This window comes from Uranotaenia lowii, chromosome 2 (genome assembly GCF_029784155.1).
Source record: "Uranotaenia lowii strain MFRU-FL chromosome 2, ASM2978415v1, whole genome shotgun sequence".
Taxonomy (NCBI): domain Eukaryota; kingdom Metazoa; phylum Arthropoda; class Insecta; order Diptera; family Culicidae; genus Uranotaenia; species Uranotaenia lowii.
The window spans coordinates 109,974,182-110,046,270 of NC_073692.1; the positions used below are offsets into that span (position 1 = coordinate 109,974,182).

Consider the following 72,089-nt stretch of genomic DNA (forward strand, 5'->3'; position numbering starts at 1 on the left):
ATGAACGCATTCAAGTTAAACAACTGAAGGTGAGAATGGGTTTTTTTTATCCCATTTTCATATTATCATTTTATCACATTTCATATCATTTTATCGACAAAGTTAGAGTTCAAATTTGCCGAAAAGCGTAGATTGTATAGCATGACAGTTAGTCGTGGTGAAATTGATTTTGTATTAAAATGGAATGGAATTATTGAGTTCCGTGAAGGTTCTCAAGATTGATACCATAAGATGATGGATCTCAATTCGTTGTGGAATCATAAAAAAGAGCAGAATTTCCATTCAATTGTCTTTACCCCTGGATTTCGGCAGCACTTTAAATGAGTGATCCAATTGGCACTTCTAACTTTTCGGTTAGCGATGCCGAACACTAGGATATTTTACTGTCTGGAAGATCAATGGATCAAACTTGATTATCACCAGAAAATTTCCAAGATGCAAATTGATAAAGAGATTTTTTTAATAAACTGTAGTTTTATACTAGGATTCCGGTTTCAAATTTACTTTCCTGCCAATTTCTATTACTTTACTAAGGTCCGGGTTGAATAACACACCAAATACGCCTTGGGTCAATACTATTCGGGTTCACCAAACTGTAACACTCGTTATCATTTCTCAGCTCTGGTCGGAATCGCAATCAGAGTCATTTCTTTTTCCTTTTTAGTACGTATGCCTTAATCATGGATGGATGAACACGTGCTTGGCCGTTAGTTTATGACAAAAAACCATTTCGAATCATAGATCCTATTTTGCCATTACCTACCCGAAATTTCTTTAAGTGTAGGTTTTGTCCATATGTTTTAAACTTTGTCAACAAAATGCTTTGATTGAAGTTGAATGTAAAGATTTTTTCATCGAACTTTATTTGGAACGAAGTGGAAAATGGTAAATTATCCACTTTCGGGTGAAAAAAAATCTAACCCCAGAAAACTGGGAAGATTGAATACAAGACCCTCACTGTGCCAACTTTTGGCACCTTGATACCAAACAAACAGTACAACGAGGAGTAGGAACATGCATCTAGCTAAGGGGCAACCAAACGTATCCGACCGAACCACCTAAGTTACTCATCCGTCACAGGAAACAGTTGGATTTTAGAAGCATGTACCCCGAAAAAAAATCGCGGCCGCCGAATTTCGGCACTCTGGATTAGATCACATTTGACCAGTGGGCTGATAACTGCCAACGAGTTTAGAAGGGGATCAGGTGCAATTTATTAATAAAAATTGTTTCAACATATGTGCTGGAATTTCAAGTTATGAAATTCTTTGGTTAACTATTAAAGTTGGCTGAGGAAGTTTGGAAATTTAATATCCCTTTAAAAGAAGTGCGAAGTTTAGGAAAAATCTGATTTTATTTATATAAGAGACTTTTTGAAAATTCAGAAAAACGTGCTCTGCAGTATGGCGAAAGTAGTTTTAGTTACCGGAGGAACTGGACTAGTTGGAAAAGCCATCGAAACCGTTATCAAAGAAGAGCAACCGGTTGATGAAGAATGGATTTTTGTTGGCACCAAAGATGCAGATTTGACGTAAGTTTTACAGATATGTACCCCAAAATACTCATGTGGTCTACCAATGCAAAGGATCCCTAGAGCAAAAATGCTTTAAAAAAAAAAAAAAAAAACACGTGTCAAAGTACTGGTGGTTCAAATTGTGAAGGTTCTCAATTTGTAAGAAAATTTGATCATTTGAACTGTTAAGTGTGTGACTGATTAGTGACTAGGTTAGACTAAGTGAATAAGAGACTGGTTGTCTTCGTAGCATTGAGCTACTGAAAGCAATGTGTTGGAAAATGATTTTTTCTTGTGCTACTGAAACAACCTATTCTGATAGCATTTTAAACTTTAAAGTGATGTATTTCTGTAAAAACAACAGACTTAATTATTGTACCGTAAACTGAGGCATTATGCAACACTTTCCAACTTCAATGGCTTCTAAAACCATAATGTCTACAGAAGATAATCATACCGCTTGTACATCAAAAGTTTTCAGCTTGATGGGTCATCAAATTGACGTAGTCAGAAAAATGGTTGATTTTACCGGTTATCTTTAAATTTACAAAAACATGTGATATTCAATCTACTAAAAAAAGGGGAACTTGCAACCGACTTTGTTTTTTAAAGGAAAAATCTAATAAAAATGCATGAAAATTTTTAGTTTTTGATATAATTGTGATGTCATAATGCATAAATCATTAATTGCAGTAGCTTTCGGTTTTATTAGAATTGAATTTTACATTTTTTTTCTGTCTATAATGTTTTTCAAGAAGGAGCATAAAGGTGCTGCATACATTTAGGAGTAAACTACAACCAAAAATTTTACTGGCTAAAATCCTAAAAATTAATGTTTTCCTGGATGAAATTTGGAACTTACAAACGCTTGAAGCATAGCAATCATATTCCAGCATACGGAAACGCGATTTGAAAGGTGTATCTGTGATTTGCATTTTGATGCATTTTAGCCCAGATTGGTAATTGAAGTATAAGAATATTTATTTTAAAAAATTTGATGATTGTCCGAAAAATATTTTTACACAGTGTTAGGTCAGGATAATGAAAGCAATATAAAGTTTGAAGGTGATATCATTAAGCTAGGCTTGCCAGATACTTTCGGAAAAAAGCGGAACATTTCACGACATAAAAGCGGGACACTGCCAAAAAAGCGGGATATTTGTGAAACTCTTAAAAAAAGCTTGATTGTATTGCCAAACTTGTATGTACATTAGACCGCTGCAAAAAATGACTATTTGCTCCCATATGTTTTTTCGATGCCTTTTGTGTCACCAACCATCAGTGTAAAATTTGAGATGATTTGGTTGATTCCTGAGTTAGCGCAAAGGGATTAAATTTTGTATGGAAATTTGTATGGAAGAAGAAATTTTTGCACATTAAATCATCCAGAAAATTCAAATAAGCTTGAAATGTAGTCGGTCTTTAATTTTTAGTTTTGACTATTCTTAAGCTTCATTTTTTGCTTACATGACAAGCAGCTAAGAATTTTATGAAAAAAGTTATAACCATTTCAAAATAAAAAACCTGAATCCATTGAAAAGTATTCAAAAATGGCAGACTTTGCTTGCTAGAGCTGTTAATAATTGCATGAAATGTTTTTGCAAAGGCTTTATATGTCAATAAATTCTCTGGCAATGCAAAGCAGTTTTTTGAGATTTTTTATTTCCATCATACTGTTATACAGCTTTCAAACAAGCAGTGAAAAACGATATAATTAAAAAATGAATTTTGAAAACAAAAATTTTATAAAACATTGAATATCTTTCCTGGGGTACAAATTAGGTTTGTGCTTTGTTCACATGAAATGTACTGCAAGAATCAAGGAACATTTTTCATCCAAAGTTATATTTTTTGGGACTTTCAGAACATCTCTGGCGATTTTTGAATGAAAAATTTTGTTTTGCCATACAAATTTCCATACAAAATTAAAACTCGTTGCGCTAATTCAGGACTGGATGGATCGCTTCCAAAAATTTTATTGCTATTTCTGGCAGCAAAAACTACCAAAAAAAGTTATGGGAGGTGTAAAAATTTAAGAATTTGAAATTTTCATACAAAGCTTGCAGCGGTCTAATGTACATATAGATATGTAATGGCCCTCACGGCTATAGTGATGCGTCTTCTACTCCCGACTGTCTAGTAACGAATGTCTCTTTCCTTCGTAACTCATGCAGTCATGCAGCATGCCATGTCGTTTGCTAGGCAATTGTATACACACACCAACATAGCGCAAATAAGAACTAATAAGAATAAAGGGCAATAGAGTATAAAATGCACTGTGATCTTATTTTACGCAGCACACTAAGGTTTTTTTTAACGCTAGTTGATTTTGTTAAGTTTTTGCCATAATTACGGCTATTTTCCACGGTTCTCGCAGATTAACACGTTATTTGAGAGAAATATTTCAAGTCCTACATGTAAGAGGCGGATTTAATATCGTGTAAAAATCTATATGCAATAAAGAATATATTTTAAATTTGTTTTAAAATTTAAAAACTCGAGGAAACCAAGCAACCAAAAGTCCCATAAAAAAGTACAAAAACGCTTACTCAGCCCCATCGTTGCAACGAAGTACGTTCTATGCAGCTCAAAATTTATGTTCTTATTGATACTTTCAAGTTTCAAAACAAGTTCTCATCCTTCTATTCAGAATCCAGCGGCCTTTTTATTCAGCCTCAAAAAAATCGTAAAATGAGCAAAATAATTCTCTCTATCTCAATTGCACCCTTGGCATCGGTTCATATCACCTTCTCTTGATTATTTACTATGTTCAATGCATGGTGCCGCCATGATGCCACGCACTGGATTTCAAAGTTTGCCGAGATTTGTTCAATTTGCTGCTCAATTGCTTCTTTCCTACATTTCCTACATATATCGCATCAGTATGGTCACTCAAATATCAAATTACTTATTGAAAATAATCTTGCCTGGCTTGGGAATCGAGCCCCAAACTTCGTGGTAAGAATTAAACACGCTCCCACAAGACCACGCCTAGATGTTGTTCTAACTGAAACTAAAACTTGAAGTGATGATATGGTTTTGTAGCATACCTACAGGCGCACCCGCCCTACCAGAAAGCCAGCCAGCCAGGAAGAAAGCACCTCAGCACTTTTTGTGACTCAATAAATCCCGTTTTGAGCACTTTTGTGCCCTTTATGTGACTTAGGTCCCTTACAATGTACATATTAAGCCCTTTTGGAGCTTTCAAGTTCAATAATGAGTACAAAGGTATAGTTCGCTCATGGGAATTGAGCAAAATAAGTCACATACAACGTTCATATTAATCATTCTCTTTTTCAACCAATATGTACATATCTTTCGAAGTTTTTTCAAGTAAATATGTGGCTTTTAGTTGCTTGGGAATCTTATTGTAACTTCAGGGCTATTCAGTATTGTCTTATATAAAATCTGAAAAATTGATGCTTATTTCGAGAAAAAAGACGTATTCGAACAATTGTTTGTGTTGTGTAGCTTATTTTGCGAAAATAGATGTAGGGGAGATTAGGACATAAAAGCCACCTGAAGGAATACGATTATTTAACCATAGAAAACAGCTATAATATGTGACTTACATCATTGTTTCGTGTTCAGACACTAAAAAAGTCTATTTTCTAACTGGCCGATACTTGAAAAAGTAGATAAAAACGTTTGAAAATGCATTTTAAATTTTTTTGCCGAAAGCTGAAAATCAGGAAGCAGTATAAGCAGCGTGAATCGGGGCACGATGAGCGTTTTCTGCCGTGGAATCTAGCAGCGAATTTCACTTGATGAAGTAAACTGAATAAAAGAGCTACAGCTTGAATTGTTTTGTCGGACGATTTGGCCTATTCGTAAAATGTCGGTAAAAAAGGGCTTGTGATATAGCTCAGTTGGCAAGTCTGTTGTCTCCTGAGCCGATGTCCACGAGTTCGAGCCCAAGAGCAAACATCGAACACAGTTGTACCGGATAAGTTTTTCAATAACGATCCGCCAACTGTAACGTTGATAAAGTCGCGAATGCCATAAAGATGGTAAAACGACTACAATCGAAAAAAAAAAAAAAAAAAAAAAAAAAAAAAAAAAAAAAAAAAAAGTAAAATGTCGGAGGGGTAATCAGTAGGCTCGAGTTCGATTCCTGTTTGAGGTGATTTTTTTTTCATTTACCATTCATGATGTATGCATTTTACACTAAACGGTGAGGCGTAGATCTATCAAACAAAGCAATACTAAAATAATGTATGACTGTTTGTTAAATACAAACAATTTGCACACACTCATACATAATGTTTTTGGTGCTTTGCATCACCCGCAAAGATGCTGCTAGCCATATGATGCAACAATCAAAGTAATCGATCAAAAATCTCCTCGAACAGGAATCGAACTCGAGTCCTCTCCGACATCTTACCAATAGGCCAAATCGTCAGATGTAAACTGATGAAGCTGTAGCTCTATCATTCAGTTGACTTCATCGAGTTGAATTCGCTGCTAGATGCTACGGTAGAAAACGCTTATCGTGCCCGATTAATTGTGCTCTGTTCGCCCCTAGTCAACAAATTAAAGTAAAAACGCATTTTAAAATTGATTTTAGAGAAAAATAAAAAAATAATAATGGTGAAAATTAAAGAACCATGTGTATATCATGTTGCAGTGCGTACACTATAGATCAAGATGATTCAAAGATCATAAAAGCTTATTTCCTGGTGCTTGGAAATTATAATATTTTCGTAACTTGATAACCTAGATGTTTTTGTTTTTAATTTTTTTGTGATAAGGAGGTTTCATTTTTGGTGAAAAATTAATACTATAGAAAGTATTCCTCATGGAAATTTATTTAAGAAAATGCGTACTTTTGCAGATAAGAGAAATGCTAACTATGCCCCGGGTGCTCGATATGCCTTTATCTCCCCTACCTAAAAAGTGTACCTAAATGGAGGCTAGGAAAAAGTTAGTTCAGGAATGATTTATTTTATTTATTTATTTATTTATTGTCTTCGAGAACAAATGTTTCGCACAGACTAATTATAATGATAGTTGCCTTAATCTATTTTTGTACACCTGTTTTGAGATTCCAAAGTCGAAGATGCTAGCACATTGATTGAAGTAGCGGTTGCACGTGTCCAAAGGGTTGTAGAAACCATAAGTAGTCCGATGACCGGGAATCCAGTCCAGTCCAGTCCATCCTAGTTCAGGAATGAATTAACGTGAACAAACAAAACTGGACTGCAAGAATGAAAAAGGAAAAGATTTACTGAATTATTCGCATAATATGTTATTTGTTTTTTTGGAACCATATTTTTGGCTTTCTTACAGATAGGCATAGCGAACGGTCAGTTGGGGATATCATTAATTAAGGGTCCAAGACCCCACTTTATATATACCAATCGACTCAGCTCGACGAGTTACGATGATGTCCGTGAGTTTGTATGTTCCATTAAAACGTTCTTACCACATTAACTCCTATTCCAAGTATCACGATTTTGATGAATTTAGTATCAAAAAATTGGATTTTTTCTCCTGTAGGTCATATCTCAAAACCAAAGAAAAAAAATTCTTTAAAATTTTTCTATTCCATAGAACATATCATGCTTACGTTGGCTCAAAAAAAGGTAGCCATTTGCTCAGCAGCAGTAGCCAGCAATCGCTAAATTAATTACAGAGGCGATCGAAAATTTGACAAAAAGTTCATTAAATGGCAGAGAATCGATCCCACGCCATCTAGCATGAGAGTTCAGGAGGCTAACCCCTTGACCACTAGTGAGCATCGAGATATGTGGCTCTCAAACTTGAACAGTTTGAAATATTTTGATTGTAAATGAACTCGTTGAATATCAGTTCGCTTATCCTACAAAAATCGTACTGGCCACCTTTTTTATATTGAGTTTAGTAATTTTTGCTATCGATTTTCTTTAATCATAATCATTTTTATAGATTAATAATATATAATTCAGAAATAAGGAATCCATTATTGTGTCATTTATTTCCAAAGATGATTGACACTCTGTAAGAAAGCCTCCAATCCACTGATAAGTGTATTAAATCGGGTTTTTTACTTGGTTTAATATTAAGGGGGGGGGGGGGGGTTAGGTTCTAACACTTTCAAAAAATCGATTTTTTTTTATTTTCTTATTGTAAAACATTTCAAGAATGTTGTGTCTAATTTTCAAGTCAATTGAAGCAAAACTGTAGAAATTATAGGCCTTTATCTCCTATCTGCAAGAAAGCAAGAGCAGAAACTTCAAACGCGTTTTTCTCGAAAGCACATTTTTAGAGCCCGTGGACATCGTCATTTGAAAACTACTTATCCGATTCTTTTCTAATTTGGAACATATTTTCTATATATAAAATACCAGACCCCTACTGTAGTATCCAAGAGCTGGATCAATCTGATAATAAAAGTTATGTTTATTTTAAAGAATGAGAAGTTAGAAATGAGTGTGTAAAATAAAAGTTTGAAGGCGAGTGATCGCTCATATAGAGAAAATGCGAAATGTTTGCTGCATCTCACTCGCACACTTGAGAAATCATACATCAAATCTGTGCGTGAACTTATCATCAATGGAATTAGAATTAATGATTATGTGAGAGCGAGATGAATGTCGATGACGTCGTATTCACTTGCAATGAATGAAGAGGTGTAAATGAAAAGGCATGTTGTTGGGGATTGACGATTCTGATGCATTCATTCGAGTGCGTCATTCAGTTAACGATTTTTGGGAAGGAAAGTTGGCGTCCTTTCGAAGAAGATTCTTATTTAAAATAAAGTTTTAAAATAAACACCCTACGTTTTTCTTTTCTTTATTTTTACTTTGGGGAGATTTTACAGATAAAAAATGGCGGATTTTTTCGTGAAAAATCGTAGTTTTGACTTCAAACAGCCACAAAAATTTCATAAATTTTTTTTAAAGTTAAATAAAAACGTTGGGGTCCAGAAAAACATCTATTAAAAATATTTTGCTCTGATTTTTTGACTTCAGGTGATTCTGTGCTGAGATACAGTGTCCACCGCAAATCCTGTTTTCTAAAAGGCATCCTCGAAAGTGCTCCGTCACCGGCTCATTTTTCAATATTTTTATACGAAAAAATTACTAAATGTTCCTTTAACAATGCTTTGTATAATGCAAAAAATTTGAATACATTTGTTTGAACGATAGCTCTAGAAAAAAATCGTGAAAATTGTTTTTTTTTACCCGTTAGACCCTACCCTCTTGATATCTTTCAAAATTATGGAAAAAATGGTTGAAGAGTGTCGAAACTACAACCTATAAAGCAATGAAAATTAAGTTCCTAAGACTGTGTGTTTTGCAATTTCTGTGAAAAAAATGTTAAAAAAAATCCTCAACGTTTCGAGCAGCACTAATTGGGATTGGACCTGCTAAAAAGAATAAAGCCTGCTCTTTACTCTTACACAGATTTCCATAAGAATGACAGCTAATCGGAGTGAAATTGGAGTGAAGGCTATTTCTCTCTCTGTTTAACAAACGAGAAATCGTATACCGGGACTGCGAGCGCGCCCATCGCCCATTGCTTCTTCATTTGACCGTGTGTAGCTGCAAGCAGGAAGCAACCGGCCATGTGCGCGCTTGACTAAAAATTCCGAGTCGGTGGATGGTGATAGAGAAACAACAGAGAGATCAATAATAGGCAACGAACACTTCGATAGAAGATCCAGCAGTCGACCGATGGAGCTCGACTTGTACGCATACAGGAGTCTGTTGCGTCACGTTCACCGTGGTGTAATTGGCTAACGCGCCGGTGTACTAAAGCAGAAATTGCGGGTTCTAGTCCTGTCAGTGAGCCGTTGTATCTTTTCTGAAAAATTTCTCTTATAATTTTCATTACCTTTGAAAATTTCTCAACGATGTTTTTGTAGAATAAAAGCTGTTCATTATCATAAGATGGGATCTAAGTAGTCAACGCTACAAGAAAGACGTGTTTGACAGAGGCTCCGAAAATTTCAAGATTTTTGAGGAAAAATCGTGATACCTACCGTGCAAAAGTCAGAGCATCAACAAGAAACTTGACGGAACTGGACTAAATTTTCATCAAGGAAATGTTGGAGAAATTTAGGACTATCGAACCGTGATCGGTTAGGTTCTCGATCCCTGAATTGGATTTCTCTCCTAAACGCTCTCCATTAGAAAAGCTGAGAGCACGAAGCTAAGTACTTTTATTTTTCCTTTTTAGTATTTTAAAGCGTTTTTGTATATTTTACATTGGCACGGAGGCAGTTGCAAACTTCATAAACAAACAAAATCGCCGCCCGGGACGATGCAGACATTATATGCGTCGTTCAGGGTGAAGATTTTGTTTGTTTGTTCATGAGGAAAAAGTGTGCCCCGTGCCAGTGGAAAATAAACGAAAACGCTATAGATTAGCTTGGTTCATAGTTCACAGTGATACAATTTTAGCGTTTTAGTGGAAATGAAAAACTTTGACTTTCATTTTCGTTGGGTTAAACGATTTGAGTCAATCGTAAAGTGTAGTTTCCGATGAATGGCCTTAGGTATCGTTATATTTCTTAATTGCAGTTACATACATTATTGTAAAACTTTAAACCTTTGTTCCTTTCGCGAAATTGGCACAATTCATCGACGTTATAGAGTATTTCAGGAAGTTAAATATCTGCAGAAAGTTGCAGTGTTCATTAGAATTTCTATTTTGGTCCGATCATAAATCCTGGTTTCCAAAACTTTAAAATATTGATAATCCTAGAACTAATAATTAACTATTTTGGCAACATGATATCAATATTTTCATTAAGTAAAATCAATTTTGACAAAATTTAAAAGGGTTTATCTGACACATATTTTATACAAGATGTTTAAATTCAATTTGTTAAGCGTCAAATAAAAGAAGTACAGTCAACATTGTTTTACTAACAAATATATTTTTTACTCTGATTTCATTTTTTTTCAATTTGATTATACAATATTGGAAGTTAATAGTGGAAAAACCTTACGCATTTACAAATTTTTAAGTGTCGTTAGGAAAGAACAGAAGCGTAGTACAATGTATAGGATTCGGTTTTTCACACCATTACACTAGTCAAAAGTGTAGCCTGCTCATATCCTTTTCTCCCAAACACCCGACCTTAAATTATTTTGATAGGATGTAGAGGTGACCTCGGTCCTAAAGCACAAAATTAATCTTTAGTCCCTTTCTACCTTTTCCATTCTATCCATTGACTACTAGGACGTGGCCGGCGCCGTTATTGATGTTCAAAGAGAGAGCATCTGTTTTGTTCATTGAGAGTGAGCTGCTAATCCCAAGCACCATTATTTTGACCTTTGAACAAAACTGATGGCCTCAGTCAATCACGGAGTAGCAACCATTGGCGATGTGGAATTCGTTCTACTGAGCCACGCCTGCGACAGTGGAGTTCAAAATGCTTTAAAAGTAATGTGGAACCACTAATGGAATCTTTACTATTGTTGGTAGAAATTCATGATGAAGCATTTCGGGTTCCATAGTTCAGGGCTGTTCATTATAATAAAAACAAACTTCTGTGATTTTTTTCTGCCAAAAAAAGGTTTTCAAAGGGTTAATTTGAATTTTTCTATTTTCCAGGAACCTGGAGTCGGCACGGGCACTTTTTGATCGGACTCGGCCAACGCACGTTATCCATCTGGCCGCCATGGTAGGAGGTTTGTACGACCATTTGCAGAAAAACCTGAGCTACCTGAGGAGCAACATCTACATCAACGACCATGTACTGCTGCTCAGCCATGAGCACAAGGTCCAAAAAGTGGTATCCTGTTTGTCGTCGTGCATTTTTCCCGACAAAACTAGCTACCCCATCGATGAAACTATGGTGAGTTTTCTTTAGTTTTGTAATTTCTCAGCAGTAATTTTTTTTTGGAATTAACCCATAATACTTTTTAATTTTGCAGATTCACAATGGACCACCACATGATTCCAATTTCGGATATGGTTACGCAAAGCGCCTTATCGATATCACCAATCGAGCTTACCATTTGCAATACGGAAGCATGTTTACCTCGGTCGTACCCTGCAACATTTTCGGACCTCATGACAATTTTCACCCCAATCATAGCCACGCGGTTCCCGGTTTGATTCAGCGAATGCATGCCACAATCAATTTTGATCAAAGCGATGTACGATGATTTTGAAATTTAAAAAGGGGAAACATTGAATAATTTCTTTTAACTGTATTTCGCAGAAATCTCCAGAGGACAAAGTTTTCACCGTTATGGGAACGGGAAAACCTCTGCGACAGTTCATCTACTCAATCGATCTCGCAAAATTAATCATCTGGGTGCTACGTAACTACGACAGCATCGAACCCATCTCGCTGATCCCAGATGAGTCGGAAGAAATTACCATCGCGCAGCTGGCCGAATCGATAGCGCGGGCATTCGAGTTCAAGGGCCGGATCGAGTTCGATACCAGCAAATCGGACGGGCAGCACAAAAAGACGGCTTCCAATGCCAAGCTGAGACGACTGTATCCGGACTTTAGGTTTACCGATTTCGATATCGCTATCCAGCAGACGGTCCAGTGGTATCAGAACAATTATGAAATTGCTAGAAAATGATTTAACCGATTATTTATGTGACATTTTTGAGAAAATAAATTGCTGGAAAAGTTTTTCAATAAAGATGTTTTTGCTTTTTTTAAACAATCCAAACAATTATGTTCTCGAATTTTTTAAATTACCGATTTCTTAAGAGATAGTTGCGCTTAGAGATATTACCAAACGTCAAATATAGACAAGACTGAAACTTGATTTGAATTTAGGACATCAAACTCAGTTCGAATACTTTTTGGTTTTGAAGTATTCTCTCTGATAAACTGACATATAGGGTAACGGACTTATTTTGGACCGGGTACATATTTTGGACCACCTTGTAGCTTTTTACCAATAGTTCTCTCATAAATCATGTTATTCATGAAAATTTTGAAAAAGTATAGTTAAAGCTACTTCTTATGATTCTAATCTCACCTAAAATTTTCTTTAAGTAAGCTGTTAACGGAGAGAAAATTGAAAATAAAGTTTTGATTTTTCATAGTTGGACCGAATCAGGGCCGTTTCAGGAGGACGTGCCATTATTGGAGTCAACTTTCAAGAGGTTTGCTGCATAGCTGTGATGAATTTTACAAATACAAACTTGTTCACAGCTATGATAAAACACGTGAAAACTATTTTGCAAGCTCAAAAAAGCAACTGGTTTTAATAGCAATTTGACCCATGTCGAAAATAGGTCCTACTTTATTTCTTAGGGACTTATTTTGGACCACTCAACATAACCTGGGTATTAAACTTGCTGTTAAATGTTCATGAACGTAATAAGACGTTGTACGACTATATGAAAGAATTATGCTCACTATTTCAATCACTCATTATGAATAAAATTTGGAATTTAAGCATGATTTTATTTAATCAACTCGCCAAAGCCTAAACTCGCCATTAGACGGAGTTCATATTAATCGGCATAAAACCAAGCCAATCATAGTTTTGACTTACTTTTTGTGCACTGTGCTTTGAATCACGTTAAATTAACAATCTACATCAATGGCAACTGTTTGATAAGCAGTTGTTAAAAGCTACAGCTTAAGGAACCCTAAAACATGAAAACTTGGATTTGCACCAACTTTTTATTAAGTCAAGTCATGCTTCATGAAAAATTATTGAAAGTTTGGTCTTAAAGTTTCAACCATTTATGATTGCCAGTAAAATGAGTGCATTCAGGAATGATTTTGGAGGCAAAAAACTTGGGTAGGTAGAAGACGCGAAATATAAAACCCGTCTAAAAGAGGGGTTTGGAAAAAAACGACAACAAATCGGCAAATATGCAACGAGTTTAAATTCTGTAACAGTTGAAATATCTCAGTTAATATTAGAACAATTTTATCAAATAATATATTCAATTATAGCTATATATGTTTCAATACTTGGGAAAATGTGGTTGAAATGAGTAAATTTTACAAGCGATAAAGTACTAAAAATCTAGTTTTTCAGCCCCTGTGGTTATGCAAATTAAAAAAAAAAACTGTTGGAAAGGTACTCCAATGATAAATCCTAGAACAAAGTTTTTGAATCTATCTACAGAACTGAAGCCAAACCAAATCCACTAACGTTTGGGAAGTCAAAATGCATCAATTGATGTAGCGAAGTTCATGATGTCAGACTTTCTCAACTTATCATTGGGTCGCCTGAAGGAGATTTGCGTTCTGAAAATTGAGCCTAAAGATAAGCCAACTAGCCAGTATTGCACACTGCAGAACAAATTTCGTGAAGATTTCAGTGTGCTGTCAGAATTTTCGTAACATTTGGAACACACTATGTAACAAGAATTTTACTGTTCTTACTCTATTATTATCGATCAAACAAAACTTGACTAGTCTATAACAATTCGCATAATTGCGCATCAATCACTGTCGAAATATAGCAAAATTTAGAAAATAAACTTATTTAGTTTTAGGGTGGTCCAAAATAGGTCCAAAGGGTGGTCTAAAATAGAAACCTGGTGGTCCAAAATACTGATCAGAGTAATGATTAAAGAAACGTGTTTTTAGGCTTAAATCTTGTTACATTGCAACAAACGACGATATTTCTCGATAGAAAAAGCCTTGATCTTCGTAATGAACGTATAAAGCAGTCGAAAATTGTAGCATATGCTTTTTTATTCCAGAAAATAGCATAGCCACTTCCCAAAGCGGTCCAAAATAGGTCCGTTACCCTACGCATCTATCCATTATGAACAATTAAAAAAACGAACACTCACATATAGAATCTCAGTAAAACTTCATGTTTTTTTGAAGAGATCTAATTTATTTAACACTAAGGCGTACATCTTTCAAGGATATGATGGCTAGCATTTTACAAATGCTAAAACCACCAGCCCACAGAAAGCCACCATGTTTGCCGTGACCGAGATTTGATCTCATGACACCAGGCATAGAAGACTTGAACGTTATTCTCTAGGCCACGGTCGGCGGCTAGTGCAATCGTTTATAACACTTGATCCTCAAGCGAGTTTCTTACCGATCTTATTTTTTGCCTTTAGCCCCTAAAACTCATACAGTAAATAAGTCATGACGTTTTCCTCCTATGGTATATACTTGTCGTCATATTTTTTTTTCTTGTCTAATCGAAATTTTTCGTGACGTATACTGTACCTTTATCGAAATTGCTCAGTCTCTTTTTAATTTTTTTTTAAATACATACTTTGAAACTATTGTAGGGATGAGATGAGGGATATGTAGAAAATAAAAAAAAAATCAAAATTTATATAATAAAAAAAAAGTTGAATTCGGCAACATTGAAAAAAAAATTGAAATAAAATAAATCTCTATGGCAACGCTTTATATGTTGACAACACATGGCAAAACAAACAAAACAAAGAGCCATTGATTTATTCTTGTGAGTGGCAAACGCGTTTAAGTGAATCTCTGAATGAGATTCTTATGAATCATAATATCACGACAATGGCATAGTTGGTAGGGTAAGCACAAGAAGCGCAGATTTTGTAAGGCTGCTGCTTCGATTGTTTGTTTATGATTCGGCCACCGGTAAAAAGTTGGATTGGCTAAGGGAGCGCAGTTTTTAAGGCTGTTGCTTCGATTGTTTGTTTATGATTTGGCCACCGGTGAAAAAACGGTTGGCTTGAGCACAGATTTTTATGGATGCTGCTTCGATTGTTTGTTTATGATTTGGCCACCAGTAAAAAGACTGATTGGCAGAGGGAGCGCAGTTTTTAAGGCTGTTGCTACGAAAAAATGGTTTCTGATTCGGCCTCTAGTAAAAAGACGGATTTGCTCAGAGAGCGCAGATTTTAGAGGCTGCTGCTACGATGGTTTGTTTATGTTTCGGTAATGTGCTGGTAAACAAAGACAGAGCAGCTGGAAAAGCACAGCTGGGGAAGGCTGTTTCTAAGAATGTTTTCAGATTGTTTCAGCTGTGATAATTACCTGAGAATGGAATGTAAAATTAAGATAAAGTTTATTTATAAAATTCAAATATTATTTTAGAGAAAAACAAAATCGATAAACAAAAAGTTTTTCTTGAAAATAGACGTGAGAAGGAATGGAGTTTAAACGTTAAATTTCACTCATCAATCTACTGGCCAGTGCGGATGTTCAATTTTTTTTCTTTCACAGTAATTATCATTACACTCAAATCATTGAACATTTAGCCGAACTTGTATCTATTTTAAGGTTTTCATTGCATTTATAAAAACGATAAAAAAACATCCTACAATACTACCCTTATGAGCTTTTCAATCAGGATTACAAAAAATTTAAAAATGGTGTGTTGAGCAGTGCTTTCCAATCAATCATTCGTCATGTTACATTCTATCATTTTTTTTTATGTTACAGATATGTAACCAAATGTGTTGCTACAGCTCACAAAATCCACGTCTCTTTGAATTTTAAATTGTTCTGAGAGCGTTCAATCATGTAACGGCCTTGTCACATTAGATTCAGTAACAATGTTGTTTTCAGACGTTTTACAGTCAGTAACAAATGCACCTTCAAAAGTAATATAAATTTTCGCTTAACATTTATCTTAATGATTCACAGACGATTGTTTATAATCGCTCATGTTTTTCAAAAAGCGGAGTGAACACATCTTTTTGGGCATTATTTAATAACATACTTATCTTAAATTTTTAAAATATCAATAGCTGTCAAGATATTTAAAATAAACCGTTATACACAACTTTATCAGTTTCTAAAATCTGTGAATACGAGATTGTAGGACAAGATTCCTTGTTTCTTTGTGAAAACACAAATTCTCCAAGACTAATTAAGGGTAAATTTTGGAAGACCACACATCGTTTCTAGACACAGTGTTAAGATTCCACAAGAAATATTGCCAACACCAAAATTTTTCACGTAACAAGAATCTTAACAGTGTTAATTACTACAACCCCATATTCACCTGGGTGATTATTAACAGATATAAAAACAAAAAAGAACGAACTTAGTTCATAATAATCTCAGTCGACCCTATAATTTTCCGTACAACTTGTCCTCCGTTTTAGTCCAGTTAAAAAAAAATGAATAAAAAAGTAAACTTTTAGACTCGGAAAACAGTATCGATAAGCGGTAATTTTCGATGCATACTTTTGTCTGAAAAAGTACAGTCCACCAACCACTTTATCAAAAAAATTCAGTCATTTGACAAAGTATGTGCTTATGTGTTAAGATGCACTTCTTGTAGGTCAATTGATGGATCTCCAAAGGAATTTTCCGAATTTGCATAAAATTGTGTATGTTACTCGTTGCAAAACTCGATTTTTCAGCAGTCGACGTAATAATCCAACTCAGCAAGTCTCTTTACAACGTCTTGATTTAACAGTTTTGAGGATTATTTAACATCATATCAAAGTTTGAGATATTGAAAAAATTTAAACATTTATTCAATTCAAATTCACCCACTGTATTTTTTTATTTTATAATAATGAATTTAAGTTTTAAAATGACTATTAAAAAAATTTGCATAAGAAATTCAAAATAATTAAATCTAATTCTTATGATAAAATCAGAAAGTTTTTTAAATCAATAGAAATAAGAAGCATTTATTTTTGATTTTTATAGCGTTGTAAAGTTGTTACTTATAATTTTGCAGTTCTGATCTGCAGTACTGATTGGTACTAGAATTCAAGTAGGTATCTATACTATTGTAAAACTATCAGAGATTTAGAATTTTAAGTTCAAGAAAAATTTTTGATATAAATATATGTATAATTGAAATTGCAAATTTTGAAAGAATTTTTAAAAAGGAACAATGTAATTTTTCGTAGTAGCCATAAACAAGTTTTATGAAAACATTTCTAAATCCTCCAATGTATACGACCTGATATATGTATGGACCCCATATATGGTCCAAAACTTTTGTTTTAAATATGTTTAGCATGATTCAGTACCGTAAAAATTTGCAAACTATAGTTATAATTTAATAAAAACTGATTTCGTACATTATTTAAACATATAAAATTACTGAAAAACAGATCTATTTTTGGCATAAATTTCATAGTTACAGGTCAATAAAAATATTTACAGAAAAAAATTTCAACGTTTTGATGATTAATTCAGTAGAGGTTTAGCTTAGTTATGCAGGAAAATGTGGATTTGATTTCAGTGAAAAAGTAACATTTGTGGGTTAAACATGGTGTGCAAATGTTTTCAATTCTGTTAAGACTTTGTTTCAAAACATGAAGCCATCCTGAATTCGAATCAATTCTGTTAGATGTAGTTCTAATGATATTGACAGCCCTCAATATAAAACTAAAACTTAATTCGAATATTTTTATTATCCTCCATTTGATAGAGGATTAAGATATTTCCAAGCTATTGTAGTTTCAAAGAAACGATTCTTGAAAACAAAAATCCTCAGGTTTAAAAAAAAGCAATAAAAAAAAATTTGTGACATAATTGAAGAACATTTATGAGCTTTCGGTATCAATGATTCAAATTCCATTTACAACTTTGTAGAAGACAACAAATTTTGTTTTACTTACCTATGCTTTAAAAAATAAAATGATTCATTAAATTCTCATATTTCACCAGATAGATAAACTTAGCACGCTTCAGTTTTCTCAGAAGTTTCAACTACTCGCGGGTTTCGGAAAAGTTTATCATTGATTCAAAACCTTCGATTTGAGTAGCTTAGAAATTTTCTAAAATGTTGCTAAAAATTTCTAGTTAACCCTTGATTCTATAAAACTACAGCTAGCAGATTAAAACCTAACTGTATCTTTGGATTCGAATAAGTCAAAACCAGTTTTCAATCCTCTGGCAAACGGAAAAACTTAAATTTTGTTGCCTTGTGTCATCGGAACGAAATGAGTAAAAAAAACATTTTAATTGCAATAATTTTGTTTGCAACATTCAAGTTCAAGGATTTTTATCTAAAATGCTTCACTCAAAACACAAATGTGTATATTTCGAAGGGAACTACTATGCCTTGTTGAATAATTTTAACATTTTTAAGAATTTACATATTGTCTTCTATCGAAATAAACACACCAGGTCACGGATCAGGTTGTAAAACAGTATGTTCAAAATTTTCGCAAATATTTAAAGGAATCTTAATACATTGAAGCTTTTAAAAAAGTTTAATTTGATTTTTTTGGATAAATTGAGGCGCTTAGGATCAGAGGGGTGCAAGTGCCGAAATGATGATTTCGAGAAAACGGGCCTCAAAGTTTTTTTTATAAATCAAAATTATCGAATCAATTTTTCTACTAAATTTTCGATGGAGTGTGTCTCATGAGGTCTAAAATGAACGATTCTGAAAGAAAAACCAAAGTTTTTGCGATATTTATGTTAAAACAGCGAACTACTTTTATTGATATTTTTCACTTGCACCCTTCTGACCCCAAGAATGACACTTGCACCCCTCTGACTCCAAACAATATGATAGCATCCTTTTGGAACCTGTATGTAACGAGTATTTTCAGTATGATACTAGATGTTTTGTTTTTGTTCACACATTTAATTTTTTACGTTTTCGGGCTTCAAATTTCTATGCAACTCATAATGAACGAGGTTTGCAAGTTCCACTATCCTAATTCCCAGAATTTGTTGAAAACTTTCAATCTCTCTTTTTCCTTAATGGTGGATACACAAGAATACCTGCATATGTGTTCATTCATTGGAATTAACTGTTTAGATGGTCGCTTTTTCCGGTAGAACCAACGTACGCTTCCCCTTGGTTTCGTAGCTTTTTATCGCAAGATGAGTTTCCAGACTGCCTGATTTCGTTGGCGTCTTTGGGGTCTTGATGAATGGCCAGTTGACTCTCCAGGAATGGACTCATTCTCGCTAGCAACTGCAGCAGCAGCACCTTCTGATTATCCAGACAAACCGTGGATGTTTAATTTTTCTTTTTTGGTCAAATTATACCAGGCCTCTTTCCTAAACAGTTATTTAAATCCTCTGAGCTTTCATCCGAAAGATTTTTCTTAGATATATTTGCCAAAAAATATTGTTAAGTGCGTTTTGTGTTTGCCTTTTATCCCTATTAGCATTGGCTAAATGTGCCATAAAAAAAATATTTTAGAATTTTTTGTATACATAACTATGAGTTTTTTATGCCGACGAAGTTACACCTGAATCTATTTTCATCACTTCTCTATCTGAGGACTTTGGATTATCCTGGTCAGAACCAGTAGAAAATCCTATTCGGAGCTAGATGATGTTGTTTTCAACTGACAAAAATGTATACGTTCTAATGAAATCAGCCTAAAAGTATAATCCTTTGGTGTCAGAAGGGTGCAAGTGCACTTGCACCCTTCTGACACCAAACGAAACAGTATTTTCATTGACACGTTTTTTTATAAATAGCTTAAAAATATTGAAATAATTTTTCGTTTGACCTGTGTCTTCTACAGAATGTTAATCTATACTTTAACTATCCAAAAAACAGTTTAAATCAGTTTTGATAAAAAATCACTTGCACCCCTCTGATCCTAAGTGCCTCAATTATGACCAGAAATCGAAAAAAGTTAATTTTAACCCTTCATTTCATGATTTTCATTTTTCCTTAAAAATCATTTTAACAGTTGCAAATTATGAATACACCGAGAACTTTTTTTTCAAAATGAAATACGATTTTTTACTTTTGCAACAATTAGTGTTTAGACATTAAATTGCAAATTTGTTACTTTATTAATCGAAGGATTAAAAGCACTATTTGTAGAAAAAAAAATGTTTTGGACCCAGTTGGTTATTTTTTCCAACCATGCATTTGGTAGAAGATGGTTTTCTTTTTAACTCAGCGAATTTCCAGCGCTGTCAAATTTATTGTTATTTAAGTACAATAAACACCGTGCCTTGCAAAAAGATGACTGTCTTGTGATTAACTCTTGAATTGAACACTATCACTGGAAAATTATAATATTGGCATCTTTTAACATTCCCAAATTTTAAATAAATAGTTTTGTATTCAAAATTTAACTTTAATTTGCTTGTTTTATATGATAGACAGATTTTTTTCAATGGTTGTAATGTTGTGCGATACTTGAATAAATTTATTTAAGAAACTTTATGAATTTCTCATCTTATTCTTCGATGCAGTTTTAAAGCCTAGGTTTTTGTAAAATTAGTGAGTTTTTGAGTTTTCTTACACATTTTTTTTTTACTGATGATGATTCTAATTTTTTAATAATGGGTTGAATCCCTGATCTTCGAACCAAAACTGAATTTCGGTTGCCTTTTGTTAATTTTCCCGGTTTTAAATCTAAATTCTCGGTTTTCCAGGTTTTCCCGGTTCGATTTTCAATTCCCGGTTCTTTGGCCACCCTGAGTAACATCAATCTGCAATTTATTGTTCGACTACCTACGAGCGTCCACGTGTATGCATCCACATGAAGAATTGGTATAATTTGAGGCGCTTAGGATCAGAGGGGTGCAAGTGCCGAAATGATGATTTCGAGAAAACGGGCCTCAATGTTTTTTTTTTTCTAAATCAAAATTATCGAATCGCTTTTTCTACTCAATTTTCGATGGAGTGTGTCTCAAGAGATCTAAAATGAATGATTCTGAAAGAAAAACCAAAGTTTTTGCGATATTTATGTTGAAACGGCGAACTACTTTTTTTGATATTTTTCACTTGCACCCTTCTGATCCCCAGAATGACACTTGCACCCCTCTGACTCCAAACAATATGATCGCATCCTTTTGGAACATGTATGTAACGAGTATTTTCAGTATGACACTAGCTGTTTTGTTTTTGTTCACATATTTGATTTTTTGCGTTTTTGGGCTACAAATTTCCATGCAACTCAGAATGAACAAGATTTGCAAGTTCCATTGGAATCAACTGTTTAGCTGGTCGCTTTTTCTGATAGAATCAACGTATTTTTCCCCTTAGTTTCGTAGCTTTTCCGCAAGTTGAAATTCCAGACTGTCTGATTTCGTTGGCATTTTCGGAGCCTTGATGAATGACCAGTTGACTATCCAGAAGTGGACTCATTCTCGTTAGCAACTGCAGCAGCAGCAACTTCTGATTCTCCAAAAGAACCGTGGATGTTTAATTTTTCATTTTTTTGGTCCAATTCTACTAGGCCCTTTTCCAAAAATGTTATGTAAATATTCCTTAAAAGACTTAATGTTATTTTTTGTAAAATACCTTCCGACAACGACTCATCTGAACTTTCCGAAGTTTCAGTTTGTTCCGTGGAATAGTATGTGACATCATGATCAGAGCCTGTCGAACAATCTTAATCTTCTGAGCTTTCACCCGAGGGACTTTTCTTAGATATATTTACCAAAAAATTGTTGTTACGTGCGTTTTGTGTCTGTCTTTCACCCTTATTAACATAAGCTAAATTTGCCATAAAAAAAAAGAAACCGTGCCTAAAATATCCAAATTTGAGTCCAACTACCATAAGATGAAAAGATGGGAATAGATATAGACCAAGAAAAATGATTATGATCACATGGGAGAACTATTCCCTTCATTCCGATAGACATCGACACTCAACCAGTATAATATTCATACGCCAGGTTGGTCTCCTGTAGTAGAATGTTAATACATGGGCCCCGGAGAGGCGCAAGATGTGGGTTCAAGTCTCACCGGGAGACAAGGCGAATTTTTTTCGCATGTTTTTCAACATCAATTTTCCCATATCTAGTCCCTGAAATTTCATCTAAGTTGGATTCATTTCTCTACAAAAAAAAAAAAAAGAAACCTTTTAGAATTTTTCGTATACATGACAATGAGGTTTTTCATGTTTATTAACCTGCCGACCAAGTTTCATCTGAATCTATTTTCATCACTTTTCTATTTAGGGACTTTGGATTATCCGATCAGAACCAGTAGAAAATCCTAAAAAGTCGGAACTAGATGATGGTTCCATAATTGTTTCACTACTTGTTTTCAGTCTTAAAGACTAAAGAGTGCACTTGCACCCTTCTGACACCAAACGAAACAGCATTTTCATTAACACGTTATTTTTAAAACAGCTTAAAAATATCGAAATAATTTTTTTTTCGACCTGTGTCTTCTACAGAATGTTAATCTATACTTTAAATTTCCAAAAAACAGATTATCTCAGTTTTGATAAAAAATCACTTGCACCCCTCTGATCCCAAGTGCCTCATTTATGCTCAAATAAGATGATTCGATTCCAACACGCACAATTAAAATGGCTAGCACGTTTGTGCCGCCGTTAAACGTCATTCACTTGGTATGCCACCCTTCGATGGATCACGATGGTTGAATTTAAACGCCCGAAACTTATGCAACAGTACAGGGTAGGCGTTATTTCCATCCGAAATTTGAATATCTGAATACGTTGTTTTTGTATCTAGAAATTTTAATTGTTTCGATCTCTGAGTCTGCTGGAATTATTGTTAAAAGAACATCATTCATCATTCATTGTTAAAACATCATCTGTCTGGAAAACAGTGTGTTCTTTATCATTCTCATATTTCCTAACCCTGCCCTCGACTTCTGGTAAAGGGCTGTTCCCAGAGAGTTTAATTTATAAAGGGATTGAAAGCAAGCAAAATGAGCTTTGATTGTGATTTGAATGGGTGCTAAATTTAAAATTTCTGTCCCTGTTCACGGTCACGCGTACATCAGTGCGGGACTCTTGGATTCCCGCCTTTGAGCTGCTGCTGCTAACCGGCTTTGAAAAATAAAGTTAAAAATATTGAAAGAGAAAAAAAAAGTTCAAGAATGAACCTCAATCATAACGTTCCAGCTCTACACACGCTTCATACTCACTTGGGAATACAATATCTTGTACACTGCATATGGTGGTAGTTACAAAAAAGAAAAAATCAAAATTACCAGTAGTGGGTGGGCGAAGGTGGGTATCTGCTTAATTCAATTTCATTGAACTGCGTGAACTAGGGTGTGAAATGTTCCAGTAATTATTTTTTATTAATATTTTGATGTTTGAGAGTACCCTTGGAAATTTACATTTTTTGTAAAACTGTTAAAATCATTTTTGTGAGCTTTGAGCTTGAACACTTGAATACCGTAAAACATCGATCCTGTTCGTGATCCACCCTACTTCTCGATTCGTTCTTTGTAGTTACAACTGGTTCGTTGTTATTATCCTGAGCTGCAACCAGTTAGCAACAATCGCAGTGTGAAAAGTGTTTTGACTGGGTAATAGATCGTAATTCATGCTGTATGTGCCTTCTTCTGCTTCTTCTCCCCCATTTCGGGCTCCGGGTTTGTTATTGTTCTTCCATTTCATTCACCAGACAACCGCGCGCGTTGCGTTGCGCCGCTAAGGCCAAAGCAAAGAGGCGTTTGCGCGACCCGCCACGCCACTACTGGTCTCGTAATCCGATGAATGATTTTGGCCATATATTTTGCGTCATTATATGGGGACCTGGGACTAAGATCGGCGCTATAAATTCAACTGCTGCACTCCGGCGAATCCCATCCCCAATGCTGGAAGTGATGGAGAGTTTCCGAGGATTAAGTATAGATACATAGGCAGGGACTAGATTTTCTATGGCGCGACATCATCCTCGCCCGACTAACTGTGGGTCGGACTTCTTCAATTGACAATCATTTTCATTATAAATGACTGTTTATTGTGACTGTCTCCGTTCGATGAGGGCAATCAATTTCTCCAATGGACGATTATTGGAAGTTTATCAACCGTCATCATTTCTGTGAATTTTATTGGCGTTATATGTTTATGATGATAATTCGAAATTTATCTGTGTATTTGGTCGTTTACTAGTTGGCACTGTCAACATCCTTTAAATTTTGCTTTTAATGTAGAATTTCATATTTTGTTTTGAAAATGTAGAAGTTTTAATGATCAAGATAAAATAATGATCGTTTTCTCTAAATAAATCTCTATATGTTAAACTCTCCCCATTAGAGTCCGAAAATGCCAGGTCAATTCCAAGTTCAACAATTCAACAGTTTTCGAAAATATCCACACATGTTGATATAAATTTAGTCCTTTATGAAACTTTATGTTTCTTTGAAGAGATCGAATTTACTTAACTCTAAGGCGTACCATCTTTCAAGATTTTTTTTACTAAGGTTGGCTAGCATCTCACAAATGCTAAAACCACCAAGATCACAGAAAAAGTACTTCATGTGCCGTGATCGAGATTCGATTTCATGAACTCTGGCTTAGAAGACATGAACGCTATCCCGTTGGCCACGGTCGGCGTCGGTGGCTTGGAGATTGCCTAGATTTTGCCCGAATTGTTTAAGTTTATTTGCAAAAGCAATCAAAAATTTAAATTGAATTTTTCGAATTATGTATTTTGCTTACAAATTCCTTGAGAAAACTTTATCAAAATTAACATTAACGGTTTCAGGAAGCTTAAAAAATGATTTAAAATGGACTGAGAAGTTTCTATAAGAAAATAATTTTTCAAGATTTTTTTTTTCATAATTTTAATTGAATAATTTTGATATCGATGAATAATAAGAAAAAATGCCCGAATTTGCACGGCCCGGATACTTGCCGAAAAATATCTGGAATTACTCCAAATTTTGTGGTTTTATTAACACATTAAGGATCGCCAAGAAACCAATGCCCGAAAACACCAAATTTCAGTGTTATCTAGCTCAGAAACAGCTGGATTAAATTTTACAAATCTAGTATATTTGAGTTTTTGAAAGCTGTTTTACATTTTTGTAGAATAAAGCTTTTTTATGAAATGAATCATATTTGAGTTATGCTTCCCAGTGAAACGCACATTCGTCAAGCGAAAAAACGAGATATCTCGTATTTGGTCCGCAATTAAAATTCGATGTCTGTGATAAGATTTCGGATTCTGTATCCAGTTGATTATTCTTGAATTTCAGTTTTTCTTCATTGACACAAAATCATGATTCAAATCTTGGTTTTGCATTTCAAACTTAAACAAGTTGCATTCTCATACGCAAAACTTATCATTTTGAAATATGAAGGAATATATATGATAATATAAACAATTTTAAAGGTTTGGATTTAAATTTTTTGTTTTTGACTCTTATACAGAATCTGAACTCAAGAAAATTTCAAAATGTTGATCCAGAATTGAAAATTTCGCTTTTTAGTTGGTGATTAATATGTAGGAATTATTATCTGAAACTTAGATTCAAAAAATCGTTTTCAAATTTGGAATTCAGATTTTATTTTAAACCTTAGTTACAGACTTGAAATAAAAAATTTAAAACTCAGATTCAGATTCAGCTTAAAGTAAAGTTTTATTTTTTTTATTAAAATATCAAAGTGAGAATTTTATTATGGATTCAAATAGAAGGAGTTCGTAGTTAAAATGTCCTACCCGGGATTTCCCGACCGGGGATGCTCGGGATAAAAAAAATCGGGAATTCGCGAATCTCGGGGAACGCCTAAAATAACCCAGGAATTCCCGAAGCCAATTAAAAGTGATAATTTACTAAAAAAAATCACAATTTAAATTGGAAAAACGGTTAAGAATGAGCAAGGAAAATGAAAGCTCTACTTTGATACATGGCTTAACATCAACATCAACTTTTTACATTAACTGAGGTAGAGTAATAATGTCTTCATTTCGCTTTAAGCTTTAATGGCCGGGAATTGGACACTCTATTTGTAGTTTCATAATTTTGATACAGGATTCAAAATTAAAATTTTGTATACAATCAATGTCAGTTTTTAAACACACAACAAGAGAAATCCCAAATATAAAGTTATATCAATTTTGTTCATAGCCACGCTTTAATGTAATTTTATTTTATCGTTTTTTTCGGTGGATTTTGGATTAAAAAACGTTTTAAAAACTGACGTTTCGAACTACTCTGGCTTTCGCTTCTCTTTAGTGGACAAATCTACTGGCCTTCGTCTATATTAATTTGATTCGAGACATTTTGTTTTTCAAAATGTCCTGAATCAAATTATTATAGACGAAGGCCTGTAGCTCTGAAATTAAATCCGCCGGAAAAGGTCGATAAAATAAAATTACAGATTTTAATTATAAAGCAAATGATTGGTTATAAACTTTTGTTGGTAATAGAACTTGTACTTTATTTTCAAGTGAAAATTCAGCGGGAAATATTTATTTTGGTTTCATAAAAATAACAAAATATCATACTTAAATCTCAAATTTTTATCGAGTTTTCAAGAGTAAAAAACGAATCTGAATTAATCCACAAAATGGTTGTGTTTGTCGTTAAAAAGAATTTGTAATTACTTGCTTATTACTTGCTTATTAGAGTACATACACAAAGATTCCTTTTAATATGAAACCTTCAAATCTCTTATTTACTTATATTTTAAAACTTCATTTAAAAATTGGCAACCTCTAGGGCTTATTTTTTGAATGTTAGGATTCAAAATAAATAACCAACTTTGAATGTGAAATAACTTAAACGTGAATGGTGTGTGAATGGTGGTGAATGATATGGAACTTTTTTTTACTATATGTTATGTATACCTACATTGTCCCAGCACAAATGTTGAAGAAAAATTTTTGTTACCAAAATCCCCCCATGCGCCGCATCTTCCTACGGCCCTGCTCACAAGATAAGACCAATAACTGATTTGTGTTCCTGTTCACACTTTGAAGCTTCTATTTCCGGGTTGCCACATATTTGTTTTACTTAGTTTTATTACTTTTATTTTTACTCTATACATTCTTCATCTCATCTCCATTTTCCTTCTGATCTCTAACCTCTAATCAAAATTTTCATTTAAATATGCAATAACAAAACACGAAGTTTGCTTGATTCAATTTGACGTAGAATTGCGTCTTACCGCAACACAATATGGGCAAATTGAAATTTGCAAACGAATCTCGCGTCACGAAAATAGCCTCTTTAACGGACATCACATCTAAAGGATGTCATCGTCAAGTAAAAATAAAAAAAAAGAGAAAAAGAAAGAAAATACGGAAGCAAAAGAAAGGGCTCGTCGGTCGACTCGGTTTCATTCTCTGTTTGCGGTCGAACTGAACAGACGTTGCTGCACTCCGATCTGATTTTGGACCCCACCAGTGGTAATCCAACTCAGATATCGATTTACAGTAGTTCGGTTGCACCGGGGACCAGTTGCAGAGACAGCGATCAGCGATGACGGCCAGCAACGTAGACAGCCAGCGGCGAAGGCGACCAGTGGAAGAGGGCTTGAGTGGTGATGGGCCCAGGCGCCAGTGGCAGGGCGTCTTTCGTATCCTACATGTTGTTACGCGTTGATGGATTATGTTACACGGTCTGATTATGGTCAGATGGTCAGATTATGTCACATGGTCGGATTATGTTGCATAATCGGAATATGTTGCTTGGTCGGAATATGTCACAAAGTCGGTATAAGTTGCATGATCGGATTATGTCACATGGTCCGATTATGTTACTTGATCTGATTATGTCACATAGTTGGATTATGTTTCATGGTCTGATAATGTCACATGGTCGGATAATGTTGCAGTCTGATAATGTCACATGGTCGGATTATGTTGCATGATCGGAAGATGTCTCATGGTCAGATTTGGTCACATGGTCCGATTTTGTTACATGTTCTGATGTAATATGATCGGATTATGTTGCATGGTCGGATTATGTTGCATAGTCTGATAATTTCATATGGTCCGGTTATGTCACGTGGTCTCATTATGTCACGTGGTCGATTATGTAGCCTGGTCGGATTATGTAGCATAGTCGAATTATGTCACATGGTCCTATTTTGTGCCTTGGTTCGATTTTAGCACATAGTCTGATAATGTCACGTGCATGGTTAGATTATGTTGTATGGCCAGATTATATCACATGGTCGGATTATGTTGCATGTTTCGATAATGTCACATGAACTGTTATTTTGCATGATAAGAATGTATCACATGGTTGAATTCTGTTATATGGTTGAAATTTGTCATACAGTAAGATACAGTGAGCGGAATAAGAATAGCACCACTATGTGTTTTGCTTGTTAAAATATGAATGATTGAGGATTACGAAAATGTTCTTCCAAAGTTTGTTCTGAATTGCTTAACGGATAAATCAAGCATAAGTTTACTTTTTTTGGACGTAGCCATTGGCGTTGAGGACCAAAAATTTGAAAAAAGGGTGCGAAATAAGAATAGCATCACTTGAGTTTTTCAACAAAAACAAGATTATTTTTAAAAATTTACTGTGTCAAAGTGAAGAATAATGCTTCTACAAATTATTTGAATAGATAACTGCATTTTAAGGAGTTTTCCAGAATTCCAAAGGTTTTCAATGGTTTTAAAAGGGGGTTATAAGAGATGCTCCTCTAGCGTTAAGGAATTTGATATTTGAGCTATAAAATTTTATCAAACTGCTTGATTTCTTAATTAACACTCATAAGTATGATGCAAAATTATGAAACATAGATTTGAGGTTGAGTAGGAATCCAAAAAGCAGGTTGGAAAAATACTAATGTTGTTGAATAGTCAAACACTATTCCTCTAGTTTTAAGTCATAGATGGCAGCACTATCTTGCCATTTAACCAAATTCATGCCCATTTTCGAATATCCGGGATTAATAAGGGAGTGCTGGATGATTTTGGTCAAGAAATAAATACATGTATCGTGTGAACGCTTTGGAAATTCTAAGATCTCTAAATCCAAAAACAAATTAGAATTGCATCAAGGTCACTAAAAGTAAATATTTTGGACCGATTATCAGAATAAAGTTATACTTTGCGATGGAGCTTGATGGACCAGACGGCTAGCAGTATTATTGATATGATTTGCAATTGAATCGGAAGTTGCGATGAGCAGGAATTTTGGCGGTTGTACATTTTTGTGCTGGTGATTCTTTTGCAAATCCGGAAAAGCTTTCTACAGCGCGAACTTCCACAAAACTGTGATGGGAAAATACCTCAAAATGATGAATATGGGCCTAAATAAACCTAAAAAATCAATTTTGCGACTAAATTTGGTTTCAACTGCAAGATAGTGCTGCCATCTGCGATTTTAAACTGGAAAAAGTGTGGTTTACTGAACAAACTATTTTTTTGTATTCATAATTAATCCCAATTGTTTGTTTCATCATTTAACGTCATTTGAATGAAGAAAGTAAGTAGTTTTGTAAAGAATTACAGCTCAAATATCAAATTACTTAACGCTAGAGGAGCATCTCTTATAACCCCCTTTTAAAACCTTTGAAAATCTTTGGAATTCTGGAAAACTCCTTGAAATGCAGTTATCTATTCAAGTAATTCATAGAAGCATTATTATTCACTTTGACACAGTAAATTTTTAAAAATAATCTTGTTTTTGTTGAAAAACTCAAGTGGTGCTATTCTTATTTCGCACCCTTTTTCACATTTTTGGTCCTCAACGCCAATTGCTTCGTCCAAAAAAAAATAAACTTATGCTTGATTTATCCGTTAAACAATTCAGAACAATCTGTGGAAGAACATTTTTGTAATTCTCAATCATTCATATTTTAACAAGCAAAACACATAGTGGTGCTATTCTTATTTCGCTCACTGTATTGCCACAAACAATTCGATACATGCTTTACATTGACAAAAAATGCTTAATTAGCGGTAGTAGCTAAATTACTACCTCCTCATCTTTTCTTCAATGAGCTGAAATCCTATCTCGAGGCTAGAGCCATTCCCAAACAAACAAAGCAGTAGCCTTTCTAATCTGCGCTTCTTCAGTCAATCTTGTTTTCCGGAACAGGGTTTATTTGAAAACAAACATAACAGCAGTCTTTTAAATCAGCGCTTCTTTAGTTCGTCTTTTTTTACCAGAACTGGCATCATTTGAAAATAAACAGAGCAGCAGTCTTTCTAATCTTCACTTCTTAAGTCCGTCTTATTTACCGGAACTGGCGCAATTTCGAAACATACATAGCAGCAGCCATTCAAACCTGCGCTCCTTCAGTCAGCCTAATCTACCGGAAGTGGCTTTATTTGAAAACAAACAAAGCAGCAGCTTTCCCAACCTGCGCTTTTTAGTCCGTCTTATTTACCGGAACTGGCACTATTCCGAAACAAACGAAGTAGCAACCTTTTCAATCTGTGCTTCGTCAGTCCGTCTTATTTTTCGGAACTGGTATTATTTGGAAACAAACAAAGCAGCAGGCTTTCAAATCTGCGCTTCTTTAGTCCGTCTTTTTTTTACCGAAACTGAAAATATTTCAAAACAAACAAAGAAGCAACGATTTCAATCTGCGCTTCTTCAGTCAGTCTTGTTTTCTGGAATCTTGAATCATTTCAAAATGAACAAATCAGTAGCCTTTTTAATCTGCGCTTCTCCAGTCCGACTTTTTTACCGGAACTAGTATCATTTGATCAACTCTGGGTTCATCGTACCTCATTGTCGAAAACTGACGATTAATCTGAATCATAATTTTGAATATCTATTTAACATGTCTATTTCTCACTAGATAAGACTGATTTGTGTTTTTGTTCACACTTTGAAGCTCATATTTTCGTGTTGTCACAAGTTTCTTTTATTTATTTTTATTACTTTTATTTTTACATTGTAGGGGAGAAGGGGGATACTTGATCCACTTTTCTTATTTTCATAATACCTTTTTAGGAAAATTTGGCAACTAGTTGTCTCTTGCATTTTTTGACAGCGCGTAATTTCAAGTTAATATTTTTCATAAATTGGAACGATACATAAACTCATAGATAAACTAGAAGCATTTTCGTGAGACTAAAAAATTGTAATATTTTTTTAAGTTACAGGAGACTTGATCCTTTACTAATGGAGACTTGATCCTTAATTCAGGGTACCCTGACCTTTAGAAAAAAATCTGGTAAAATTCGAAGATAAAGAGCCCGTTGACTATTTTTTCCATATTAGTTCTTATTTCACAGCTTGTAAGTGTCGATAAAGAGAATTTTAAAAGTTTATCTGCTACCCTAGAGTCATTGCATACTTCAAGGCGCAATTTTCTAGTTTCTAGATAAAAACAGTATTTTTAGTTCTTTTTAACAGATAACTGTATAAACATGAGTTATTGGACGAGTATTAGTTATTTCATGATAACCAATGATTACAATCCATTCAGAAGAAAAATATAACTTTTTTGACTCTACGGATCAACTATACCAATAACAAACATTTTGGAAAACTTCTCCTTGAAAAAAATGAGAGTTACTATTGCTTTGAAAATATGGCATTACGAAGTTCATATTTTACTCTAACTCTAACGATTGACATTATGGAATAAATATTTTAATCATATTTTTTTCATTTGGGAATAATTTAAAAGTGATTAAAAGAGATCTTCAAATCACATTTTGTTAAATTTTTCAAACAAAGTTAATTTACTTGAAAAATAATTTTTTTAAAATTTGATGAGATAAAAGCATTTTTGTTTTGTTCTATTTGGCACTTTTTTCTAGAACATTTGATATTTGTTAGACATTCCTGTTTCGAGATATAGCGAAGGAATCAAGTATCCCCATGGCTCAAGTATCCGTATTCTCACCTATATTCTGAATCTCAACTCCGCAGTAACGAATATACAAACTCCACTAGGTGCAATTATTTAAGCAAAAATGCTGATAAATGTTATTTTCCACAAGGTGATGAAGATTGTTTATCAGTAAGTTATCCAAAAATCAATTTAAAAATAAATATAATAACAAGAATGAGCGAATAGCGTTTCAATACCGGCCTCTGCTTATTAAATGTTATATGTAGACAAAAATTTCGCCTTAGATTATTCTCATGTTAATTTTTTTTTAGCTTCAGCATCTCATAGTTTTTATTTATCTGTAATTGATTAGTTATTGTATTCAACATAGATTTCACAATATGAAATTTTGTCATTTACAAAATGTCCAAGGAATGAGTTTGAATATGGGTTTAGAAGATAGGCCCTAAATAATTATTAGCTTTATATTACTGCCTTTTTCGTTACGGTAGACAACGAAAAAGGCAGTTAGTTTAAACTTATAATTATTTAATTATAATTATTTCCTGAACCAACACTCAAACTCTTTCCTTGGATATTAGACTGAGTCGATTTGGGGTCATTTTTGAATTTCTCAAACCCTGGGGTCTAAAAAACTTAGTCTTGAGCTTAACTTGAGCTTAGATAAACCGTACATTTCAGTAGTTGCTACTCCGTGATTGACAAGAACCATCAAAATTGTACATAGATCCAAATAAATGGGGCTTGGGATTAGCTTACCATTTTCTGTGTACACGTTTCGAAAGTTCCTTGTGTTATATGGTCAATAACGGCGCCGGCCACGTCCTTACGGTTCATCGGGGAAAGGGAAGGATTGTTAGTTCGACTTCCGTTGCTACTAGAGACCGAATACACCTCTAAATCTCCACGGTCGTCACAGGAAGGGTGGTTTGTTAGTGGGGAAGGTAAATATGTAAGATCTGGATTCCCTTTGGGAAGGGATGTGATCAAAGCAAAGTTAAATATTTGATGATCGTCGCGTTTTTATTTAGAGCAAATACGTCCTAACGTGACATTGTCATACACGTACAATGCACTTGGCACCGGTGCAACTCACCGAATTTTATCACGCGTTTAAAACGAGAAGAGCAAGAACGAGAGAAAGGGAGAGGGAAAGAGAGAAAAAACCGAATTTTAACCTCATTAGAAATATTTAATATTGGAATTATCATACACGTACAAAACACTTTTATCGCGCGCTGTAGACCAAGAGAAAACACGTCCAAACGCGACATTGCAATACACGTACGAAATAAACGCGGGAAAATTATCCATCACCGAACACTTGTACCTTCGATTTCACGGCGGGTAGTCAAAAAACTCACTACTAACAACAAACGAACTTTATTTCTTTCGAATTTTTGGCAAGCTAATTAAAACTGTATCTGTCAGGTTCACATACATTAAGCAAATTTGAATTGAAATGAAAAATATACTTATCTTAGTATCCTGTTGAAAGACATTTTTTCTGTGGGCAACGGTATCGGGTGAAAATTCGCCACTCGACGTCATCAAAAAACCATACATCGAATTTTAATGAACTGGCAGCACAAAAATATAGAGCTATAGTTGCGCCATCTCCATTTGAAATGAATAATGAGCTTTTGAAAACTCATAACAGCGCTATCTCGTGATGAAAATCACTTGAGAAAAAAGGCATAACAGCACCATCTTCTTTCAAAAAATGACTTGCTAATTTTCTAAAGGCTTTTCGAGTTGCTGCCATTTTCTCGACTCACAAAGGAAACAAAAAATACAAATATTTAAACATAAATTGCACTTCATAGTTAACACTTTTCACTAAAACTTCACAACTCTTCTAAGCACAATCACCTCAAAATTCGCTTTAACAATTAAAACTCAACAAAAAACAATTATTTCACCAAAAAATCAACATTTTTTCTTCTACTTGTAATAAGTAACACCATCAACACCACACCCAGGGTTGCCATCCCCTGGGGTCTAAAAAACTTAGTCTTGGTCCAAAACTCATCCATGATTTTTTGCAGAGTTTTTAAGTAACGTTTACATGAGTAAATTTGAACTTTAAGGTTTGTATGGGAAAATTGAATATTTTGTACTGAAAAATCAACATCATTTTTGTTTCTTCTGTGGAACCGAGCCAGCTGACAGTTTTTGTGCCAATTTATAAAATTCCGAAAGCAAATTTTCCGCTTAACAACTTTGTAGATCATAACTTCGTATCTTATTAGGCAAAAAAGTTATTAGCTGTTTAACAGAGGTATGTCTTTTCGCATTGATAAACAATAAATTCAATTGACATCACTCCTGGAGTCTCGCAAAGTATATCATGAAAAGTAGCCATGCAATACCTCGCCAGGCACCCAGCAGGGATGTCAATTGAACTCATGGTTTATCAATCCAAAAAGACATACACCTGTTAAACAGCTAATAACTTTTTTGTCTAAAAAGATACGAAGTTATGATATTCGACAAAGTTGTTCAGCGGAAAATTTGCATGAAAGAATTTATAAATTGGCACAAAAACCATTAGCAGGCTCGGTTCCACAGAAGAAACAAAAATTATGTTGATTTTTCAGTACAAAATATTCAATTTTCCCATACAAACCTAAAAGTTCAAATTTACTCATGTAAACGTTACTTAAAAATTCCGCAAAAAAATTATGGATGAGTTTTGGACCAAAACGAAGCTTTTAAGACCCCAGGGTTTGAGAAATTCAAAAATGACCCCAAATCGACTCAGTCTATTGGATATGCCGAGCCTTGATCCCTCCGTCATGAGACCGGCAAGATTCAATTGCAGCTTGTAACGATCGCCATTTTCTAAATATGCAAAATCAAGGCACCGGTGTGCTAATAAAAAAAAAGGGGAGGCCGACAACCGGCCAACAGGAACAGCATGACATGATAGGGGTTGGCTCTCACCCCAACTGGTGCCGGTTGCTGCCGGCAAAACTTTCGAAAAGATCCCTCCCATAAGATAGACCCGATGGAGACGACGACGACGTCAACGTCAACGTCGATGGCTGAAATGTCGATTACTTACAGGAAACGGCAGCTCCCACAGACCGAGAGATTGATACCGAACCGAATAATGGCAGCTGTTTTATTATGTTGGAAAAATGTTTAATGTTTGGTAGCCGCGATTGGCCAACGGCACTGCTGCACTGAGTTGAGTTATGTTCTTGAAAATTGCCATCCAAGAGATAATCTTTTTGATTGCCTGCCACCAGAACTCGTCACTGCGCTCTGACTTGCCGTTTATTAACATAGGGCTTAACAGGGAAAAAACTGATCCGGGAGGCCCCATAATTAGATGCATTTTATATTTAAAAAAATATGTACTGATTACTGTTCTTGGGAAAAAATATTACGTGGATAATAACACCAACATATCATTATAGGGTTTTGCATATGGCATAATTTATGTTTGATATGAGCCAGAAACTTTCAAAATGGTAGCGTTTTCTTATCTAAAGAAAAGATTGTTCTTTAGGCTATTGCAGAGCTTTGTGGAAAATTTAGGTGGAGATTGTGTTTTCGATGCAATTGAAATAGCCATTCCTGGAATAACAAAACATAACATAACAATTATATTACCTATACCAAAAAACGGGGTGAATCGGGACATATGTTGGACTTTTGCCGTAATATTACTTTTTACTGCTGCTCTTTTAGCACCCGATTCATTTGAGAAGGTGTGCTCTGTTGACCTGAACAAAACTTAATCAAAGAAAAAATAAGTTAAAATGATTTTTTTCATTATCAATTTTTATAACTCAATTTTTGTTCTACACCGCCCCCCCCCCCCACATGTGAGGTGAATAGGGACAGTTGATTCTTTATTGAAAAACTCTTGTGCTTATTAACTGCCCAAGCAACCAAAAGTCACATATTTACTTGAATGAAGGCATTGAAAGTTACATATTGGCTGACAAAGAGAATCAACTACCTAATTCCTTTTTAGTGAACTTTATGTACTCATTAATGAACGTGAAAGTTGCAGAAGTGATTAATGGGGACGATTTTCGATCACCGCTAATTGTTATTATCGATTTTGGTTGATATTTTTCACCGAAAAATATCAACCAAAATCGATAATAGAAGTGATTAATATGTACGTTGTATGTGACTTGTTTTGCCCAATTCCCATGAGTGAACTATATGTACTCATTAACGAACTTGAAAGTTGCAAAAAGTTATCTATACGTACGTTATACGGGACTTAAGACACATGAAGGGTACAAAAGTTCTCAATACGGGATTTGGTAAGTCACATAAAGGGCACAAAAGTGGTCATAACGGGATTTAGAAAATCACAAAAAGTGCATTGATGTGCCTTCAAAATCAAATCACCACTTCGAGTTTTAGTTTCAGTTAGAACAACATCTAGGCGTGGTCTAGTGGTAGCGTGTTCGATTCTCACCACGAAGGTCGGGGTTCGATCCCCAAGCCGGGCAAGTTTTTTTCAATAAGTAATTAGTAATTAGTAATAAGTGACCATTCTGATGCGATATATGTAGGAAATGTAGGAAAGAAGCAATTGAGCAATTTGTCGAGTTTGGAATCCGGTGCGTGGCATCATGGCGGCAACGGTACAGAACACAGTAAATAATCAAGAGAAGGTGATATGAACCGAAGCCAAGGGTTCAGTTGAGATTGAGAGAGATTTTTTGCACATTTTGCGATTTTTTGGAAGCTGAATTAAGAGGCCGCTGGAAGCTGAATAGAAGATCATTAAGATTTGTTTTGGAACTTGAAAGTATCAATAAGAACTTAAATTTTGAGCTGCATAGAACGTACTTCATATCATTGATGGGGCTGAATAAGCGTTTTTGTACCTGTTTTATGGGACTTTTGGTTGCTTTGGTGTTCAACAATTAAAATAAATAATTTTAGCTTCCATTGTTTAAACCGCAAAAAGTGCATACTTTATCGCTTTCCAGATATTTTTTTATTTTTCCAATCCCCAGAAATCACCTTTTTCTCACCCACACTCAATTAGGAGAAATGTTATTTGTAGTGCCTAACTCCAGGGGCAAAGTAGTGAAGAAAATTTGAGTTTTTTTTCATGGTTTTCCAGCACAAGTTGAAAGCCATATTCTTCTGGAATCAACTTGAAAAATAATTTTCTTACGTTTAACACTATTTTCAAGGATCTTAGGGGAATTGAAACACTTTTTTCTACATGTCCTGATTAACCCCACGATTAATGGGCCCAAGGAATATTTTGCTTAAACGTGTTAATTTTTGTTTTTCAACTTGAGGTAAAATGGCAACCCGCCAACCAGTTTTCATGTTTTTAAGAAAAATATCGATTAAAACTAAACACTAGGAAAATTCCGTAAAAAAGCCAATTGCGGAAAGCTCATCGAAACTCATCCTCCATCCACTTTGTTCTTCTTCAGGGCATGCAGGATTTTCGTAGTCCCAAAAATACGTTTGATGTCGTCGTCGTCGTTGTCGTCGTTTCGGACATTCGTCGTTTTACTGCTGTGTGATTTATTGATGCAATTTATAAATGGACATGCGTGTGTCTTCTTTCTCTCACCCGGCCTTTTCCCCCCGTGATGAAGATTGTGACATCGGGACGAGGCACCTTCGAGGGCGGTCTTTTTGTTTGTTTGTTTGCTGGGCTTTTTTTTCTTTCAGTTTTTCTGGTCAAGCACCCTGCGCAACCAATCGGTTATGTAACGTTAACATCAACATTGAACTCATCCGGATGATTCCGGGGAATGCAGCTAACATCGATTAATCTTGCACTCGGGAGGGATTTTGACGAATTTCGGGTTTTTTTTCCTTCTGCTGTTCTGTTGAAACGAGTCAGTGCTTTTTCAATATTGACTTTGGGAAAGGAAACAATGTTGGATATTGTAAGACACTGAAAGCTCCCGGGCAACGGACAGCGGACTGATAGGTGTTGGACATCTTCACTTATCGGAATAACACGGATCTCTTGTTTCGATGTTGGGTGGTCGCACAGCTCAATCAGTTTGTCACATCTGGGATGGTTCGAATGAGAATTTAGAGGTCTTTACAGGAACGATTAAGTAAGAACGTCTCATTGAACGTTTAACACGTCTAACGATTTCAACAAAAGCTATTTATCTGCAAAATTTCTATCCAAATCACTTATTTTTTAAAGAAAAATCCAGAAACCAAAACTAGACTAAGAGAACTAGGGTAAGAGGTTGCGAAAATCCAATGCCAATTTAGCAAATCTCTTTGCCGAAGTGCCCTGAAAAGTGTACTGTACCAAAGATGATATGATTGGAAAAGCACTACTAGCATAAAAACTCGAGCTCCCAAGCAAAATGATGCATGACCACTACATTCAATCGAAACAAAAAACACATTTTAAAGAATTTTCATCCATATAGATAATTTATCCCAAAATAAAAAAATTAAGTGAGGATCGAACCCAACGCGACATTTGACTTGCCAGTCCGTTAACTTAACCAGTGTACCAACTGAATCAGTTAGCAAATGAAGGTTTATTGTCATAGTCTCTCTGCCACGCCCGAGCACCAAAAACGCAATGCGTTGGTCGGTGGTTTTTTTCATCCTCCTTTGTCTTTAACGCGAAGGATATGAGAATGGGAGTGGAATGGGATGAGGATGGGAATGGGATGGGGATGGGATGGGAATGGGATGGGAATGGGATGGGAATGGGATGGGAATGGGATAAGAATGTGTTATAATGCTGGTTTACAATATTTACATAGCGCTCGCTACATCATTCGACAATATCCTTGCTGGCTGGTTGTTTCCATCCAGCTTTGTCTCCTTATCCTGATGGGATAAGGGATATGTTTTGTTTGGTTTCTTTCAGTTATTTACAATGCAGTTGCGCTGGGAGGACAATGCCTGTGACGAGAAAGCTTGTTAGTGCCGGTCCGGTATAGAATCTCATGCCGATAATTCCACCTCAAAGGGAGGTCATAATTGAAATAGAGCCTAGTTTTGGGTGTAGTAAACTTAACATAACTTACACCATTTTTATTTTGATTAAAAAAAACACACACACACAACACACAAGATAAGTCTCATTTGGACCAAAACTTTCCAGTTCGAATAAGCTTTTTCTGAATGAATTGAAAAAAATATAGGGAATTAGAGGGTAAAATAGCCATTACTCACGTTTCGGATGCGTGCGGAGGCTCACATTGCCTTCGTTTTAATTCTTGGAAAAAACCACACGAGATAGTTCCATTTGGTTTAAAGATTTCAAGTCCGAAATTGTTTTTTATTCTGAATTAATTTAAAAATTGAGGTGAATAATTGATAAACAGTTCTATTTTTCAAAGCATGCAGTGGCTCAAAAAACCTTCATTTGATTCCTCGAAAAAATCTACATATCTTTAGTCCCATTTTATTTAAAATTCAAAAGTACAAACATGCTATTCTGCGATATGTGAAAAATTGTTGGAACTAAGGTTAAATTAAAATAGTTATAATTGCATTCCAATGCGTGTGGTGGCTCACATTGCCTTCATTTGATTCCTCGAAAAAAATCACACATGATAGGTCTCATTTTCTCCAAAATTTTCCAGTCCAAAAAAGTTTTTTTCTGAACTATATAAAAATGTTGGGAAATTTAGGGTAAACCGGCAATTACTCCATTTTCCGATGCGTGTGGTTGTTTCATTTGATTCCTCAAAAAAAAAATCACTCAAGATTTGTTTCATTTGATTTAAAATTTTCAAGTTCGAACATGCTTTTTTATCAATTAACTGAAAAATGTAGGGAAATTGAGGGGAAAGCTCCATTATACGATGCTTACGGTGGCTTTAACAGCTCTTCATTCGAGTCCTTGGAAAAAACACATAAAGAACAAATGTTGAAAATACGCGCAAATTTTTTTAATCAGACACATTTTAGTCTGAAGCATCTTAGCTGCTCGTATCAAAAATTCTTTGTGTTATTCGAAGTATAAATATTACCAATGCTTTCAACACCTTCAAAATCAAAAATTAAAGAAGCTAAAATTTATTATTTTTTTAATTTATTCTACCAATCCAAAACATTCAGTAAACGTTGAGTTCATTTTTTAAATTAAAGATTTGAATTTGTAGAATTTGGTCATTTTTTCAACGATTTTATTGAAAATAATAATTTTGATTACATTATTTGTGTATTAATCAATTTTCTGATTATCGACTGATTTACGATGTTTTACTTCACCGATCTATCTAAACTAGAGTGTCCTACGCAGGATTTTTCGACCGCGAACTCTCGCGAATGAAAAGAACTCGGGAATCGTATCTCAAGAAACCCTCAAAAATCCTGGGAAACTCTCAAGGCGATTAAAAATGCTAAATTACTAACAAAGTACACGGTGATTGAGCGAGGAAAATCATACTTATACCTTGATATACGGCTTAGAATTAAACATTCCTTTTAAAATTGGTTAATAAATTGGAAAGGATAATAAATGTTTTTTTCGTTTGAAAACTACTTACGTGTATAGAGGTGTATAGATAAAATACCATATAGAAAAGGTTTCGTATGTAGTAGAGTGATAAAATCTTCATTTAAAAATTTTCCCGGGATCCCCAAAACTCCCGGGATAAGGTTCGTCAGATTTCCCGATTTCCGGGAACGCTTAAATGGCCGGAAAATGACACTGTAATCTAAACTTCATAGAAAAGGAAAGCATGGTTTTATGGATATAACAGGTTCAAAATTTCGAATTATGGTCACTAGAATGCTACAAAAAATGACTTTTTGCTCCTATTTGTTTTTTCGATGCCTTTTGAGGTAACAAGCATCAGTGTAAAATTTTAGATGATTTGGTTGATTCCTAAGATAGCGCATTGCGTTTCAATTTTGTACGAAAATTTGTATGGAAGATAGATTTTTTACTCATTAAGTCATCTGGAAGATTCAAATAAACTTGAATATAAACTTGAAATGACAAGCAGCTAAACATTTCATGAAAAAAGTTATATTCATTTAAAAATGAAAAATCAGAATCCATTGAAAAGTAATAAAAAATGGCAGACTTTGCTTGCTAGAGCTTTTAATAATTTCACGAAATGTTTCGTGCAAAAGTTTTATAAATCAACTAGCTGATCCCATACGAACTCCGTTTCGCTTTCAACTTGGAATATGTCATGAACAGTTTGTATGAAAGCCAATTGCCAAGCATTTTCCAGATGCACTTCTGAATTCATTGTTAAGTAATAATTGCAAAAATATTGGTCGATCACTTTGTCAGTCGTCTGCTACTAAATTTGAAATCAGAAATCCTTTGACCGTGCCAAAAAAACCACGTGTATAAATTTCGACTCGATCATTGCATAACAACGCAATTATTGCCAAGAAGCTAAACCCCTTTCGGGGGCTCTTATACAATCTTTGATGACTGAAATCGATTGCCCTTCCCTCAAAACTCCCGTGTGCAAATTTTCAAAGCAATCCATTGTATAATAACGTCAATATTGCTAAAAACAGTGAAAAATTAATTTATGTGGACGACCCCTTTCTTTGATCCCTGGCAAAACATTTGACATCTGAAATCGGTTGGTCGTCCCTGAAAATTACCGTGTGCAAATTTTCATCCCAATCCGATGTAAAATAACGACGATATTGCAAAAATATTGAAAGGTTTATATGGACGACCCCCTTTGCCGGCCCCTTATACTGAATTCAATACCTGAAATCCATTGCTTATCTCTCAAAACTCTCGTGTACCAATTTTCGTCTGAATCCGATGTATAATAACGACAATATCGCATCAACAATGAATAGTTAATATGGACGACCCCTTTGGCTGACCCCTGATTTCAGTTTGAATAAGTGAAATCAGTTGTTTGTCTCTAATAACTCCTATGTGCAAATTTTCACCCCAATCCGATGTTTTAAAACGTCAATATCACTAAGATACTGAAAATTTAATATGGACGACCCCTTCTGCCGGCCCCTTACACTGAATTTGACACCTCAAATCGATTGCACGTCACTCAAAACTATCGTGTACCAATTTTCATCTGAATACGATGTATATTAACGTCAATATCGCAAAAACAGTGAACAGTTAATATGGACGACCCCTTTGGCTGACCCCTTACACAAAATTTGACCCCTGAAATCGATTGCTCGTCTTTCAAAACACTCATGTGCTAATTTTCAACACGATCCGACGAAAAGTAACGTCAAAACCGCGAAAACAATATTTGTCTTCTATGGACGACCCCCTTCAGAAGGGGTCATCCGAAAATCTGAAAACATTTTTCATCCTTCCTGGTTCTAATGAGCATCCATGCCAAATTTCAGACCTCTAGCTCTTAAGACGGCTGAGTCTATAGAGGACAAACAAACAAACAAACAAACAAACAAACATACAGAAATTGCTTTTTATATATATATAGATAAGATAAGTTCAAAAGCTATGCAAAGCATTTTTTTAAGATTTGGTATTCTCATCCTACGGTTTCACAGCTTTCAAATAAGCTAAAAGAAAAAAAAATTGAAAACAAAATTTTATTTAACATCGAACATCTTCTCTGGGGTACAAGTTAGGTTTGTGCTTCGTTCACATGAAAAGTACTGCAAGAATCAAGGAAAATTTTTTATTCAAATTTTTTATTTTTTTTTGAAACTTACAGAACGTCTCTAGCAATTTTTGAATGAAAAAAATTGTTTTCTCATACAAATTTCCATACAAAATTAAAACTCGTTGCGCTTATTCAGGGCTGGATGGATTGCTTTCAAAAATTTTATTGCTATTTCTGGCAGCAAAAACAATCAAAAAAAGTTATTAGATTACAAAGCTTGCAGCAATCTAATGTTCACTTTTATGAAACACTAGCTTATTTTACCCGGCCTTGCTCGGGTCCCGTTTAAATATCAATAAATATGAATCATATGACTTCGGAAATTTCGGAAGCTATGTGTTCACCTTTTCTTTAAATTTTGCCCAAATGAAGCCACGTAATATTTATTATTTATTTTATTGGAGACCTTGTACCATGAATAAGGCATTCGTGTTCGAAAATACTTAAAAATAGCTTGACCTTATTCAAATTTTGTTCCACATTTCAATTTTTTCGATGAATCACATAAACGCTGTTTCTTGTGATGATTCGTTGCTCAGGATTTCGCAGATGTTAGGCCATGTGAAGTTTGTAATTTTTTTTAGTTTGTTTAATTCTGATTGGGTTTATCGTTTTAATATTATTCAAAAACTAATAGTTGCTAATAGAAATTTAGAATAATTTCCCTCTAATGCTTATTCATCCTATCACAAAAAAAAAAAATTAAATCACAATGTTTCAGGAAGCTTGAATTGATTGACCCTTATTTTTTATCTTCAACTGATAACGATGATTTTTAATTTTCTTTTGCATGTGCTATCTAATGAAAATCCAGTATCTTAAGCTTGTAAACATATGCGATCGACCTATATTGAAGATCATCCCACTTTTCAAGATGGATAATTTGCCTGTAGAATGGTAAATTCTAGTTTTATTTTCCAAGAAATTCCTTTAAAGACTTTCGCTAAAATCTTGTTGAAAATTTACTCTGCATGTTTTTAATTTTATGTGCTTTTTTCGCTGTGTGATTTCCCATTTTTTAAAGATTAGTTTATTTACATGTTGAAAGTTCCACTTATAGTTTTTTGCAGTTATCAAAACACATCATCTCAGAACCGAAATCGCTCATTTTATAATATAATGGAAAAGATGTTATTAAAGTTATATTTAATTTTTCTATTCTTTGACATAATTATCCTATGAATTATCATAATTGATCAATCATCGTTAGATCAAAGATCGTTAGAAATCTTTTTTTTTAATTCGCAGTACTAAACGGTTTAATTTTTCTCATAACTGGATGGTAGAACTGACCGCATAGATAATCAACAATAACTCAAAAGTTAAAAATTGAGCTGTGAAAATAACGTTCAAAACTAAAAATTCCAGATTAAATTACTGATAAGTTATTAAGCATTAGGTTTTAACTTTTTCCGGAAAATGCCCGTTTAATGAGCTAGTCCCCCTTTTAAATTCCTACTCCGCTATGGAAGCGTTGAAATTGCAGCCTTCAGCTTATAACTCTGTATTCAATTGATTTTTCTTTATCTATAAGGAATCGCAAAAATACGAAAATGGTTGGTTCTTAAAAGCTGGAACATTAGTTTTCAGTAAACAGTCCAAATAGTTATTCAACTGAAGAAGTCAATTCTTTATGAAGATTAATCATTGCATTCACACTTTACGCGCTGCATATTCCTGTAGACCTTCAACGCCCCCAGGGACCACATTGAAAACCACTACTGTTCTAATCAATTTACTCCGAACAGGCAATTAGGCAAATTTTTTTATCCCAAAAGTAGACTTGCTATTTCATCCAAGAACCACGTGCTTGTAACCTGTGCTACTAACAGTAGAAGAAATAAAAAAGCCCGCCAAAAGTATTGCTTTCAAATTTTTAATCATCAGCAGGCTTTGATTTGCTTTCCAGTAAACGTGAACTTTGGATGGTCGTTTCTAATGCCCACCCCATGGTGATGGTGAAAACAACCCCGCCAAAGGAAACGAAAATCGGCTGGCAAAATGGGTGCCATGACTTTTGGTTTGTGGAAATAAAAACGAAAGTTGTTTGGGAGGGTCCCTTTTCTCAAATGGGAGGGGCTCGAAACTATTACTAAAACCTTACCATGGTCCAAACACATAACTGTACCAAATTTCAGGCTGATCGGTTAAGTGGTGTGGATTTGTATAAGGTGCATACAAACATATATAGTACAACTCATCTTTATATTAGACTAGCTGATCCCATACGAACTCCGTTTCGCTTTCAATTTAGAATATGTCATGAACAGTTTGAATGAATGTCAACGATGCGATACAAACTCAATTAATCATTGCAATGCAAATTCGACAGTTAATAAGACCCCCTTTTTTGTCATTCGATACACATATTGAAATCAGAAATCAATTGACCCTTCCCAGCCCCAATAAACCGTGTATAAATTTCGACTTGATCGTTGCAGATCGGTGGCCTCTTTTTCGAACTTCACAAAAAAATCGAAAAGAAAATATGGATGACCCTTTTTGCCGGTCCCTTGCACAAAAATTTGAAATCGTTTGCACATCATTAAAAATTTCGTGTATCAATTTTCATCTTAATCCGATGTATAATAACGTCAGTATCACAAAAATAGCGAACAGTGAATATGGACGACCCCTTTGGCCGGCCTCCTACACAAAATTTGATACCGGCAATCGATTGCCTATCCCTAAAACCATCCGAACGCAATTTTTTATCTCAATCCGATGTACACTAACGTCAATATCACAAAAATATTGAAAAGTTAATATGGACGACCCCTTTGGCCGACCCCTGGCTCTAAATTTGAAACCTGGAGTCGATTTCTCGTTCCTCCAAAGACTCATGTGCAAATTTTCATCACAATCCGACGAAAAATAACGTCAATATCTCGAAAACAATATTTGTCTTGTATGGACGACCCTCTTCAGAAGGGGTCATCCGAAAATCTCAAAACATTTTTCATCCTTCCTAATCCTAATGAGCAACCATACGAAATTTCAGCTCTCTAGCTCTTAAGATGGCTGAGCCTATAGAGGACAAACAAACAAACAAATAAACAAACAAACAAACAAACAAACATACAGAAATTGCTTTTTATTAGAGTGTCCATTTCCCGGCCATTTTCCCATTCCCGGGAATCGGGAAATCTGGTGGCATGTTTCCCGGGAATTCCCGGGATCCCGGGAAATATTAAAAAACATGTAAAATATATGCACTTCGACTCAAATATACATAGCTTATCGAACTTTTCGTGCATACAAGCCCATAATTTGTTCAAAATGTACTCTTCATAATGTTTTTAACTTATTTTGATCAAACAAGTTAAACTGTTTCCATCGATGATATATTAAAAACAGTCTAAAGAACTATAAAATAATCTGAATAAGTCAAATGAAGAATTCATCCATGCAATTAGGGGTTGATTAAAAAATATGTTTTTATTTGTTTGATTATTCCAACAATTTTTCGTTTTTCTAAACACATATTTGCTCTTCATATAAAAAACTATTTATTCTTCATTCTAAGGATTTGAAATATATCTGGCTTTCAAAGCCAAAGGGAAACAAGTGCACGAATGTTACTTTCGAGAATCAGTCTACCTGCTACGCAATTTTTCATATATTTTTCGAACTTTTGTGGGGTTTCGTTCAATGAATACGGTGTGGAAATACATATAATCTTTTTAAACTTACCTATACGAATATAAAAAAAAATTTACCAAATGGCTGCAAAATCTCTACTGCCACAGGAATCGGCATATTCTCAATCAGTTTTGTATGACTACATTTTCAAAAAGAACATCTTCCAGGCTTTTCAGAGAAAGAATTTCAAACATGTCGGGAATTCCCGGGAATGAAACTACGATTCCCGGGAATCGGGAATTCCCGAATTTTTCAATTTCCCGGGAATTCCCGCCCGGGAAATCCCGGGACGGACACTCTACTTTTTATATATATATATATATATATATATATATATATATATATATATATATATATATATATATATATATATATATATATATATATATATATATATATATATATATATATATATATATATATATATATATATATATATATATATATATATATATAGATTACATGACGACAAATGAAGAGAAAATGATCATTTATTTTAACTTTTTACCCCTTATAAACGTACTGTGTGGCATCCGGAAACAAAAAATGACCGTAACCAATTATCAATTTTGAGTATTTTGAGTATTTCAGCTGGATAATAGGAATCATTAACTTTTCATTTCATAATTTTTTAATTGTTTATTAAAAATCATTTTCAACAGTTGGAAATGATGAGTACATCAAGAAAAAAAAAATTAAAAAAAAATACGATTTTTTACTTTTTCCATACATTAATTGTTGCAAATTTGTTACTCTATGAAACGAAGCGTTAAGATTTTTCAGGAGTAATAAAAGTGGCAAGATGAAAAATTGTCGTGATTTGAAATTTAAATATAGTTAATACATAATTATTTTTCAAGTTTCAAACAAATCATGCAACGTTTTTCAAATTTGAATAGTGAAGGAAATATTTTTTTTTTGTATTTTTTTTCCAACATATAAAGAACCGCTAAAATGCTTCGTTCTTAATTCCGAAAATAAATGAAACATATTCCTCAAATTTTGTTTGAGTTTTTGCTTCAAAGTTTTATTAAGGTTTAGAACAATAACACAAGGCAAAAAAAATTATATTTTTTCCAAGGTGAGAAAATTTTAAGAACCGAACCAATTTTTGATAATTTGGTGGCGCTGATTCCTTGTATCAAAATTCTGCAGAACCTCTTTAACTCTAAGGGGTCGCATTTAAAAGCATACATTTAGAAAGTTCTCAAAGTACTAAAAATGAGCAACTTTAACCTTCCAAAGCTATTCGCATAATATACGTTTCGAGCAAATTTGACTTGTAGTTTGTCGTGGCCGCAACTGTTGACCGATTTCGATGATATTAGATTCATTTTAAAGGCAATTTAAGCTAGTTTCTAAATATTTCAATATAAAGTGAATTCGTTTACCAGGTTGTCTATAGTAGGTTCGGAATGAAAAAAGTCCCTAAAACAATTTAATTTTTAAATTGCTAACAATTTTGGAAAGTTTTGCAGTATTTGAGTGCTTCTTTGATTTTTGGAATTTTTAAAAATACATCTATTTGACGATGTATAAACATAAGGGAGTCCGATGAACATTTTGACATCTATCCCGGGTTTACCGGTAGAAAAATCTTACTTAAAGCAAAGACATCCCATTTTGTCTTTGGCTCGCTGTATCTCATTTCTCAATAAACCGATTTTCTAAACTCTAATTTTATTTTTTTTTTCGTTAACTTGATTATCATTTTCAAAGAATAAACTTGGTCTCTAAAAAATCTCAGTTCTTCAGTATATTGGAATGATGATTAAGATGCTTCGAATATGTACTTCGGGTCATATTGACCCGAACGGCTTTGGAGGGTTAAAATCTCTCATTAAAGAGGAGTCAGAAAACTTCAAATAGCTTTATAAATTCCTGAAATATCGCATCGCGACAATACAGTTCGAGTCACATAGACCCCGAAGTTGAAGGTTTCGTTTGTTTATTTACATGAAAGAAAAAAATAATGAAGACTAATGAAAAAGAAACTAACACAAATCATTTTAGATAAATTGAGGTTGCCGGAATTGTCGAAATTGTCGACCAAAAAGCGGGCAATATCCTAGAAAATTTTGTCAAAACCCAAGAATCAATCAACAAAAATCAAGAAAAAAACTGATTTTTTTTCATTAACACTTACAGCAGATTTCAAAGCGTATTTCGGGCTCCCAAAAAAAATATGGTTGTTTTTAATGAAACGTATTCAAACAATTTCGATTGAGACGCATGTGTAGTATACCAAACTTCTGCCAAATCAAAATATAAACATAAGCCAACGAGCGAGCAGAAATGCAATTAATCATTTTGGTAACGGCACATATAGTAGCCACTCGTGTCTAGAACTACAGCGCATTTTTAAATTCTTTACCTCCCCTCGCGTGTCGTCGAAGACCGTGCGCGCAGTTGGGCAGAATCGAACGGTATCGATCAGAACAAATTATCGATTCGCAGAATGAGCACTTTTGTCACTCCAGTCGTTTCGCTCCTCCAAAGGGGTTTAATAAAAAACCCATTTTGATGACCATACAATTTGTGAACCTATGTAAGTCTATATAAACCGAACGGATGAATAAAGTAACCAATTATTGTAATTTAGAGCTCGACCCTGCTGGATTACTCCAGTTAAGGCTCATCGACTACTCTAACAATACAAAGTATAAGTTTTTTTCCAATCCTACTGGTTAAGACCTGTAGGTGTTATCCGAAAGCCCCTGGCGCAAAGGGTTTAGTGAATATATATATGAAACATGGATAAACACTTTTTACAACAATTCGATGATTTATAAAATTAAGTCAATAAATCTGGACAAAATCCGGGCTTTTTTTATGTAATCCAGGCGACCGGGCTAGACCGCACTTTTCCCAACTTTTGTATAAATTATCCAGGCAAAACCGAATAAAACCGGGCAATCTGACAACCTCAAAACATAAAGTTCTTGACGCAAATAAACTAATCGTTTTAGGAAATATTGAGTAACAATTGGCCTTTTGCTAGCAGAGCATTCACTTAGTACATTTGATGGCTGCCATCGTCGAAAAAAGCTGACCAAAAGCGGCTCCATCTACTATCGTCATCCTCCCAAATATGGATCACCGATTGCTGGCATCAGTACATCCCCGCTATTTCGAAAGTGTTTCAATCTACTCATCAAGAGCCATAACAACCTATGGTTTATGGGGTAAAGAAGGTGTATCAAAGAGCGCAATTGATTTCGCAAAACGTATGCAATACCTACACTAAGCCGAATTATTATATCACTTTTTGAGTAGATCAACTACGAACCAAAACTGACGAAAGTTGTTTCAAGTTTCAACTCCCCATCATCATCATCATCGTTAGCGATGACAGCCATAATATTATAGTTTATTGATCAACCGAGCCAGTTACCTCCCAGTTAAGTCTCCAAGAGGCTTAGAGGTTATGCTCTTACGTTTTCCCAAAGTTCGCCACAAGCTTGACACTCCACCCGAAGACTGTTGGAAACCCTCCATCTTCTGCCCATAATCATCGCTCGAAGCCTCCACCTGGGAAAGGGGGGATGATTGCGTGTGTAAATAAATTCCGTTACCAACCCGTCAATGAAATCAGCTTCAATGGACACCACACGCCACGCCAGGTCAGCTCGGAGCAGTTCGGGCACAAAGCTTAGTAGATCCAAGTAAGTCATAAGTACTGCTAAGGATGCCGACAATCGCGGCGGCTCGGCGATCTGATGTTGCAACAATGATGTTTGCTCAATTTAATTCAACTTCTCTCACGGCAAACCTTCCAGGGCGCCGAGCCGGTCACCATTTGCAGTCCGATTGATGATGGCAGATCGATGGGAGAAACAAATGACCTCGATGCTTCGAGTTTCCTTCTTCAGGTCAAGCCGTTTTAGGCTGAGCCAGAGATTTGGCAAATTCAAATCTGCTTTGCCGACGGCAATGGATTCGTGAAGTCATTGCTCCGGAGATTAGGTAAGCCTATGGACGCCTTTCGCGGAAAACGCTAATTTGCTCTGATTTGTTGAATCAATTTGGCTCCATAATAAAATCTTTGTCGTTCGCACTGTGTAAGGTAGATTTTGTAATTTATCTGAAACATTCCACATGCTCGGTATCGTGGGGGAAACGCTTGCAAACAAAAACTGACATTTTTAGACTCAGATTGTTTTTAAATGATTACAATTTCATCAAGAAACATTAAGATTAAAAATCAAGCTTAAAGCAGGATATTAAAAATGTTTTATTCCGAGGTCACATTAACTTTCTAAATGATATGTGAATAATTTGGAATAGAATCTTCCTCGATTTTCGTCATAAATGTTTGAGGATTGAACATTTTGTGGCCCGAAGTTAGCTTCAAATGTTGATTTGATATTAATGTAGATTTAGATGTTTAAAAACATATTTAGATTATCACTCGTGCTAAAAATTCTCGCATTAAAAAACTGGTAGAAATATCAAGTTCTTCTTTTGTCACGCTCCATCGAGATTTTTAGAAAACCTGAAAGGAGAAGTGGGAAGTGAAAATTCTATAAAAAATTCGAATTTCCAAACGATTCCAATAGCTTTTTTTTTTGTTTCGATTATAGTCGTTTTACCATCTTTATGGCATTCGCGACTTTATTAACCCTTCATTTCATGATTTTTTATTTTTTCTCGAAAAAATTCTCAATAGTGCGCAATGATGAATACATGAAGGGAAAAATAAGGAAAAAATATTATTTTCACATAATTCGGTTATTTAGCAAAAATATTAATTGTTGCATATTTGCAACAACATGAAACGGTTACACCTTTTTTTCTTCACACTTGACAACTGGAAATAAATGCTTATTCCTAATTTCTTTTGCACTAATCATAGTTTTCGCACAGGAACTTCGCAAATCTAGATTTCTGGACACCGGAAAGTTAAGAATTTATCTGGGAGTAGTTATGTATGTTGGTTTTCCACCATGGGTGCACGGATTCACCGCAGTTTCTGCCTAAGTATGTGCTCTCATGCATTCTGGAACCGACCCCATGGCTTCGTATGTAGGTATATTTTGGAAGAACGAGTCAATCAGGTTACTTAGAGGTATTCCGGCATCCGTGCATATACCTGGCCAGCTGGTAGCTGGTTAAACATTCATATAATCAGTTATAAGAGGAAACACATCTTACCTGTCGGCTTCTTATGGGATTCGAACCCAAAAGTTGTCTCGCCGATACCGGGAATCGAACCCAGCCTGGCACATCGGAACCAGACTCACACCAGCTTATCCACTAAACTACAAAGACTCTCGAGAAATTAGCTAGGACTAGTTATGCGATAATATACCACCTACTAAGGAAATTATTTCTTACGTTTGCTTGAAGGTGCTAAAAAAACGAACACACACATATAGGATCTCAGTGAAACTTCATGTTTCTTTGAAGAGATCTAATTTACTTAACTCTAAGGCGTACATCTTTCAAGGATTTTATGGCTAGCATCTTACCACCAGACCACGGAAAGAGCACTATATGTGTCGTGATCGGGATTCGATCTCATGGACTCTGGCTTAGATGGCTGGAACGCTATCCTCTAGGCCACGACCGGCGGCAAAATGGAAAGCTTCTTACCTATACAACTTTTCTGAACATAACCTTGAACAAATCAACACATATCAATTCCAAAAACGTATTTAAATTGGTTCTGATAAAGATTCTTAATCTTAAATCATACCATAACTATATGCCAGTTTTAATAAACAAACTTAATATTGAAGAGCAAAGTCTCAATTTAGTTTTGAAGGAATGATCCAATTACAAATTACATTAAACTATTAAATATCATTTGTTGGCAAAATTAAAAGAACAATAAAGATTTCTTCGGAATGAGCATTAGAATTTGGAACATGATTCTAAAATTAGAATTCAAACTTGAAATCAGTTTAAGAATAAAAAAGAAATAAAAATAAAACTAAATTCGAGAACAAAAAGTTTCAATTTAAAATCAACTTCCAGAGCTTCCAGGAAAAGGTTAAATAGTATAAATAAAGAGCATTTTTCGTCGATTGATAATAAGAAACGGCTCATACTTTAGTAAAAAATAATGAGCATTGTAATTTTCAATCAAATCATTCCTTCATCTCTAAGAAAAAAAAAAGCAAAACAATACTTCAAACCTCGGTTATCGAATGTTGGCAGATAGTACTGAGTTTTCAAGTGGAAAAATAAAAAAGCGTATTCGTTGTTTGTTTTTAGATTTTTAAACTCTCTGGATAAAGCCCCGTACTTGAGTTTGAATCACGTTGAATAATATAGAACTTTTGAAAATTGGTGTATGCTTATTTTGCAAGTTGTGAAGGCATCCGACATTTTTTTTTTATTCAAAATATGTATTTGTTATACCAATGGGCCGCGGAAAAAAAATCAAAATAATGTGTTTTACATACGCTGAATTACAAATCCCAAATAAGTTAATTATTCGGACCCGTCCTAGTTTAAAGTTTGATAAATTTTGAACTTTTTATAATATTTTTCTAGTTTTGATAACGGTTTAGAGCAAAACTTTTATTTTTTTCACCTCGGGGGCCCTCTTTATTCAGGGGGGGGGGGCAATTTTTCTCATCCCCCCCCCCTCTTAATACGGCCTGAACATGATAATAAATCATTTATAACGAAAACATTGTCATCGGGAAACAAATACACTGTTTAACGATAAAAGTTTCGAAAACACACTATGGAACCCATATAACTACCTAGGGTACTACCGTTGCATGGTGTTGCATATTTGCAACAGTTATTGAAAACCCATTATATCAGAGAAAAAAACAAAAAAAAAATCTCAAATTTTGTTTATTATGTAAATTACTTTAGTGCGAATACGAAAATATTTTTTTTGAGTCGAAAAAAAATTCTCAATATAAACTACACTAGGCCAAAAATTTGAAAAATTAGGCTTTTTCCACATTCCATATTTTTCAGATTCAAGTGGGTTTTTTTGGTTCCTATAAACACTAAAAATATTTTTTTTTTAATTGAACGTGATCTTGAAATTATAAATATTATTCCCATCGAAAAAAAAAATTACTTTTTAGCTAAATGTGAAGTTTAGAACAGTTTTAATTAATTGTTGCATATTTGTAACTTTATGAAACGAAGGGTTAACGTTGCAGTTGGCGGATCGTTATTGAAAAACTTATCCAGTACAACTGTGTTCGATGTTTGCTCTTGGGCTCGAACTCACGGACATCGGCTCAGGAGACAACAGACTTGCCAACTGAGCTATATCACAAGCCCTAATTCCAATAGCGATAAACTAATGCTAAAAAATAAGAGTATAATAAACTTTGCAATTCCAGATTATTTCATTTTACGATCTTGTGCAATGTCATAATAATATGCAATAATGATAATGATAAATGTCAAGACAAATGTTCTTCTCTAAACTAAAAATTTTAAATTCATAATAAAATTTTGATGAATGACTAAAGTTTATCAGGAGTAACATTCTCGGCTCAAAGCTATGACCAAAATCTCGAAACCATAATTTTACTATGGATTTTAAGAAAATATCTCACTTGTTGTTAGAAACTTAAAAACTGTACTTGAAAAACGCTATCAAAAGTTATTCACAAAAAGTTGGTGCATGAATTTTGGGTACAGACCTTAGTCAATATCGAATTTTCAATAAGATTAGACTCACTAAGGTTGCCTGGTTGCCCTGATCTTGCCCGAATGATTTTACTTATTTGCCAAATCAAAGCGAAATTCAAACTGCGTGATAACAATTTTGTATTTTGCAGCCAAAACTATTTTTTTTAACAAAGATTATCCAAATAAACTGGCTGATGTGTTTCGATGAAAACATACAACTTTTCGAGTTTTTTCTTCTTGATTTAAATTGAGGAATTCTTAAATTTGCTTGGATATTTTCCAGACTTTGGGTTCATAAAATACATTTTATTGATTCGTTCTTTAATATTATTTCTATTGTAGATACTTGAAAAAAATTAAATCTGAATGTATCGAGTTTACAAGAGTTAAAAATAAATCTAATTTGAACCTCAGAAAAGTTTTTCTTTCAATTTAAGCCTTCAAGATCACTCATTCATTTTTTAAGGCTTCAAAACAAAAAACTTGACACTTTAAGGACTTTTTTTCGAAAGAAATGACTTGAAATGATTATTATTTATTTTATTATATTTACATAGTATTCCGTCTCACGACTTAACTTGACGAACATAATTCCTAAAATTCACTCGGGACGAGGCAACCGTTCTACGATTTTTCAGACACCCCACGTTCGCCAGACGATGATTTGAAATAGATAACTATTAATATAAAAGAACTTAAAGCCGATTAATGAGATACTCTCGGTATCACTTTTTTTTTACTATACTTTATGTATGCATTTTTCAAGTAAAAATGTTATAGGAAAAATTATGTCACAAACCCCTCCCCCCCCCTATCAGGCAAGTTCTCCTACGGCCCTGCCCTCCAGTAAATAAATTTGTCGAGATATGATAACACAATAAATTTCGAATACCAGATCCACTCCTGGATTAACTTCTAATATAATTTTGAGGCATGTGTTACAAAATAAATGATCTTTGGGTTTATTCAAAAATTTGAATTGAAAAGCTGCTTGGAAATGCTGGTTCAAATCTGGTTTTGCATTTGATATCAAATTTGAATCATGTTTTCGAGATCATATGCATTTTCAAGATTTTGATAATAGTTTTACGAATATGAAAAAAAGAAAAAAAAACTATATTCAATTTCGAAGTTCTTCTTCCAGTTCATTCTTCCACAAAATTCAAACATTTCAAGCATCGATATGGTTATTCAAAATTGAAAACTAAGATTCAGATTCACCTTTCGAAATTAATATTTTAATTCAGATTCACAATACAGGTTTTAAAATAATGTGAAGTTGGTGAATTTAGATTACAGAATTTAAATAAAAGATTCATGAATGAGCTGGCTCATAATATTCTGATCTGGAATCAAGGTTCGGAAATCGTATTTTTTGTTTATTTCAGAAAGATTATGCATGTAAATAAATTTTACGATGAACATTACTTGTTGAGGAATTCAAGAGATCATGAACTTAAGATTGTTGTCAATTCAGTTTCTCGATTTAAAATTTTTTTCCAAAATTAGTTTGTACACACAATTTAGCCATAACTCACAAATAAAAAGTAGAATTTGATTTAATTTTCTATGTTTTGCTTCATGCAAAAAACCCAAATTTTATTAAAAAAAAACATCCACAGGATTTTCATGAAGTAATTGGTTCTTCATGAAAAATATTTGCTGTTAATGAAACATTTGCCTGATCTTCACCTTAAAACTCTGTTCAAAATACTATTTTTCAGGGTGCACTTTTTAACATTATGATCACATTAATTCACGAGAAAATCTAAGCCGTCAGAGTCCAAAATCTAGCATTTTTTATTTCAGAAATCAATGGACAAAATTTGGCTTATTTAATTTATTTGAGTAATAGAAAGGGTTGTATTGAATTTTTTATAATGAGGTTTCATTATTGGGTTCATAACTTTCTGAATTACGATTTTTAATGGAACATACTAGTGGCGAGCGAAAAAAACGAGATATGTCGTATTCGGTCCGCTATGTGCTAATATTCCAGTTTGGATTTGCGATTTGCGAGTGTCGATTTGGAAGATTGGGCTTGTTTGATTTGAGTATAGAATTAGTTTTTTTTTTAGAAATGAAAGGCTCTCCTCAAAAAACCTATGCCATGTTCAAATCAACTAAGATTGCTCTACCAGACTCTTAAACAAATTCAAAACTTTTAATCATCGATGAAAGTTAATTTAGCACACCATCTAGGTTGAGGACCATTTTTTTAAACTTACGAGTCAATACGAAAACTTGTTATGATAAGCTCTTAAGAATTTATAAATATATATTCACAAACATAATTTGTCATATAAGCTAATTTGAGAAAACACAGATTCAAGTTTTTTTGTTTGACCATTTCAATATGGTTTTCGAAAAATTGTATTTTTCTTTCAAACGCAAAAGTCTGTAAACTAAAATCAATATCAAATATAGTTTAAAGAACCACTAAGCAATTTTCGCCTTGAGAGCCTCATATCTTTTCTGAATTTTTTTTTTTACAGTTTTTTTACAGTTTCAGACAGCATGCAAATTAAAGTTTTCATGCTCCAAAAATTAGGATTTCGATTTTGTGAATTTTTTCAACAAAAGTTCAATGTTTTAAAAATTATTTTTTATGTGAGGTAATGTAACAACATTGTTGTTTTACTCAATTTTGCACATTTTTGTAGAACGCTAGATTATTTTTAAAGATTATTTTATCGAATTCCGTATTATAGTTCGACCGCACATCCCTAGTTCTTTTTACTCATATTATACCTGAGGTGATACATATGTCTTCTGATTTCTGTGGCCTCTGTACTGATTGATTGGAGATGAGTGTGTAATAAACAACAACACTGTTTACCCTGGGGGAGGAAGACTGAATAAAAAAAGAAAAAAATCTTTCAAACGTCAAATTTCTCTCATCAATCTACCGACCAGTGCGAAGGTTCAAAATCTTACTGTCATATTTAGTGAATTTAAATAAAACTTTTTTGGTGCTGAAAAGTACTTGTTTTGCATGAAACAATGATTTAATTAGGTTTTGTTTTGCTCTGGCGAATTCTGCAGATCAGGCGTATTGAGTTGCTCAAATTTCGTTGAAGTTTTTGAAGCTGATTAATAAAAATTGTTTGATTAATGGTTGTTCTAAAAGTAGCTTAAATAACAGATTTAGATTTAGGGTAGTTCCCATTGATCGAACAAAATTTTTGTATAGTTTAAAGTTTACGATTACAAATCTTTTCAACAATTGTTGGCTTTTTGCCGAACAGTAAAAAAACGATACAGAAAACGATACAGCGAATTTCAGTCTTCCTCCCCCAGTGTTTACCGAGAATCTGAACGCCTGTGTTTATTATCGGAATATCAAACATCACAAATTGGCTAAGAGGACGGATTTTCGTCAAAATCGAGGATAGAATCGGTTATGGACCTGAAGCGGAACTGTTTCCCAAACGGATCCTGGTGAAAGGTTTGTTGGGAATAAATGAGAAAAACCGAAAATGAATTATTCGTTCTTAGAGGATTCTGACGAATGTGATAATTTGAGCTACTGCGCACGGAAGCAGTTTGAGGGTATGATTTTGGCCTAAGGCAAGATAAGATTGCCTAGAATTGTGACACGATAGCAAGAAAAATAGTCTTGTCAGCAGGAGCTTTGCGATTTGAATCAGGAACTTTGCGACTTGGTGCAGGAAGGATTTCGGAAGACAGGGATGAACCAAAATAACGCCTTTGTTAATCTACTGGCATTACTATGCGCGAGTGTTCCGCTAAACGAACGGAGGAACAATTGGATTACTCGGTAGCACGGATATGAAATCTGTTTACTGAGAATCTGAACGCGTGTGTTTAATATCAAACATCACAAAACCCAATAACATGCCTAATCTCATTTGCCGTGATTTACAAAAAAACCGCCAAATATATTAGCCGCCACAGATGAAGATTCCGTTTATTTTGGTTATCACAAAGCCAGCTTCTCTAGCCGACACTACCTCCTGTAAGGGATATCTTCCTGTAACCCACAGCGCGGCCAGTTTGTCTTTATCGGTTACCCATCCGAAGTCTTGCGATACGGGTCTGCCACTAACGCCACGTCCTACTTCGCCTCATATGCCATCTGCTGTAACAGCTGGTATGCTGAGTGACATTGTTTGAGGTTAAGTTGGACGACTTCTACTCCCGCAAACTTCTACAGCCGTCGCCTTTTGGAAGGCAGACCTGTGTCTCAATGGAGACATTTTGACGCATTGCTGCCGCTAGCGGCCTGATGGTTGGCGTTACCGCATCACCAGCACAAACCACTTCTTTAGTTGCCCTTGCAGACATACGAATTGAGTCCGTACTAAACACAGCGGAAATACCTTTCCGGTTGCTGGGATATGGCTATCTGGTAGGAAGACCACTCCACCTTTAACTACCCAAACTTTAGTGCTTTGGGGATGATGATCGACGATCGGCTGAGCTTTACGGCTCACGTCGGCTACGCCTGTGAAAGCGGTAATGGCGACAGCAGTCCTCTCATGGGCCATGTCAAACAACTCGGCGATCCGCTGCAGCAGGAGGAGGGTCCTGGCGAGTGTGACCTCGTCCATTTTGCGGTACGGAGCGGCAACCTGGAAGGCAGCCTTGAGCAGGCAGTGTATTCTGCAAAAACTCTGCAGCTTGCAGCAGAGTTTTGCTTGCTCTGCTGAACCTGCGAGTTTTCAACGCATACCGAACGGTGTCCTCGATAGCTGCTGATGTTGTGTCGGGGGTCATGCCCATCTCGGTCTTGCTAGAGGAAGATATCTTCTGCTACAAGCACAGGCACATGTCCGATGTGCGAAAACATGCCAGAGAGGCTCGATGTCCAACTGGCAGTACCAGTGGGACAGCTCGGAACGTGGCCGGTGGACCCATCGCTTGCTCCCTAACGTCGGATTTTGAATGAATCAGAGACATGGATTTCTGCATGACACAGTTCATGACTGGTCACGGATGCTTCATGCAATACCCCCATCGGTTTGGACACGTGGCCTCGCCATTTTGCCCAACCTGTGGTGACACAATTGAGACACCTGAGCACGTAGTATACAACTGTCCGAGGTTCGAAGGGGTACGCACTAACATGTTTGCCGCCTACGGACCAGACATGACAGCCGACAACATCGTGCGGAGGATGTGTGAGGATACCAATACTTGGCGCATGGTCAGTGATGGGTTCACCCGGATCATATCTGCCCTGCAGAGGAGTTGGAACCAGCACCAGTCCACGACTGGTTTAGGTTGACTCCTTCGTCGGGGAGCATCTGAGTAATGTGCGTCTGAACCTGGCAGTAAAGCATACAATGGTAAGACTATACCTTCTGCGTGTGCCGAGATGCCTGGTACGTCGTGCATGTTTGTGTAGGATACCTCCACCGTTACCGTCGCAGAGTATCCGCGTCGTACGCGTCCTCTGCTACAGAGGCTGTGGGGATAAAACATGTCGCCGTCGGATGAGCCACTCGAGTCGGGTAGAATGACATCACCGTCGGGATTCATCTGAGTCGTAAGCGTGAAAGACCCGTACGTGTTCTGGGACAGGCGCGAGTCCAGGATAAGCTGCTCTTGATTAGGAACACGGCGAGAAAAAAGCCTAGGGTTGCCAGCCCCAAAGTTGCTAGCCAAAAGAAAGGGGAAGACCGAACCACGGTTGGAGTAGAATGCCCTCTCGGCGGGGGGCATTCGAGTAGTGTACGTCCGATCCTAGCAGTAAAGCATACAAAGATAGGGTGAAGAGTATTTACGATGCGAAATATTCTCGAGTAGATTTACGTCATCGGCGGGTGAGTCACTCGAGTCGGTGTAGGATGAGGTTTTCGCCGGGAATTATCTGAGAAGTTTCGTAAAGTCCCGGACGTGTGCTGTGGCATGCGCGTGTCCAAGATAAGCTGCTCTCGATTTGGCACAGCGACGGGCAAAGAGCGAAGCGAAGCGAGGATCTTGAGTCGTTACAGGAGAGGTCATTGGTCCGTAGTCTTGAATCGTTACAACAGGCAGGGTATATATGCTGGAGTCTGGACTTGAAACTGAGTAAGCCGATCAGCACTTAAGCGCGGACTTGGTCTCCCACCTCGGGTACAGCCTTTTATGCAGGTCCGGATGAGAATTATGACCAGAGGCGTAGGGTACATAGTATCTAGAGTCGAATTGCAGTCGAGATCTGATCCGTCTCAATCTTTCACAAGTCCTTCAAAGAGTTTTTGACCTCTCTTTCTGTGACTATCTCGTCAGGATTTTTTACCTGAAGGCAACCACGGTGCTTAGGGCACGGATTTCCGCAGTATCCCCGAGTATCTCTTGCGTGAGTACGCAATACTCTGCGGTCTTGGTGATTCAACTGTCTGCCACCCACTTGGCGCTTTAGGAACTCGGCCTCCCTCTTTATTTCCGCCCGGATCCTACCGGACCTTAGGATAACGGGCTTTTTTCTTCAGAGCTCCAGGGATCGTCTCCGATGGAGACCATCTTTTCCTACTGCCGTTTCCGGCAAACTCCGCTTTGCCGTCGGTCTGCACAAAAACGCTCACCTTCTTCGGCCAAATGGTTTACATCCGCAAAGCAATCACCACGTCTTCTTCACGTGCCCTTCTCTTCTTTGTTGGTGTTAGACTCCTTTCTAACACATTCCACCTGGTCCTGAACGCCCGCCATTGTCACTGCTAGTTCAGTAAGAGCCTCAGTGTCCTGAAGCTCCGGAGAGCTTAAGAGTTCCTGGTCTGACTACAGACACGTTTCCACTCTACACCACGAGGAGGTTGAGCTAATTCGCTTAGCAAAGAAGTTGTCCCTAATGATAAGTCCCATTAGTCCCTAATGGGTTTTTTACCACCGGAAGAAACGTTATAGCTAGGTGTAGTGTTCAACATTAACAGTCAGGAGACCTCGAGGACAACAAGTTAGATCTATCGGCTTTAAGGGAGGTATTGAATTCCGTATTATAGTGCAACCGAACATCCCTAGTTCTCACTCCTCATATTATACCCAATAACATGTAAAATCTCATTTTCCGTGTTTAACAGAAAAACCGAAAAATAAATTTTTATTCGTTCTTGAGCAACTCTGATCTCTCTTCAATTTTCGAATTCGTTTTTGAGCATTTAAAAGAATAGCTGAGTTATTTCGTTTTCCTTTCGATCGGTCTGAAAGTTTGAAATTTTTACAAAACTAACGAAAAACAGAAAGTTTAACTGAAATTTCTAAACTTAAAAAGCGTACAAAAATTTTGAAGTGAACCTAGTTCCAAAACACTGCCAAGATATTGATCATCGAATTATCGCCGCTTTCTTCTCCCATAAGACACGACATAACTGGAAGCACATCCGGTTTACCAGAGCGGCCTGATCGTATCCCAATTTCACCACTCACTTCGGGATCGATGGAGGCTTTTTCAGTAAAAAAAAATACTTACCCGTTCCAGAATCGCACAATTTGTTGTTGGTTGTTGTTGTTGGTATCGAGAGCCTATAATTTGCGTTAATAACTGCCACCAGCTAAATATTGGCATCATAAAAATGCGTTTCACCGCCACAGTGCATTTCTTTCTAGATCTCGCGGAGGACGGGAGGACTCTGAATGGGGACCCTGGAAGAAGTTCCAGGTCCCAGGAGGAGCTGGAAGCTTGGGAGCTGAAAGGACGTGGCACTTGGACAGGTCCTCTCCGTCATCAGCATGATCGATATATGCACGTCAAACGCTTCAATTTTTTCACCTTTCGTCACCGTCTTCATCCTTGTTCGGGAGATTCTGTGGAATGTGGACAGGGATATGCATATCGGTTCTACAGTAGTGGATATGTTTTCAAAGCAATTTTGTTTTTTTTTTTGAAGAATTTTGTATAAATTCCTCACTTTCAAGATTTTTCAGAGAATTTATGTAGGTCATTTCATCCACTCTTTTAAACCCAAAGGGTTCTAAAATTGATTTTCAATTTACTCCAAAATAATGTTTCCGTTCTGGTTTTTAATTCTTAAGGAAGAGCGTTTTCACTCCCGTAAGTATCTATCAAGTTTTGCCTGGCGTTGTTTTAGAATTAAGTTTAAAGGCTTCCTTGAAGTAACTTATAAAACTAAATTTGTAACCTGGAAAAAGCACTAAGAAAGTATCTTTATTAAAGTGTTGAAACACTTTAAAACGGTTGAAAAATTTAGTCAACACTGTAGATTGCACCAGACTGATATCCGAAGGGAGAGGCCACATCACTCCAGGAGTTTTAACGTTTTCGTTCGTTCTTTTCTTAATGTTACTTTGTGTTATCGGGTTTTTGGTTGGTTGGCTGGGTGCGTAACGTTTTGGCTTACGGGTGTGAATTGTAAGCGTACGACGGGTTTGGCTTTTGCGTTCCCCTCGATCATCAATCGATCGCTGGTGCCATTCCAAGCAAGGAAGCAAGCATGAGTCGCGCGTTTTCATACGCATCCATCAGTTTTGATAATAAATTTTATTTTATGCATATGCAAAATATTGCAACCGGAGGACGCGATTCACTCACAGCACAACAACAGCATACCGGAGTCGCTTTGCTCATACTTTTTCCTTTATAAACATTATTTTTCCATCCATCGAAACGTTCAAATTGGCTGCTGGATCCAGTGGATAACATGAGTCGGTAGTTTGGGGCGATTTTTGACTTTTCGGTTGGCATTTCGCGTAAGAGAAGTTTGAAAATACCAGGCCGAGAAAGATGTTTTGATGATTATAATTTCAAAAAAATAATATATTTGTGGCTTGCGGCCAAAGGCCACGTTGAGAGGAAATGGGACACTGGCCATCAAGATCGATCAACGTCAATTTCAAACAATTTAAATTCGTTGCAAATGGCCTTATCGGACCAATTTGAGAGGGGTGAACTATTTATGGGGAAAATTTTCTGAAAGATTATCGTTTTAGATTGGGAGCAATACTTTAGGTACACCTTCATTAGCTGAAAGCGGTCGTTTTAAAATTTTCTTTTAAAAGATGTGACTACGTTCAAGTTCCCTTGAAAAATAAAAAAAAATTATCTTAGAATATCCCTAGTAAATATTTCAAAATACTTATAAATATTGAAGACTTCTATTGAAATTCTTTTCTTGACAACGTTTAAAATAGTGTAGTGCTGCTAAAGTCCTTTTTACTCCCATATGTTTTTTTCGATGCCTTTTTGGTCACCAATCATCAGTGCAAAATTTGAGATGATTTGTTTGATTCCTGAATTAGCGCAACGCGTTTCTATTTTGTATGGGAGAAGAAATTTTTTTACAAATTCATCCTGAAAATTCAAAGAAAATTTGAAATTTAGTTTGTCTTTTATTATTGGGTTACATGGTAAACATGAAAAGAAGATAAGTAATTCATGAAAAAGTTATAACCATTTCGAAATAAAAAATCTGAATCTATTGAAAATTATTTAGAAATAGCAGTCATTGCTTGCTATGGCTTTAAATAATTTAATGAAATATTTTTGCTTGCAGCGGTCTAGTATACAACCATAAGGTTTTGATGGGGCTTTACCAAGAACTGACGCCCGATAAGAGAGATATTCTTATGTTTATTTTATCTTTTTTGTTACGATTATAGCCGTTTTAGAGGATAGAAAGTGGACACCTGTTTTAATGATAAAAGTTAAGTTTTTGAAAATAAGATCTAAAACTCAGTTTGAAATATCTTAAAAAAGTGTACATTTTAACAAATGTACACACTTACACCTTGTCTTTAGAGCGTTTGTGGTTAAAAAACAGATTTTGGAAAATTTTGCACAACTTTGTTTGTGACCTTAAGTGCCATTTTTGCCGGGCTTGCGGTATAGCTCAGTTGCCAAGTCAATTGCTTCCTGAGCTGATATCCGCTAGTTCAAGCTCAAAAGTATTCATCGATCACAGTTGTACCGGATAAGTATTTCAATGACTGTCCGCCAACTGCATCGTTGATATAAGTTGCGAATGACATAAAGGTGTTAAAACGACTATAATCGAAACAAAAAATTTAAGTGCCATTTTTGACCAAATTTACTGGAGCTTTCCATGGTGTTGGCCTCTGTATCATGTTTCTCAAGGCTTTTATCGATTATAGGCCAGTGCCTTTCAATTTGTCGCAGTTTGAGACATTTTAGTGGATTTCGGTATTTCTCGATAAAATTTACTTCTTCTTGGTTCATCCAAAAAACGGTATATGTATGTAGTAAAATGATTAGATCACAAATCAAATCAATAAAATAATAAACACTTCAGTTTTCAAAAATGAGCTAGAAATGTTATGTTATTTGAATTTTTGCAGTAAGTATCTTCATTTATTGTGATCAATTAGAAAATGCAGAGCGCTTCAAGTCGTAAATACAACTGTTATGTCCCACTCGCATTTATATTTTTTTATTCAAATGCATTGTAGGTCATCAAAAATGTCATATTTTTAAACAAAGTCAAATTAATTTTTAACTAGAATGCCAATTCTATTATGTGTTGTGATATTTTTTGTGACGTCACAAAAACCGATTGTATCGAAAATTTTTATGAGACTGGCAGAAATTTCAAAGAAAACCACGTTTTAGAACGAAAATGGATTCCAATATCTTTTTGATTGTGTTGTTAGGGCTCTATTTCACTACGTTATGAAGTTTTTAGGTCCTTTGAAGATTGCATCATTTTTTTCCTTATTTATTAAAGGATGCAATATCACCTTGAAGCTAAAACGCACAAAAATGAAGAAAAATTCAGCTTTAAAAAGGTCTAGCTGGTAGCCATGGGACCATCCATAAATTACGTAACGCTCCTATGGGGGGGAGGGAGTAAGCTTGAGTGTTACGAATTGTGACATAGGGGAGGTGTACTCATCGTTACGTAACGATTTTTTCCTTAAAAATTTCAGTTTTATCGCAGCTACTTTGATGTCATTCAATTTTAGCAGAATGATAAGCAAACCAAAATCAGTTTAAATTTTGTGAGCTTCAACATGAAACTGGATTGTAACCATTTCTCCCTCAATATTCTGAAATAGATTCCTTTAAGTGTGTAATGAATATCCGAAAAAAACGAATATTAGGTACATTTATCCCCAAGAAAACAATTCATGCTTAAGACGGAAATTGTATTATTTTTTCTCTATTAATAAAAAAAAAATGCAATTTTAATTATTCCGACGGATATTAATAAGTGGAGTATATCTTGCGTAACAAGTTATGCTCTTTGAACCAAAAAGACAAACAAGGTAGATCATTAGTTAACAAGTACAGAGCAACTCGTAATAAGATATTCAATTTATTTTATCAACGAATTATCATCAATGAGTACTAAGAAACGATTTGGATAGATAATAATTTTGTTGTGTAGAACGTTGAAAATCTTTATGTTACAATTTTTTTTTCTTCTAAAATCAGTATTTAAAAATATAAGAAAATTGGGGAGGGAGGGGTAATTATCAGCGTTACGTAATTTTCATAGGGGGGTATGTCGAAGCGTTACGATTTGTGACATGCGGGGGGGAGGGGGTCAAAAGTGCATTTTTGCGTTACGTAATTTATGGATGCCGCCTATTGAGTGTTCAATTGATTGTCATGAATTTTATCCAACCGTTTTCCATATACAATTCTTATGTATAACAATATACATCAATTATTGATTATTAACTCAGTTTACTTAAATGCCAATAAAAGATTGTAGTTTAGTATACAAATTTGTGTACTGATAACTTTATTGTAATGAGGAGCTTAAACTGCACTGTCTTGAACATTTTCATGGAAGACTTTGAACTTATTTTGAAAAATTTTCAAATTTTAGTGGGGAAAATCCAATATGTTTTCGAATTTCGATGGTCTATTTTATAGAAAAAATATTTGAAAATGCTACTTTTTTGGTACCGATATTGAAGAGCAAGAATCTTTCATGAATAACGTGTTTTTAAAGTGAAAATTCCCAGCAGATTCTTTTAATTATCAACCAAAAAGGCAGGTTTCCTAGTAAACTAACAGATTTTTCGTGATTGTGACCTCACAGTCTGTATCAATACTACAGCAAGGCTGCCTTGGCACTACCTTCTTTAAATATTCCTTCGAGTCTACTTGGTTGCAAATCTTTTTGAATTAAAGGGAACCTTTCGATTGCTTCGATTCAGTAGAATGCCAAGTTCTCCAATAACAGATCGCCAACTGCAACGTTGATATAAAGTTGCGAATGCTGTAAAGATGGTAAAAAGACTATGATCGAAACAAAAAACCGAATTCCAACTTGTGCCAAATTCGGTAAAAATTTCAAGCTTCTCCTGAAGCCACATTTTTTCATATTTTTTTAGAAAGAACTTGTATAAGTATTGTGATCTTTTATAAATAAGAAAAGAGTTTCCAATATTTCTTTAAAGGGCTTATTGTTATTCCGTATTCAGGCTGCATTTAGCATATTTTTTGATTATTTTTGCTGTATTGTGACAACTGTGAGTAATTTTTTGGGAAACTTTTTCTTTTTTAAACCACTTTTGTAGAATTTAGGAAGCGAGTGGCAACTATCTCTTTATTCCGGTTTCCTGGCTCTTTTTCTATCCAGATTTCGGTATGTTTTGAAGAAAATAAATTTCTCCAAACATCTTAATTATTTTAAACACCGAAAACTTCGCATTCCTTTAATAGAGGACGAATGGCTAAACTGGTTAAAATTTCTTTATGAAAAAAATTGAATGGAATCCAGTAAATCTTTTTTTGCCGTTAAAAAGGGAGAATAAGCCCGTCCATATAGACCCGGATTACTATTTTGGATGTGTCTTCAAAACTACTGCACCGGTTTTCAAAAACTGTACCATTTTGAAGCCGTCTACATGTTCACTATTTATTCATGAAGAAAAATAGTTATTATATTTTGTTGATGTTGATGTTGATGTGAAAATTGAACCGAAAGACAAAATGTTCAAATAAAGATGGCGTTTTTGAGCAAAGATCATGACCATTCCGGTTAAAATAATGAAATTTCTCTATCTTAGCTAAGTTTTGTCTGATTTAAAGATTTATTTAATATAAAAAAAAAGTTTTTTGAAATGAAGAGTTAATCACCGTAAATTTATTTTAATGAAATTAAATTATCGGCTATATCGGGGAAATTTTATATTCTTTGAGGAAGAATATTCAAGAATTGAAAGATTATAGACGGATAGAAGATTAGAATAAGGTGAATGATGTTGAAAATGAGCGGAAGGTAACTTTAATTTGAAAAACTTTTCATCACATTTGATCACATTTGATCACAATTTGATCACAATTTGATAATAGTGACTACTTCTATCGCCCCTCACTTAAAAAAAAGTCAGCAAATAAAATTTATCATCTCGATATGTCTGAAGATTTTTGTGTTTAGTATTGATGAGAAACTTTCGAAAATTATTTTAGTTTTATAAAACTTTATGTCAGTTTTGTATAGGACCCTCACATTCCAACTCAGGTAACGATGGGTTACTCAGAAAGATAAATAATCTTCTCGTATGTAGCCCCTATTATGTGGCAATTATAAGTTAAATTAGTTGAAAGATGCCTCCTATTATACGTTGATTTTGTGTGTGAGCCCTCTTTCCTTAAGAGGGAAGGGCTTTTGACTATCATACGAACTATCCTTGGCCACCTCAACACCTGATACGAAAATTCAGGTATAACTAATTTTCAGCTGATGGTACCTCATCACACCTTCTTTTTGTATATAAAATTTTTCAATACAATCAGTCACCAGTTGAATCGAAATTTGTTTGTATTTCTTGATTTGGTTCAATAAAAGATCTTTTCGTCTAGACAAAAAATCAATTTCTTCAAAAATGTTTCGGTTTGCATTACAATATACCATTTTTTTTATGACACGTACTAAGTTTTGTATACATCATATAAATTTGAAAATTATTCGAGATCTGTCATATTGAATTTTGATTTTGTATGGAAGCCCCCTTTCATTAAAGTAGGAGATCCTTTTGAGTGTAACACAAACCATCTCTGGCCCACAAAACACCCTCGTACCGAATTTAACGTTATTCTGAACGCCCTATTCGTACATGATGGTGTTATAAGGATAACGCTTCTATTTTTATATTTGAGATTTCTGACGAAAGTCTATGAAATGTTTTCTTTCTTAATTATGAAACGAGATTGAAAACCAAGGAGTATTTTTAAATTTTAACAAAAAGTCACCGTTTTCTAAAAAAGCCCATAGAAGTTTAATTTTTTGCTTGGGACTTAAACTTAAGTAAAATTTCAGATTTAATTGATAGTTAACATACATATGAGTTTCTTTTTGTGTTTTCGTTTTAAATTGCTACATTACAGGATCAACGTGTTTTCTTTCGTTTTTGGAGGCCCAAAGTGTGTTAAACAAGTATAAATAATAAAAGTTAAAAAAAAAACACGTAAATCTTGTTTTTCTCAATGCGTATAAATAACTGCAACATTTTATTCTCCTATCTCAACGAATTAACCATAGTAAGGGCAATTAAATATTTAGAGTATTGCAATCGTTAAGAATTGGATTGCATTCATTGAATTTTTATTAATTTCCATCCCGTTTATATTCAAACAAAACAATGATGCTGAAATTCTGTAAATGAGAGAAAAGATGTGACAATTGAAAAAAATTTGCCTCTAAATTGCAATACGTTGCACAAATGTTTCAAATTTCATGCAAATGTATAAATGGTCAACACATTTAAACTTAATACTTTTAGTATCTCAAAAAATGTAATTTTATGAAATTTGGTTCATGGAATGGCATTTGAAAACCTAGAGAATTTGAAGGACCTTCTTATGTTGACCTTAGGCCTTTAAGTGTTAATCCGAGCAGGTATTGATGCCTAAATCAATAGCAAACAATAGCCAAAATAAGCTATAGATGCCAAAATGATTGTATTATTTAGTATTGTATTTTTCCCTAAGCCAAATTTAGGTTCCATCAAAATATCAATATGTACAAATTCGATGACTAACCAATACCAAAGTAAAGCATGATAGCACGAAAAGGTGTTGGTTTTACTACAAGAGCTGAATAAGGCATCGTCAAGGTTTCCTTTACTATCATAAATCAAAAATGATTGACGAATATGATATCATGATATGGTATCTCATTTACAACAGGTTTATTAAGTTGTTTGAATTGAAATTCAACTGAAAACAAATAAAAAAAATAAGTCATTACCAGTGTAGTGTGCATAGTATTATGTGATTATTTATTTTTATCATTTCGACCGTGATTAATGTTTTATAGAAAATTTTAATATGTTTTATAGAAATTTTGGCTATTTTTCGTTCCACGGATTCAATCGAACAACTAAGCTTCAGAAATGCCCGTCGTTTTGACCATTTTTGGTGGTCTATCTCAAGGGAACTGAAAGTTTATTATTTTTTCAACATTCGAATGAGCATCGTTAATATTCCACACATTACCTCAGATACCCCAGCCTTCAACCTTATCCACATCTTTCACATAATAGATTGCATAATTTGAAAAGTAGGTTGAAGTAGAAGTTCGACCTCAGAATATCGGAAGGGAAAAATATTATTTTTCACCGATCAAAACCTTAAGAAATTTTGTGAAATAACAGTTAGAAGCAAACACTGGACTTCTAAACGATGGACAAAAACTATATTGACAATATCAACAAAGTGCGTCTACACAATTTATACTATTTAAACAATGCTCATTATTATGTTGAAAAAATAATAAATTTCCAGTGCCCTTGAGAAAAAACAAAAAAAAATGGTCTAAACGTCGGGCATTTCAAAAGCTAAGTTGCCAAAAGCAGAAAATAGCCAAACTTATTATAAAAGTGAATTTTTATCTGTCATTATAAAACTCGGCATCATTAAGGTATCATATTGCTATCATGACTTGCTGAAATAAATTGGTGGGGTAGAGTGGTAAATCATAGGCCACTTCTATTCTTTGATCCATAACTTCTTTATTGTCAAAAGAAAAATTGAAAAAAGACAAATGGTATGGTTTTCTAGATTTCTAACGTTTCATTAGGCTTTTATTAATATTTTTAGTAAATTAGTTTCCCGAATCCTGACTGTTAAAAAAAAGTATATGAAATAAAAAAATATTGATCAAATAACATGAAAAGTTTATAAGTTGACCCAAATCTGTAATTTCATTAGTCATGTTGTTATCTAAAAATAATTTCAGGTCAGAAAATAAAAAAAGAGAACTGTGTATGAAAGAATAATTTCAAAAACCTGGCTCGCCAACGTTTTTGCAAAATTCCTTATAAAACTGGATTAATGTTCGTCTTTATCGCATTGATAAAAATTGACAAAATATTTGCCTTAACTCTTCATTTGGCATAAGGAACGTCTGGACAGTTATAAATAATAATCGTTTGAACTATCAATATTAAAAGTTTAACTCAGTCGAAATATTTTGAAAAGAACATACATCTCATTGTTTAAAACACGTAATTTTTGTTGTTGAAAACAATTTAAGATGATCGTTTTTTGGTTCTTTCATTGATGACTATAAAAGTCTGCATCAATCGTCAAACTTAGCTTAGTTTGCAAATTCTCATTTCCAACATTGATTTGCTACAACATAAACTGACAGCCGGTTGACCAGACGACATGCAATTTGTTGCCCGCGCACGAATGACTCAAGCCGTCGGATTCCATGCAGCTGTATGCATGAGGTCCACCTCAAAGGGGCCAAATCGTTCTTATGCTGTTGGGTGGGAAATTTCAATCCCTCCATGAACCATGCCTCAATTCTCTACCGGACCTTATTCAACCAATCGAACTGTATTAAAAATTCATCAACGAGCTCCGTTTGATACTTCGAGAAAACCAATGTTGCACATTTCCAGTCGATTGAGTCCCCAATAAACCGAGTTAAAGGCACGGCGAACAGCGAATGTTCTTGTCCCAAATGTCAATAAAGGCTCAAACCGTTTAAGCTCGCTCAATTTGTTTCAAATTTCCCTGCACCCTCGTGATTGCTTGATCGCGGTGGGAATGTTGCTCAAATCAAACAAACGGCTGCCTGGAGGGTCCGTCTGGCGTTTTTTTTTTGCCCTGGAAGTCTGTCTGTTTGTTACTGTTCCCTCAAATAATGTTGTCAGATGGCGTTGTTCGATTGAACATGGTCGTTTGGTGGAATAATTAAGGACCTCTGTTGTTGATCCGAAACAATTGATACGAAATCAATGCGATTAAGAGTTTGCTTTTGTCTTTTACCTAGCAAATTTCACTGCTTAGAATAAATCGGTAGTGAATTTTGAAAAGGGTGAATGCGCCAAATGTAACAAATGGAGTTCTCAGCTGAGCGCAAAGGTACGTTCGGAGACCTATATTTTGATTCTTCAACGTTAATAATTTGTATTCGAGAAATAAAGAAAAGAAAATAAAATTTTTGCTGGGACCTTATGGAGCTATGAAACTTTAAACGCGTTTTTTTTTGAAACAGTGATGTTTGTGAATTTGCAATATTCAAAATTTGATACCGAAATGTAACTTTTTAAGGATACATTGATCAGATAGAGGGGTAAGGAAGAATGACCCTGGCTTTTAACCTTGGTAAAAAAAAGATCAGATGGAGGTTTCACTCAATAAACACACTACTTGTTACATCGTGTGTTAATTGTGTAGTTAAGCTCTTACGTTGGCACGTCCACTCTAAGAATTTAGTACCAACTTTCGATCTCAAACTTTCACGGAAAAATGAATCAAGAACCGCAGAAGATTTAAGAGTTTCAAAAACCTGAAAAGTCAGTTTATAAAGTCTGAAGAGTATAAACAGTCTCTAAAGTCTTAAAAATTTCTGAAACCTCAAGAATTTAAGAAACCTCAAAGTTTTCAAAAAAGTATCAAGAGTCGCAAGAGATGGCTCAAGAATCTTAAGAGTCTAAAAGTTTATAGAGCCTGACGATTCTGAAGAGTACAAAAACTCATGAATTTAATCGGTCACAAAAGTCCTAAAAGCCTCAAGGATCTCGAAAGTCTCACTCAAAAGATTAAAAGTTGTCTGAGATCCTAGAAGTTTCAGCAGACTGCTAAACTCCTCTTCATGAGACTCAATATACAGTCAAACCTGGATAAACGAGAGTCCAGGAGACAGAACTTTTTTTCTCGTTTAAAAAGATATCTCAATTATCCAGGTTCTTTACTATAGAAGGTTTGAGGCACATAAATGCTATTGTTATTCATAGAAATAAACAAAAAACAAACTCATTCAATATCTGATAAAAAAAAGTCATGAGTATTCTTATAGTTTTTGATCTATTTTCAGATTCCCTCCGCATCCCGATGTCATGGTTTTACCAAAAATTGTGTTCGGAAAAGATATTTTCTTGAATTCCCTTAATCTAGCCAGGAAAAAACTCCGGTTCATAGAGGTTTTACACTCTCACTTATAGAGGTTTTGGACTTTAAAAAGCACGTGACGTGGCGATTTCTCTCACAAGAGATTTCTCGCTTAATCAGTTCTTGTTTGTCCAGGTTCGACTGTATTAGAAATCTCAAAAGCCTTATGAATTTTATGAGCCTCAAGA

At 34.9% G+C, this 72,089-nt stretch overlaps 1 protein-coding gene across 1 annotated transcript; it reads left to right on the forward strand.

Moving 5' to 3' along the window:
* Positions 1-1,403: 1,403 nt before the first annotated feature.
* LOC129749796 (probable GDP-L-fucose synthase) lies at positions 1,404-12,047 on the forward strand. Its single transcript, XM_055744886.1, has 4 exons — positions 1,404-1,531; positions 11,060-11,303; positions 11,383-11,607; positions 11,673-12,047. The coding sequence occupies exons 1-4, from the start codon at positions 1,404-1,406 to the stop codon at positions 12,045-12,047; spliced, it is 972 nt and encodes a 323-aa protein (XP_055600861.1).
* Positions 12,048-72,089: the final 60,042 nt, after the last annotated feature.

What these genes read in the sequence shown, in the direction of transcription:
- LOC129749796 (XM_055744886.1), top strand. Translation starts at nt 1,404, where the DNA reads ATGGCGAAAGTAGTTTTAGTTACCGGAGGAACTGGACTAGTTGGAAAA. An exon ending in ACCAAAGATGCAGATTTGAC is followed by an intron (nt 1,532 to 11,059) that starts GTAAGTTTTACA and finishes TCTATTTTCCAG; the next exon opens with GAACCTGGAGTCGGCACGGG. An exon ending in TCAATTTTGATCAAAGCGAT is followed by an intron (nt 11,608 to 11,672) that starts GTACGATGATTT and finishes TGTATTTCGCAG; the next exon opens with AAATCTCCAGAGGACAAAGT.